Here is a 72,089-nt window from a genome sequence, read left to right as displayed (position 1 = left end):
GGTTATCACATTAGTGACCCTCATAGGTGTGCATTCAGTTAATCATTTGTCTCTTTGCTCTATTGCTAGTGCCTTTCTAATGTTTTTCAAAAAAATCTCTAACTTTCTCTGTTCTGCCATTTTCTTCATCTATAGATGAAGTTCTCGACAGTCTTCACAATATCGTGACCTTCACTTTTGTGAAATTCATAATACATCATGATATTGTGATGATTGAAGCTCTTAAGCTTTGACATATATTGAATTTGTTGTTTGTATTTTCTACCCAATATGATATTTCTTTTTTAAGGAGTGTTTAGTGGTACAAAATTGTGTTCCACTTGCTCTCATTGCCTTCCTCGGTCTCTTTCTCTTTCATTCTTGGATCCTTTTAATGTATTGACTAGAACCAATTTGTCTCTTAGCAAAGGATTAAGCTGATATTTGTCCCACTTCATAAAATCTTCGGCCCATCACATGGGGTCTGAGAATGTTTTGGGTCGTCTGGTTATGAGTTCTTTGGATATATCTTTTCTCTGGAAATTTGATGTTATGATGCCGACAACTCTATCTACATTGAGGTGCAGGATCTGGATTGCAGTTTTTTGGAACCTTTCAACCCATTCCCAAAGATTCTCATACGGTTCTTATACTAAGTAATTCATATCTTGTATGGTTTTGCTCTCCGTAATTGATGGGACAAAGTGTTGAGCAAACTAATTCTCCATGTGGTTGGAGTTTTGAATAATCTAGGTAACAGTTGTTCGTACTAGTAAGCAGTGGCATCTTTGAGAGTTTTGGGGAAGAGTCTGCACATTACAACATCAATGCTCGTTGTAGTCTGTAATGACCTTAAAAAAAGTTCACATGAACAGTTGGGTCTCCCAATCCATCATACTTTTTGAGAAGGGTATTTGAATCCTCTTGGCATTGGTCTTGTTAGTATATCCCTGTAAAGTGGTGAACTAGTGTCAGTAACTTCGAGGATCTTAGTGTCAATGCCAACATCATCCATGGCATTTTGAAGTTCCTTACAAATGAGATTGTACATATCTTCCTTGTCAAGAGGAGCTTCATTTTATTTAGGTCTTTTAGCAGATCGTTGTTTTCTGGGTTGCCATCGATCCTTAGATCTTGAACCAATATCTTTTCTTTGGTTTTCATTCTGATCACAATGATATGATTCGATCGAGTTTTCATGATATTTTTCCTTCTCCTGGAGGACTTAGATTCATCAGAATAATCTCGACGACGCCTCTAGGATGAACTTTTGGAGGAAGCGAGTATGATTCCTTAGATCCTCCCCCATGATGCTCATTGGAAGGCGTCCTAAAATGATGACATTTGTGATGATGAGTGTTAGATTCTCTTCCTCTAGATCGACCTATTATGTTTTCTCATTAAGAGTTCAGAGACAACTCTTTCTTACATAGGAAACTTCGGAAGATATGATGTCCGATAGAACACATAATAGAGTCCTGCTTGTTTGAACATTTTTTGGCCTCTTTAGTCTCTTTGAGTTCTTTTCTAATAGTTGACATTTCGTCACATGTTTGGTCGTGAGGATGTTCATCGATTCATGCACATCGCTCGTGTTGTATATGAATTGTCTAGTAATCTCATCCATAAATTTACTCTATTATGGGTCCAACGAACCCAAACGGGCTTCCATATGCAGGTCAAACTCTGAGGTAATCTACAAGAGTGAGTGGATTGTCATTTGCGTCTACAAGAATTTTAGACCTTTATGGTGGGTTTGATGATGAAGGGATGACAAGACTGTTTGACTGAGTCATGACTTTGTGTAATTTGATGTGAGTTTCATGAGGTCATTTTGATGATGGGATAAGAAAAAAAAGGATCAAGGAGGGTCGGGGACCAATGCATTCAATCTGATACTTACGTCAACAAAGGTAAAGGAGAACGATAGTGAAAAAAAATATAGTTGAAATGTGAAAGGAGAATGCTACATTTTAGTTTACGATGTACATGTTGGAATTTAGTGTCCTAAATACAATTGTTTTGGATATTAATATTAATGGATAAATTGTTTATTTGGTCATTTGTTTAATCAGATATATAGCATTAATATGTAACTATATATAAAGGCACAAATCTTTCGCAAAGGAAGTAATCCTAAGTTTATTCAAGTAGTTATAAAGTGTTCATACAAGCATGAAGTGAGACTATACTTTATAATAGACTGATAGACTTAAAGTAAACCCAAGTCAAGTAATATGTTATAGGGATTGACATATTACTGTTGAGACTTGCATGTAACAGTGTTTTCTGTCGAGACAGAAAGCTGATCTCACAAGCTTTAGATATTCTGATATCTAGACAGTTACATGGATCTGCTGAAGGAGTTCATTAGACTTGGGGCCCGACTTGAGATAACAGAATGGAGTGATTTATCTAATGTGTCAACTGTTCATCTCATCGGTATTAGTAGGTATAACTAATCCTCAGACTCAAACATTCATTAATTAGTAATTCTGGATTGCGGAGTCTGATACTTTGATTCTGTGCGAGCACGATCCAATAGGTGAGAGCCTAGGGTGTGTGAGAGCAGGGTTGGGTATCACGCGAAGTAATTACAGAATGGTTAATGTCAGATTGAGCATTCGTCACTCCCGATAAATGGGAGATATATCCAAAGGGCCGCTTGTGGTGAATTGACTGAAATCCTTGCAATGTGATACAGTTAAGAGTAGAAATAAACATTTCACTTAACTTATCTTTCAGAGTGAATTCAACCTGTACAAGTAAAACCGGACTCTTCGTTATATGTAACCTTGACACATTCCATGGTTATAAGGAATTGACCGACAGGATATAGTTGATGAAGGATCGTATTATACTCTACCTAATACAGAAAGGTTAATGTCAGTTATCAACCTGACTTCTTAATTGCTCTGGGGGAATATCATAGGTTCTGCTAGTAACAGCTCTCGACGGTATTCCGTTATATATATGTTGGAATTAATCGTAATGAATAATTTCAAATGATATATACGGCTAGTGGCAATAAAGAACCTAATGGGTCGCATATGGGACTTGGAATCGGAGGACGAAAATGTAATTAGTGGGACATACACATATGGGCCGAAATTTGTATTAATTTAGGGATAAATTAATTTGATTAATAATTATAATTTGATTATGGTTATCAATTAAATTAAAAGATTATCTAATAATATTAATTAGAAGTTTTTATGTGATTGAAACTCTAATTAATTATCCCTAACATTAATTAATTATTAATTTGATTAATAATAATTATCTAGATATAATTAGTTATTATTTAGATAATAGTAAAGTGTTTATTTAATTATCTAATTAGGAATCCTATTCCGAATAAGATTCCAATTATTTAATTACCTAACACAACTGGGATTAGGGTTAAGAAAAGTCTATAAATAGACTCCCTAACCCCTAAAATTCGACCAACACAAAAAGGGAGAGGAGGAATCGTTCCGTCTTTCGTCTCGGCTAATTTACTTTATTTCTTACTCCCTCTTTGATCTCGTATCGATTTCTGTTAGAGGCAATCATTGCAATTGCTATTCATTGAAGGTTGATCACTGATTATCTTTTGTTTTGTGTTGAATCAAACGTTCGTGGTTCACGAGTTGATAATAACAAGTTGTGGGCACTTCGTTTGCAACGGTAGATAGTTCATCAGTAAAGGTATTACTATCTATCCCTCTTTATATGAAATAACAATTAACAAATCTTGGAAAAAGGAAATAGATAAAATTTTATTATTCCGCTATGCCTAGGCTTGTCTATTTTCCTACAGTACATTCCATTTATAGGAGGATAGGATTGGGCACTCTAATTGAGTTGGACTCTGTGTAATAACTTCTTAATGGAGGAGGTCTATTGTCAACTTGAAACGCTTATACCGACCGTAACTGTTGTTCCGAAAATCAAGGCACAAGACTAGGATTGAATGTGTGCGACTCTGAAGTTTTCATTGATTGGTCCATCTGACATTTACGGTTATTATTTTGGAAGTATTTATGTATGATATCACTATTATTAAAAAAAATCGAACCAAATTTATTTATGAGTATGTTACTCTCTCAATTTCAAAATAATTTTCACATTTTACTAAAATCACACATATTAAGAAAATAATTGATTTGTATTAAATTTATAGAACATAGACTAAAATAACATTTATCTCTCTTTATTAATAACTTTAATTTTTTTATATCACTTACTAAATTGAATCACTCTTTATATATTGAAAACTTAAAATGACAAAAAAATACAATTAATATTAAACTATAAGGGTAAAAAAAAATTGTCTTGAAAACTAAACTTGATAAATAATATGAAATAAGAAAATTTGATGAAATGTGACAATTATTTTAAAATGGAGGGAATAATAAACATTTTAATCGAAAATTGTTAGCTTGGTCAAGAATCTATAACCGAACTTGTTGGCTAGTTATCGAGTTGAGGCTCTGTTCTTTATGACTGAAAAAAAAACTGAACTGAACTGAACTGAATTCTACTGAAACTGAAATAATAATATAATCCTTTAAAAATAGCAATAATTAAAATAAAAATTTGATAAAATTAATAATGGTTCTAATAATAGTGATACTAATAATAATTATAAAAAATAATTATAATTATAAAAAATAATGATAAATAATAATAATTATAAAAAATAATTATAATTATAATAAATAATGATAAATTACTGTACTAAACATCATAAAAGATGAAAGAAGGGGTGAGAGAGCGCTCGAGGGAGAGGGCGGCGTAGGGCGGTGGGGATGTGCGTTTGTTGCCGGATCGATCGGATCTGGCGGCAGGGAAGGGCTACGGGGTGGATCTGGGGCCGGATGGGGAGAAGAAGGGGGGAGAAAGGAGATCGGCGAGGGATGTTTGGGTGGGGATCGGCGGATCCGGATCAGGAGATGAGGGCGAGAAGGAGGAAGGAGGTAGGAGATCGACGGGGGTGATATGGGGTGTGATCGGCAGTTCAGGGACGGGTGATGAGGGGGAGATCCGGCATACGGTTCGGCAAGGGGGCAAGAGGATTGCCTAGGGAGTGTGCGGCAGGGGGGCGGATGGTGCGTTGGTGGTTTCTGAGGCGACTGTTCGGCCTAGGGGGCGAGAGGTGTGCCTAGGGAATGCGCAGCAGGGGGGCGATCTGTTCGGCCAGAGGGCGTGTGGGTTGAGGGTGGAGGGCTTGGGGGTGGAATCGGCAGTGGGCATGGGAGGTAGGCAGGGGCAGGATGGTTGTGCGGCGGCTGTCGAGGCCCCTACTGGCTCCAATGGGTTTTCTAGGCCAGATGGGAATATGGTGGGAAAAAATAAACCCAAGCAAGGATTAGAGAAAATTTCGTGGAAAGATATGGTCATGGGAGTTGTCGAGGAGGAGCCATTTGTTAATGAAGGACTGATAGATTGTGACTCGGAGGAGGTTTTTTCTGATTCAGATGAGGAGGATGGGCAACAGGATGATCCTTTATGTCCTGTGATTCGGCTTTCTTCGGCTGATAAACGTGCTCTTCGAGCTAAATGGAAGTTATCTTTAATAGTGACGGTGCCAAGGAAAAGAATTAGTTTTAACTATTTTGCTCATAGAATCCAGGCACAGTGGGCTAAGAAAGGGAAAGTCAGTATCACTGACTTAGAAAATGACTATTATATAATTAAATTTACCCAGGCTGAAGACTATAATGCTGTGATTAACGGGGGCCCATATATTATTTCTAATCATGTTCTGGCCTTAAGGCCATGGGTCCCTAACTTTAATCCACATGATTGTTCGGTGAATAGAATTCTGACTTGGGTGAGATTCCCGGGCCTCCCTATTGAATATTACAATGAAAACTTTCTTAGAAAGATTGGTGGGCTTGTTGGTAAAGTTCACCATGTGGATAAAACTACCATTGGGGTTGTTAGAGGTAAGTTTGCAAGAGTTTGTATTGATATTGACCTTGTTAAACCCCTTTTGTCTAAATTCTATTTACAAAATACGGTTTATTTTATTGAGTATGAAGGAATCCATAATATTTGTTATGAGTGTGGTATGTTTGGTCATACTTATGAGGGTTGTTCTAAGAGGAAGAAGGTGGTTGATGAAGTTGTTGAAGCTGTTAAGGTTAGAGAATAGGGGATTCAAGGGGATGGGAAGAATTTCGGCCCTTGGATGGTTGCTAAGAGGCCGGGGAGAAGAAGGACATATGCATCAGTGGTTCAGAATCATCCTCCTGACATTAATAAGGATACTGTTCCGATTCAAAAAGATCCCGGAAATAAGGAGAGTGTTGGTCCCGTGTAATGTGATAGTATTAGTTCCAAGGGGGGGGGGGGGGTTAGGAACTATTATAAACCTTTTCTTTTAATGTTGACTTGTTTAAATGTTTAAGACTTTAACTTAGTATTTAGGTCAGCACCGCTGAGTAGAATTGAGACAGCTTTAGTCAGTTGTTGACTTGCGCTATATCAATAGTAAGTTTGGGAAACAATACTTAGGTAAATTTCCAACTTAACACTCACGTTACACTACTCAGCTTTCAGATTACTCAATCACAGCATATGCAGGTTATTGTTTTGTTGAGTAATATTTAGCAAGCAATAAATATATATATATCAAAAGATAAAGGGTTACAAACCGTTTACAATAGCAACTGAGTATGCAAGAGTACCGTCCTCTATTCGTCTACTCAATCCTATATCTACCACTGAGTACTATTACCGAGTACTCAGCCTCACTCTACCGCTGAGTACTATAACCGAGTACTCAGCCTCTCGTTTGTAACCTTTTACAAATGATACAGAATTTGTTCTCACTGAGTGACAAACACTTTAGATGAATAAAATCACTCTAGACTTTTACACAATGATTGGAGTTGGTGTAAGAACTTGCTTTTTCTTTTTGACAGAGCTTCTAATTTCTATTCACTCAATAATTTGACTTGATGAAGATCTGCTCGTCTGTCTTATTTGATTCAAGTGATGGATTGGTCTTTTTATAGAGATCTTTGGGACGCTAATGATTTGAATCCCGACATAGCCGTTGTGGGGAAACGGTCTTCATTCGTCATCACTTGGTCAGCATTCAGTGCTGCAGACCAATCATGTCTTCTGTTTTCATTAGGAGCCAGGTTTGTCTTCTTACGCCAGGTTTGTCTTCTAGTAAAAGTCAAATGGTCCATGCTCTTTCTCGAAAAAGTCTTCCAGACAGATTTCTGAGACTTCTGATTGTTTCAGAAAATTGTCAGACCTTGTCTTCCAAGTTGACGGATCATTGATGCTGAACTGACGACTACTCAGCTTGATTCAGCGGCTTTGCCTTCAAGCTTTTCTGAAGAAGATATTTCTTTTCTCAAAGCTTAGTTGCATTCTACTCAGCTCCGGCTGTGTGACTTTCATCAGCTGACTTGGCTTTGTTTTCTCATATAGATATATAGTTCCTGTTCTTGTTAATTGACTTACTCAACATTGAACAAACTTATTAGTACAATTAAATCAAAGCACTTAAATTTAATTGTGTTGGAATATCTTAATCATGGGATTAACTTAAATAATTTTGTCAAATCAAAATTATGTGGAAAAGTGTTTCAACAAACTCTCCCATTTTGATGTTGGCAAAAGTATTCAGTAAGGAACTCAGCTTTGAGCTCCCCCATGAAAATTGACCTTGTTTACACTTCTGAAAATACTCCCCTTAGGGGTTGAATTCATTAGCTTAGTTTAACTCTAAACCTTTTAAGATTTAATCGAGTGAGACTAAGGTTTGAATCTACTGACTTAGTTCAATTCTAAACCTTTTAAGATTTAATCGAAATGAGTCTAAGGTCAGCTTCAGAAGTTGGTCAGTACTTGGAACATTTTTCATTACTCAGTTTTAACCTTTAGTTAAGTTGAAGATAAGATTCAGGTATCAGAGTTAAGGTAAATTGAGTAGATTGATTTGATACTGAGTAGTTTAACTCAGTGGCCAAGTACTTGTGTAATTTTTATGTTCACAAATTTTTAATTTGTAGTTCAATGAGTAGTTATATAAGAAAAGTCAGCACAACATATAAACACAGCATGTAAAGCATCATATATAAAGACAGTATGTGAAAAAGGATGTTTGTACATAGATAGTCAGCTCAACAAATAAAGCGTGCCAGTTTACACAACACAAGTTATAAGATAAATCTATTTCTAGTTTTATCTCTTAATGTTGACTTGAACTTGGTTAGCTTTGGGTTTGGTCTGCTGGCTAGACTTGGTGGCTGTTCTTTGTTGCTGAGTTTGGTTGCCCAGATTAGCAGAAGTTGAGCCAGGAGGCTTCTGCTGAGTTTGAGTTTGAGTTTGAGTTTGAGTTCCGTCAGCTGGCTGCTTATCTTTCTCCCCCGTTTTGCCAGCATCTCCAGGCTGAGGGGCAGAAGCATAGAACTGACCCCTCTGAACAGCATGAGTGAGGATATCAGAATAGCGTTTCATCTGACTCGTAATTTCTTGGAGACCTTTAAAGACCTCTAGACCACCAGCCATGCTGGATGCGGGAATGTTCATATGTGCACTTATGACACTGAGTATGAACTCCATTGACTTCCCCATCCAGGTGATTGAGTCCGTCATCCTTGCATATGATTGATAATACATCCTGAGCATGAAAGCATCGTAGATATGACGCTGAGCGTTTATATGGCGAACGTGCTCAAGAGTTGATCGTGTGCAGTGCAGGATGTCATTGGTCTTTACTTGGTCGGTTTCCATTTCTTCTTTGCTCAGATTAAGTAGGCGCACTGCCTCACCAATTTGTTCGATGGAGTATTGAGAGGTGGAGGAGATAAGTTCTCGAACCTGAGTAAGCTCAGTGGTCAGCTACGTGAAATGTTGAGTGACCTCAGCAGAAGTAGCATTTGATGAGTTCACGGCAGACATAGCATTGATTTTGCCTTCAATCGAATCCATATGGTGAACCATCATAAGCTGAAGATCCGCCAGCTTGACCATAAATTCTTGTTTGGGCTGCTGAGAGACCAATGAGGTCATAACATTCATCAGCTCCTTAAGACCTTTGAGTTCGATCAAAAGTTGCGTGATGGAGGAAAGTTGAGTAGACTCAGCAGGAGCGGATCCAGCAGCAGCGGCTTGAGACTGATTGATCTCTTGAATGAGCGCATGAGCTGAGTGGATGATTCTTTTTCCTGACTCAGAAGCATCCAGGAATGTGTAGGGATCATCAGCATTATTCTTAGGGGCCGTTTTCTGGTTAGCAGCAGGTGTTGGAGAAGTTGGGTGCTGTCCAGAAGTAGAAGTGCCAGCTTGGTCAGTAGTGGCATTCTCATTATTGAGGCCAGCAACAAGAGTTGACTGGCTTACTAACTGCTCAGTTGGATTAGGAGTGTTTTGTGAAGCATGAGTATTTTCCTTTGCTAACTCATTGTGTTGAGCAGCTGGAACTTTGAGCACTTGCTCAGTAGAAGGTGCAGCAGCGGTGTCGGCAGAAGATTTCCCCTTTTGGATTTGGGAGTCGGCATGTTCCTGAGTTTGAGGAACAGAGGCTTGATTTTCCTTAACCTGACTTGGAGTGGGTTCAGTGATGTTGGTGAAGAAGCTGAATTATAACCCAGTCAGGTCAGTAATAGGGTCCATTAGCAGAGATTCATCCAAGATGTCTATGAGATTAGGCTTCTGTGCCTTCCGCTTGAACCGCTTTTCCATGCTTCTCTTATGATTTTTGGTTTGAGGAGAAGGGACAGCAGTGATAAGTTCTAGGGAATCAGGAGAAGAGGTGAGACCGAAGTCAGCATAAAGGTCCTCAGCAACCTTGTTTTTCTCTAGAGACTCAGCTCCTTTTTCAACAGCGTGCTCAGCAGCAGCTATGTTACTGGGTTCAGCAGAATTTAGGTTATCAGCTTCAGGCTATTCCTCAGTAAGGGTTTGTTCTTCCTCCTGACCACGAGGAGTCTTTTCCAGGTCGATCTCCTGAGCTTGCAGGAAGTGGGAATCCTTGGAAATGACGAAGTCCAGTGGAGCTGCGTCCAACGGTGTCATTCCAGAGGTTTTCTTCCTCTTTAGGGGTTGCTCAGTTGTATCGTCACTTTCCTCTTCAGGCTCAGCTCTCTTTTTCTTCTTAGCTTCAGTGGACTTAGCCTTTTCCTTGGCTGGGTCAGCTTGAGGAGGTTTGGTCATCACCACCTTGATCCTTTTAGCTGTTTCAAGGGCAGGTTTAGCTTTAGGAGTAGAGTCAGCTTTTATTTTCTTTCCTTTAACGGGCAACTCAGCTTGCTCCTCCTCTTCCATGATTTCCTTCCCTTTCTTAGACTTGCTCTTGAAGGGAAGACTGTGTGCCAAGCTGGCTAAGATTCCTGAGGTGATCTCAGTTCCAATTACATCTATTTCTCCCTTGAAGCTGATCTTGTGATCCTGAAGAATTCTTGTGATGAGAGAGCCCATCCTGAGTATCCCGGTGCTTTGTTGGAAAGCCCCAATGAGAAAGACAGGCATGTTGAGTGGTTGGTAGTTGAGCATATGCCAAATTAAACATTGCTCAAAGTTTGAGGCTGAGGAAGAAGTGTTGACCTTTGGGAAAAGGTAGTTGGTCAAGATGTAGTGTGCTTGTCTTTGAGGCTGACCCAAGCTTGTACCAGAGACTTCACCCACGTTATCCTTGGGCTTACAGAACTCAGCCGTGTACTCAACATGCTTGTAGTCATTTGTTCTCCCTAGTTCTGCTCCTTCTTCTTTGAGGTCTAGCAGTATTGCAAGATAGGACGGGGTAATGGTAATCTGCTTCTGGTTCACGTAAGTTACCATGTAATCAGCGTCATCATCCGCCACAGTCAGGTTGGCGTAGAACTCAGTTACCAGTTTTGGGTAGGTTGTTCCAGGGAGTGAGAAGAGGGTGGTCCATCCGTTCTTTGAGATCCACTCGTAGAAAGGTTTCTCAGCTTCAATGAAGCTCTTAAAGAACCAGCGGGAATGGAAGACGTTGAGTTTCTTAACGCTCTTGAAAACATGAGTGAACTTTCTCTCCTTAGGTTTCTTGTTCTTCTTCTCCTTCTTCTTCTTTGAAGGAGTTGATTGCTTAGTACATGGGTTTTCACCGAGGATGCTGACCTCACCCATGGGTTGGTCATGCTGACCATGGGTTCGTTTCTGAGACTCAGATGAGGAAGTCTCTTGATACTCCTGCTCAGCTGGAGAAGGAGGATTAATATCAGAGAGGTTGTCCTCGTATTGGTCACTGGAGTTATTCTGAGAATCGTTCGACATGGTGTTCTTGGGAAGTTCTTGAGAAAAATGCAGGAGATTGGAATTTGAGAGAGATAGATCGAGTGCGAAATTATCAAGCGTAAGGTGAATAGTGAGAAATCATTCACTATTTATAGCTGGTGCGTGTTGATCTGATAGGTTAGGATAACGGTGGGAATTTGAACCACTCAGAGTCAATTAATTCTGATATTAATGATATATTCGGCGCGTGGTTTCCTAATGATTATGCTTATGTCATCCTAGTTGGCTACTCGAATTCGCGTGCAAGCATTAATTGCGTAAGTTGATTTACTCAGTATCTAGGGTGCTCAACATTTGAGATTCTAAGAGTTATATATTTGCATTGTGAATTACTCGGTATGCATATCTACTCAGCGTGAAGTACTTACTCAGCATTCATAGTAACTCGGCATTTACTAATCACTCAATGTATTTAGCAATTCAGCATATAGTGATTACTCAACACAAATGTTTACTCAGCATATGCGATAATTACTCAGTATGTTATAATCACTCAGCTTTTAATGTACTTGGAAATTTGTTAAAGAGGATTGAACATACCGATAGCTTCCCTTAATATGCTAAACTATTCACGAGCCATCGGCTTTGTGAAGATATCTGCAAGCTGTTCATCCGTTGGAACATAGGTCAGTTTGATCTCACCTTCGAGTACATGATCTCCGATGAAGTAATGACTAATGCTGACATGCTTCATCCTGCTGTGCTGGATTGGATTCTTTGATAAGTCAATGGCACTCTTGTTGTCACATTTGACTTCAATGGTTTTAGTTTGAACTCCATAGTCCCTCTAGCTGTTGTTTGATCCATAGGACTTGGGCAACACAGCTTCCAGCAACAATGTACTCAGCTTCAGTTGTTGACAGGGCAACTGACGACTACTTCTTACTAAACCAAGATACTAGACAGCTTCCAAGGAAATGACATCCTCTTGAAGTACTTTTTCGCTCAAGCTTGTCTCGTCCATAGTCAGCGTCAGTGTATCCAATTAGTGTGAAATTATTTGTATTAGGATACCATAAACCTGCATTCACTGAGCTTTGCAAATATCTAAGGATTCTTTTTACAGCTATGTAATGAGATTCCTTAGGGTTAGATTGATATCTTGCACAGTAGCATACTGAGTACTGAATATCTAGCCTACTTACCGTTAGATAGAGTAGAGCGTCAATCATACCTCGGTATAATTTGCTGTCTACTGACTTACCTTTTTCGTCAGCACAGAGTACAGTGTCAGTACCCATTGGGGTAGATACTGGCTTATAATTTTCCATTTCAAATTTCTTCAATATCTCTTTGGCATACTTAGTCTGGCTGATAAAGATGCCATTCTTGCCTTGTTTGATTTGGAGTCCAAGGAAGAAGTTGAGTTCTCCCATCATTGACATCTCAAACTCAGTTTGCATCTGCTTACTAAATTCCTTGCACATAGATTCATTAGTAGCACCAAAAATAATATCATCAACATATATTTGTGCCAGCAGGGTATCTTTACCCTTTCTCTTAATGAATAAGGTTGTGTCAGCTTTTCCTCTGACATAGTTTCTGGTCAGCAAGAAACTGGTCAGCCTTTCTGTCACACCCGACCCTAAAACGACCTCAATCGGCATCGGGCGTGAAATAGAAATATCACAATCAACACTTAACAGTCTCCAAAATTACCCAAATATCATAAATATCACACTTTCAAGATTCTTCTTAGATATATTCTGAAATAATAACTCATATTCCTACTACATTAGTCCTTCAAGAAGCTCCAACATATTTTCCAACAGCATTATATTACAATTGAAATACTAAAGTTCTAATGATAATTCTAACCGTAAGCCTCAACTTTCAATCCTCGCCTAATCGGCCGATAACATTCTCTCTATCATGTACTTTCTCACCTAAAACATTAAAACATTTAAAAAGTGAGACAGAAATCTCAGTAAACAATTATCAACTACATAAAATACTTATACTCAAAATAACTATATATATATATTTTAATTTCCAAAATGCATCATATAAAACTCATATTCTTAAAAAATAAACATTTTATGGATTAAACCATAATAAAATACTCAAAGTAGTATTATATTAGGTTATATTATAGTTAATTATTGATTGAAGAGTTAATTTGACATTATGGAGATAGTTTGGAGACTAATTTCATATTTTAAGTGTAAAATTAAAAATTTAGAGTAAGTTTTAAAAGAAGTTAAAGTTTAGAGGGATCAAAAGGGAAATTTTCTCTTATTGGGAACACAAATCCCACAAAACTAGACATCTATATTAGTGATTTTATGCTGCAATTTTCGAGTTGAGCATTTCCTAATTGTTCATGTGAACCTCTCCTTCTTTCTTCATATATCCAAACCTATATACCTTCAATCATGACTTGATATCCGGAGATTTCACCGTCCGATTGAGCCGAAATTTTTACAGTAGCTTCTAGACATCCTAATACATGTTGTCGACGGTGTGATTTTGATTTGGAGCTCTCTAGATGTGATTCGTCCTAAGCAAATTAGAGGGAAAGAATTGAGGCTTAAAGTGTTAATTTTCTCAATTATTGCTAAGTAAGTAATTTATCAACTACCTTTTTATGATTTTGATTATCTATACATATATGTTAAGTGATCTTTATAAATTTTATGTCTTAAGTTAATATTTGATTTTAAGATGGTTAAAATATTGTTTTTGATAACTTATGATTTATGAATAAAGTTTTTATATAAGATGATTTATGTGCTTATTTTTAAGAAATTAAAGTTAGTATTGATAATATATTTTTAAATTATTTATTGGTGATTTTAGTACAATTATGGTTTATGATTGAATATTTTGGAAATTGATTGAGAAAAGTACTTGGAAACTTTATGATGTTGATTTATGATATATTTCTGATTTTAAGTTATATTATGAAATTATAATGTTTTTAGTATCCATCAAGAGTAATCCGGATAGGTGGCATTAATTAAAGTCCGTATTTAGTGAGAAATACGGCCTGTGTACACAGTTGAAAGACCTATCGGGTATGGCAAAGAAGTGTTGAGTAAGACCATGCGGGCTAGGCAAATTATGAGATATCTCGATTCTATTATATTATGGGGGTTGATACATACGGGGATTATCTCTCGGATGGATACAGTTTATGAAATATTTATTGATCTACGGTTTCTGAAATATTTATTGATATACAGTTGATGAAGTATTTATTGAGATACAGTTTATGGAGTATTTATCAAAATACGATTTATCAAGTATTTATTGATTTACGGTTGATTTGAGCAAATGGTTAATTGCAAACCAAATTATTTTGTATAGTTGAGATTTTAAACAAATAAAATATATATAGCTATTTTGGATATGAGTTTTATATTAAGTGTTTTAATACAGTGATTTACGTTTTGACTATGTGTGATATTTTGAGAAATGATAGCAAGCTTGATATTTTAAATTGCATATTTGGTTAAAGGTACTATTTTGAGTATTTTCTTATGGTTTAATCCATAAAAAGATCATTTTTAAGAATATGAATTTTTTTTGATGCATTTTGAGTATAAGTACTTTATGTAGTTGATAATTGCTTACTGAGATTTATGTCTCACGTTTTCAAATGTTTTAATGTTTTTAGGTAAGAAATTACAGGATATAGAGAAGGTTACCCCCGATTAGGCGAGGATCGGAAGTTGTTGCTTATTGCTAGAATTATAATTAGAACTTTAGTATTTAATTGTAATATGATAAAGTTGGTAAATATGTTGAGGTTTTAATGTAATAGGAATATGAATTTGTTTAGAATATATCTAAGAGGAAGTTTTGGAAAATGTGATATTTATGACATTTTTGATAATTTGGAGACTATTAGGTGTTGATTGTGATCTTTCTATATCACGCCCGATGCCGATTGAGGTCGTTCTGGGTCGGGTGTGACACTTTCATACCAAGCACGTGGTGCTTGCTTCAGGCCATACAAAGCCTTTTTTAGTTTATAAACATGGTTTGGGAACTTTGGATCCTCAAACCCAAGAGGCTGACTAACATACACCTCTTCATTTATAACTCCATTAAGAAAGGCACTTTTGACATCCATTTGAAATAATTTAAAGTTCATAAAGCTAGCATATGCATATAGTATTCTTATAGCTTCTAATCTAGCCAGAGGGGCAAAGGTCTCACCATAGTCAATACCTTCTTGCTGACTATATCCTTGAGCTACAAGTCTGGCTTTGTTCCTGACTACGTTTCCTTGTTCATCTAGCTTGTTTCGAAATACCCATCTCGTTCCTATGGCCTTCTGACTTCTTGGATTTGGCACTAAATCTCATACTTCATTTCTTTTGAACTGATCAAGCTCCTCTTGCATTGCATTTATCCAAAACTCATCGTTCTCAGCTTCTGAGAAGTTTCTTGGTTCAAGAACTAACACGAAAGCTACATTTCTGAGATATCTCCTGAGTTGATTTCTGGTCATCAGGGTGTTCTCAGTGGCATCAAGAATGCTACTTTCAGAGTGTCCTCTTGGAACCTTGATCTCTTTTGGCAATGTAGTGTCCTCAGGGGTAGGTGTTTCAACAATCTCTGCAGGTTTGAGTTGGTCAGTAAAAACAATTTGAGGTTCATTTTTACCTTTGGTCAGCCCTTGAGGTAGTGACTCAGCGGCTCCATTTTGGTCAGCTGATGCTGAGTATTGGTCATCCTCAACTGATTGATTTGCCTTTCCTACAGGGTCAGTTTCTTCGAACTCAACATGTACAAACTCTTCTAGGACCTGAGTTCGTTTGTTGAAAACTCTATATGCTTTACTGTTTGTTGAGTAGCCTAAGAAGATAGCTTTATCAGCTTTTGAATCAAACTTAGCAAGGTTGTCTTTAGTATTTAGAATAAAGCATTTGCAACCAAAGGCACGAAAATATCCAATGTTGGGTTTTCGTCCTTTCCAAAGTTCATAGAGGGTTTTCTTAAGTATAGGTCTAACTAAAGCCCTATTGAGTATATAGCAAGCTGTGTTGACAGCTTCACCCCAGAAATAATTTGGAAGCCTATTCTCACTCAGCATTGTCCTAGCTATTTCAACTAAGGTTTTGTTCTTCCTCTCAACTACCCCATTTTGTTGAGGAGTTCTAGGAGCAGAAAAATTATGGTCAATGCCGCTGGTTTCACAGAATTCATCAAATTGTTGATTTTTGAATTCTCCACCATTATCACTTCGAATGTGAGCTAATCTTAGGTTTTTATCGTTTTCAAGTTTTCTAATCAATGTTGAGAACATCTCAAATGCTTCATCCTTGCTACTCAGCAAGATGACCCAAGTGTACCGAGAGAAATCATCTACAATGACCAAAGAGAATTTCTTACCACCCAAGCTCAGCGGCTGGACTGGTCCGAAAAGATCCAAGTGTAGTAATTCCAATGGACGCTTGGTTGAGACTACATTTTTACTTTGAAAATATTTCTTAGTTTGTTTTTGTAACATCCTATAGGTTCAAGAAACAGGGCATTTGGATTTATATATAGAGAGTTATGGCAAAATGTGTGCAAGTAGGTCATGTGATGATCTAAGACAAAAGGATTAGATTGCATGAACTTTGTGGAGTTAGTGTCTTGTAAATCATATAACATTCATTAGTTTATATTTTCATTAAGTTTATGTTAAGGCTAATTATATAAATGTTATGTGACATTAGGAGGACAAGGTGCAATTGAACGCACACCCGATCGTGGTGAATAGATCGAACCAAGTGCGACAGTAAGCATATTGCTTATATATGTGTATGAATGTATTGTGCCTTGTGACTTGTTAAGTGTGAGATGTGGTTGAATCTGATGTGAATGATGTGGATAATGTTTGAGTGTTTGTGATACGTCATGATTGATAAGAAAGTGATATGATTGAGTATGTTGCAGTGTTATGAGTAAATACGGCATGATGAGCCTTGTGCACATACTGGAACTGAATAATGGTTGGATTATAAATGAATATGAGCTTGCTTAGATGGATATGTGAAATGGTCCAAGTTGAGAGTGCTATCTGAATATTGTGAGCCAGAAGCACATGTGTTGAGATATATGAGTACGTGAGTTGAGTGTAACTCCTCTATAGCACAGATGACTGTATTCCGAATTTAGTGAGCCGGAATACAGATTGGGCCCAAAGACCATTTTATATATATTTTCTAAGTACAGCAAGGCCTTTCTAAAATAAGTATTAATATAATAAGTGAAACAGGTGAATAAATTCTAACTTGGTACTGATGATATAATTTGATTTGTGCTCTTTACATTACTTTTGTATATACATATATGCGTAATATGTTTATTGAGTAGGCAGCTCACCCCATTGCCAATAGATTTTACAGGTTAGGTGGAGTTCTTCTTGCTTAAGGTCGCACCAGCAGTGTCAGTCCATTCTCATCTAGGCATTTTGGAGTCTTGTGATGTACTTTTGTTTTGTAAATCCTCTATGTAGGATAATGACTTAAACGTGTATTGTAAATTATTTCTCTTATGTATAATATGTAAAGTTTATATGAGATTGAAGTTTATATGATTGAGAATTGAAAGCATGTTTATAACTAATATTGTGTGAGATATCATGTGATCCAAGTGAGGGGGTTACAGTTTTCCTTGCTGACAAGCATTGCATAATTGATTCTTCTCAAACTTGAGTTTAGGCAGTCCTTCAACTAATTGCTTTCTAGCCAATTTGGCAAGGAGGTCCATGCTCACATGACCAAGTCTCCTATGCCATAGCTAGGAATTATCTTCCTTTGACACTAAGCATATATTTTTTGAAAACTTCTTTTCTAAGTTCAGCATGAAAATGTTGTCAACACGAGGTGCAGCTAAAATCAACTCATTTGTTTTGCCCTCGAGTATTTTACACTCAGTGGCATCAAATATAACCTTTCTACCGCTATCACACAGCTGAGCTACGCTCAGTAGGTTATACTCGAGTCCTCTAACTAGGGAGACTAACTCAATAGTAGGATTACCACCAGCAGTACCTGACCCTACTATCTTACCCTTTTTGTTGTCTCCAAAACTTACATTTCCTCCTCGTTTATGCATAAGTGTGATGAACTGAGTTTCATCACCAGTCATATGCCTCAAGCATGCGCTGTCAATATACCACAATTTTGACTTCTCAGCACACCTCAGGCCTACCTGCATAACTAGTTATCTTTAGGTACCCAAGTCTTTTTGGGTCCTCGTTTGTTAGGGTCAGGAGGTGATACATCATACTTAATTCTATGACGACACACATTGACAGTGTGGCCATTCTTCCCACAAAAGTCACAATAAACTTTCCGTTGGGGATACCTTACATTCTGGTCAGCACCTGGGTGCTGAGCATGCCAGCATACCTTTGTGGTATGTCCTCTCTTTCCACAGAAGTCACATTGGACATTCTGCTGAGGATTCCATCTCTGCTGACTAGTACCTGAGTACTCAGCTCTTAAATAGAGCCTCTTCTTAGCTGATGTATTCAGCTGGCTCTGTATAGATGTGATGTCCTTCCTTAGTTTTTTAGAATCTGATTGGACTTCAGAGACAAACCTATGCATGATTTTGAAGTTTTCATCTTGCCTGATATTGTCCTGGAGAAGATGTCGGAGATCACTTAGCTTGACCTCCTCAATCTCATCACATCGTTTGCTGAGTGCTCGTATTTTCTTATTACACTTTTTGATAAGTGTATAGAGATCACTCAGGGCATTAATCATTTCATTTCTGAGCAAAGGTAGAGACATTACCTCAGTCGTGTGTTTCTCATAGTCAGATCCACCAGAGAAGTCAGCTTGCTCAGAATGGTAGAGGTCAGCAGACTCGTCAGCCATGAAACAGATATTTGCTGACTCAGTGGCATCAGCTTATGATGATGTTGACTCATCACTATCACTCCAGGTTGCCACCATTGCCTTTCTACTGGACTTCTTATCTTTCTTCAAGGTAGGACAACTTGACTTAATGTGTCCAGCTTGATGACATTCAAAGCAAGTGACGGATTTTGAACTATCTTTCTTGTGTCTGCTGTCACTTGACTCGGATTTGTATTTGTCATTCTTCTTGAATGGCCTCTTGCTGTATTTATCATTTTTCTGAAACAGCTTCTTCATCTTTCTAGTGAACATGGCCATTTCCTCATCATCTGATGAGTCAGCTTTGGTTGAGTCAGCTTTCATGACAAGAGACTTTTGCTTCTTGTCATCAGTCTTTTCTTTGGCCTCAAAGTTCTTCATTGAGATCTCATGGGTCAGCAAAGATCCAATGAGCTCATCATACTTATATGTGGTCATGTCCTGAGCTTCTTCAACAGCTGTTTTCTTTGCTTGCCATCTTTTGGGAAGACTTCTTAGGATTTTCTTCATATGTTCTTCCTCAGTGAAGTTCTTACCGAGTCTCTTGAGCTCGTTGATTATATTAGTGAATCTTGCATTCATTTCAGAGATGCCTTCATTGTCATTCATCTCGAACAGCTCGTACAACCGCATGTGTTGATTCACTTTTGACTCTTTGACCTTACTGGTCCTTTGTAAGTAACCTCCAGCTTCTTCCAGATTTCTTGTGCTAACTCACAACCTAAAATCTTATTGTATTCTGCAGCATCTAACGCATAGTGAAGCATATTTATAGCCGAAGCATTATTTTGTAATTTCTTAAGTTCATCCTCTGACCACTTAGCCTCGCTTTTGACAGTTTTTACACCGTCAATGATTTGATAGGGAACAAAAGGGCCTTGGACTATAGCCAGCCATGCACTCATATTTGTTGCCTAAATGAAATTTTTCATCATGTTTTTCCAAAACGTATAGTTGGCCCCGAAGAACAAGGGAGGCCTAGTAATAGATAATCCCTCTGGGAGTATCTGAGTTGTTTGGTTTCCAGGAAGAAAACGAATGCTGTTCTCAGCCATTACCGGGATCAGCTCAAGATAGTTTTATCTTGACTAGTGAGCTATTAGGCTCTGATACCATATATTGGTCCCGTGTAATGTGATAGTATTAGTTCCAGGCGGGGGGGTTAGGAACTATTATAAAAATTTTCTTGTAATGTTGACTTGTTTAAATGTTTAAGACTTTAACTTAGTATTTACGTCAACACCGCTGAGTATAATTGAGACAGCTTTAGTTAGCTGCTGACTTGAGATATTTCAATAGTAAGTTTGGGAAACAATACTTAGGTAAATTTCCAACTTAACACTCACGTTACACTACTCAGCTTTCAAATTACTCAATCACAGCATATGCAGGTTATTGTTTTGTTGAGTAATATTTAGCAAGCAATATATATATATATCAAAAGATAAAGGGTTAGAGATTACTCAGCGTACTTATCCTGGTTCGGCCTATCCGCCTATGTTCAGTCCCCGAAAATCCTTCCGAGCTTTTTGAATCCTCTACTGAGCTCTTTAAAGGTAGAGCACAAACCGTTTACAATAGCAACTGAGTATGCAAGAGTACCATCTCTATTCGTCTACTCAATCCTATATCTACCATTGAGTACTATTACCGAGTACTCAGCCTCACTCTACCGCTGAGTACTATAACCGAGAACTCAGCCTCTCGTTTCTAACCTTTTACAAATGATACAGAATTTGTTCTCACTGAGTGACAAACACTTTAGATGAATAAAATCACTCTAAACTCTTACACAATGATTGGAGTTGGTGTAAGAACTTGCTTTTTCTTTTTGACAGAGCTTCTAATTTGTATTCACTCAATAATTTGACTTGATGAAGATCTGCTCGTCTGTCTTATTTGATTCAAGTGATGGATTGGTCTTTTTATAGAGATCTTTGGGGCGCCAATGATTTGAATCCCGACATAGCCGTTGTGGGGAAACGGTCTTCATTCGTCATCACTTGGTCAGCATTCAGTGCTGCAGGCCAATCCTGTCTTCTGGTTTCATCAGGAGCCAGGTTTGTCTTCTAGTAAAAGTCAGATGGTCCATGCTCTTTCTCGAAAAAGTCTTCCAGACAGATTTTTGAGACTTCTGATTGTTTCAGAAAATTGTCAGACCTTGTCTTCCAAGTTGATGGATCATTGACGCTGACCTGACGACTACTCAGCTTGATTCAGCGGCTTCGCCTTCAAGCTTTTCTGAAGAAGACATTTCTTTTCTCAAAGCTGAGTTGCATTCTACTCAGCTCCGGCTGTGTAACTTTCATCAACTGACTTGGCTTTGTTTTCTCATATAGATATATAGTTCCTGTTCTTGTTAATTGACTTACTCAACATTGAACAAACTTATTAGTACAATTAAATTAAAGCACTTAAATTTAATTGTGTTGGAATATCTTAATCATGGGATTAACTTAAATAATTTTGTCAAATCAAAATCATGTGGAAAAGTGTTTCAACAGAGAGGACCTGCCCAAAGGAGAAAGAAGGTACCGGTGATGCTACGGTCGTCAGTTCAGGGTCTAGATTTGGGGTTCTAACTATTGAGGATGAACAAGACTCTGACCATTCTAATGAGCAACTTGAGTTGAGCATGCCGGGTTTAGAATCTGCTGAGCCGACGGGTAATAATGTGGAGGCAGTTAATCCTCTTTTTGAGTCCAAAGAAGAGGTCCATGGTGGTTCCCAGGCTCAAGCCTCCCAAATAAATGAGAAGTACAAAAAGGTTAGTATCCCTAAAATTTATGTTGAGCCTAGAAATGCAAAGGCAATGGGCGTCAATAAGATGAGTATGAAAAAACCTAAGGGTAATCATAAAAATAACCAAAGCTCTTTGGAGTTTTTGGAAAAAAAGGGGCATGCAGGTACCTCTTCTAGGCTCTTAGGAGCCCCTAATAAGTACCTAGTTTAGGGTGTTGGGCCTAGGGTCAGTAGTCTTCCTTTTTATGGATTTGTTTGTTTGGAATGTTAGAGGAGCGGCTAGCAAGGCTACCCGTGTCCATGTAAAAGATTTAATTAAACAGTTTAACCCTTCTTGTTTTGCTTTACTGGAAACTAAGATCAGTGGGGCTAAAGCTGATGAGGTGGTTAAAATGTTTAGAAATTGGAAGTGTGTCAGATCGGAGGCTACTGGCCGGGCGGGGGGATTTGGCTTTTTTGGAAGCCTGGTCGTGTTCATTTTGATATCGTTAGTATGGATAAAAAATTTATTCACAGTAAAGTTATCTATCCTGGTAATAAACCTTTATTTATCACTTTTTTGTATGCTGACCCTATCCTGGCCAATCATAAACGGCTGTGGGAGGTTCTATATACTATGAGTACAAGTATGGCGAATGCTTGGTTTATGACTGGTGATTTTAATGATATTGCTCTTATGAGCGATCAAAAAGGGGGTGGTAATCACTATGTGAATCAGTGTCTGAATCATAAACAGAGTATGGATTTGTGTGGGCTTTCGGATCTGGGTGCCGCTGGTCATAAGTTTACTTGGAAACGTAATAGTACTTTTGTTAGATTAGACAAAGTTTACACTAATATTTCAGCTCTGAGTAGGTTTCCTGAAGTGTATGTGTTAAATCTTCCTTTCTGTCACTCTGATCACTGTCCTATCTTAGTTAAGCTGGTGAGAGGTCATTGTACTAGAGGGGATAGACCTTTTAGGTATCAGGTGGTGTGGGAATCTCACCCTGAGTTTAAAAACTTTGTTCAGGATAATTGGAAGCCTCATTCTAATGTTTTACAAGCTGTCGAGGGTTTTAGAAATAATGTGGTGGGCTGGAATAAAAACATCTTTGGTCATATTATTAGAAGGAAGAATAAAATTTTGAGCAAGATTGAAGGCATCCATCGTATTTTGGAGATTAGGTATGATCATAGTTTGGATGGTCTTCTTAGAACCCTCCAGAAGGAGTTGGAAGCTGTGCTGCGGTAGGAAGAATTACTTTGGTTTCAAAAATCTAGGAAAGCATGGATTAAAGATGGAGATCGCAATACCAGGTATTTCCATCTTTCTGCTGTTATTAGAAGGCAGAAGAATCAGATTGATGCTATCAAAGATCCGAATGGTGATTGAGTTTATGAGGATGAAGATATTCGTCACTTGGCCCTTAATTTCTAGAAAGAATTATTCAAAGAGGACCTTGTGGATCTGGATAGAGCTCTTTCTAGGACTACGTTTCCCATTTTGTGTGTTGATAAGGTTCTTGAAGCTTTCCACCCTATCGATCAGAAAGAGATTGATCAGGCAATCTTTAGTATTGGGGCTACTAAAGCTCTTGGGGTTGATGGTTTCCCTGCCAGTTTTTATCATAAACATTGGGAGACAGTGAAGGAAGGTATTTATAGTTTTATTAAAGGTGTTTTTAATGGATCAGAGGATATTAGGCTTGTGAATAAAACTCTTCTGGTCCTGATTCCTAAAGTGGAGAAGCCGTCTTCTTTCTTACAAATGAGGCCTATTAGTCTTTGTAATGTGCTTTATAAGGCTATTACCAAAATTGTGGCCAATAGACTCTGGTGTATTCTTCCTGATATTATTAGCCAGAATCAAGGCAGTTTTGTCCCGGGGAGACAAATGATGGATAATGTGGTTATAGCTCAGGAGATGGTTCACTCTATGAAAATCAAAAAAGGAAAGAGGGGTATTGTGACTCTTAAGCTGGATCTGGAAAAAGCTTATGATCGTCTTAACTGGAGTTTTCTTCTTGATAGTCTGAAGAGAGTTGGGATTCCGGATAATTGGAGGAGATTAATTGAGGTTTGTATTTCATCTCCTGTTTTTCAAGTTTTGATTAATGGGGATATGTCGGAGGAGTTTACTCCTTCCCGGGGCATCCGTCAAGGGGACCCTATGAGCCCTTTCTTATTTGTTATTGCGATGGAAAGGTTGACTCACCTTATCCAAGAAGCTGTCTACAATGGGAATTTCCATCCGGTTTCCATCAATAAATTCTGTCCCCCGGTAACTCATTTGTTCTTTGCGGACGATGTTATGATCTTTGTGGAAGGTAATGAGGAGCAAATTGGTGTGATTATGGATATCTTTAACTGTTTCTACTCTGCTTCTGGTCAGAAGCTTAATATCCAAAAATCCCAGATGTTGTGTTATAAAAATATGAATCCAAGAGTTTGTAAAAGGTTGAGTGGAATTTCTGGTATTCCTCTGACTAAGTCTTTAGGTAAGTATCTGGGGATTCCCCTCCATAGTGATAGAGTTTCTAAAGCTTCCTTTAATGAGGCTTTCGACAAAACTAATAGTAAATGTGCCAATTGGAAAGCTAAAACCCTTTCTCTTGCGGGCCGTCTTACTTTGATTCAGTCGGTCAATAGTGCGGTTCCTAATCATATTATGCAAGCTTGTCGGCTGCCGAAGCCTGTTCTTAATGATCTTGATAAAATCAATCGTTGATTCTTGTGGGGGGACACAGAGGAGGGAAAAAAATTCACCTTGTTCCTTGGAAAGAGGTTTGTCAACCTTGAAATATGGGAGGCCTGGGGATAAGACAAGCCAGGGACAATAATAAAGTGTTATTAATGAAACTTCTGTGGAGAATGTGGCAACTTTCGTCTTCTCTTTGGGCCCGTTCATTGTGCGGGAAATATAGAAATGATAGGATTTTTGGGGGTCCTAAGGAGAGAGTTATTAATTGTTCTTTTCTATGGAAAGGTCTTAGTGCTGTGTTTTCAGAATTTTGCTTTGGGATTAGTTAGGCGGTGGGTAATGGGAATTCTATTAGCTTTTGGAATGATATCTGGATTGATAATAAACCTTTATTAGAGGTTTGTATCTCACCGCCACCTCTTGAAATTCGTAATTGGAGGATTGCTGATGTGGCGGATTCTGAGGGTGATTGGGTTTGGTCGAGGTTCGACTCTTTCCTCAGTCTGGAAACACTCTTGAAGATTAGTGGAGTTAAAATTAGCAGCAAGGAGGAAGATAGGGATAGTCACTGTTGGTCCTTGACAAATAACGGTGCTTATTCTTGTAAATCTGCTTTCGAGGCCTTCAATCAAAATTTGGAGAATCCGCACTCAGATGTTTGGAAGATTATTTGGGCCTTGAAAGTTTCGTATCGTATTAGGAGTTTCATGTGGCTTGGTGTCAAAAATAGGTTGCTTACAAATATTGATAGAAAAAGACGTCATTTGGTGGAGTTTGGTGCGTGTAGTAGATGCAGAGGGCATGAGGAAACCATTTGTCATGCTCTTAGAGATTGTGCGAGGAGTAAAGATGTGTGGAGGAAAGTTCTCCCTAGCCAGTTGTTGTATGCCTTCTTGTCTCACTCTGATCTTGATTGGTTTGTAGATGGTGTCAATGGGAAGCTGTTGGCCGAGTTGGAGCATGGTGCTATCCTCTTTGCGGTTGTCTGTCACCAGATTTGGAAGTGGAGGAATGGTGATATTTTTGGAGGAGAAACTGCTGTTATTCCTAATCTGTTTGATTTCTTCTCTAAAAAGATTTTTATTATTATAGATGGCTTCAAAGAGGATATTTTAGCTAGGTCTATCCAGAGGAAGACTGTACATCTCTTTGGCTGGAGTAGGCCTGGTGAAGGGGTGGTGAAGTTAAATACTGATGGTTCTTGTCTGAATGACGGTAAAATTGCTGCTGGAGGGGTTCTGAGGGATGCTGGTGGAGCTTGGGTGTTTGGGGTTGCTCAGAATCTGGGTATGGGTTCTTCATTTTCTGTGGAGCTTTGGGGGATCTTTTCTGGACTCAGGCTTGCTAAGAATCTGGGCTTGAAGAAGCTGATTGTGGAATCTGACAACCTCGAAGCTGTCAAGATGATATCTGATAATAATGCTATTTGTTTAAGCCAGAATTTAATCAAAGGAATCAGAATGGTTTGTTCTTCCTTTGATACCATCAGCTCCTGTCATGTCTTCAGCAGAATCGGGTGGCAGACCGTCTTGCGGGCGAGGGCCATGTGAGGATGTTGGGAGTCTCAATCTTCTATTTACCTCCTGAATTTCTGTCCTCTCTTCTTTTAAATAATGTTGTGGGGTTAGTTTTTCTAGGCTAATCCCGGATTATGTTTTTAGGTTGTTTTTTGTTTGTTTTTTTTCTTTCCCCCTCCTACTTAAAAAAATAAATTATTGTACTGAATATCGATATTGAAATTAAGTAATAAACAACATGGTGGTGTGAAACGTGAGTTGGTACATAAAGCAGGTCGTTTACAACCTTCTGTTAAAAAAAAGTGTTTGATATTGTTTTTCAAGTTAAAGAAATAAAAAATAAAAGTGGACTACACGTTTCGCATGTGTGGAGCGAGTAAGTCAGATTTGTACGCAAGGGCGAGTACCGACATTATGGTTTGTAGGATGGTAGGCCCCAAGGATTCTATAAAAGCTGTACTAATGGAAAGCTTAGATAGCCATAATAAAGTTACAGCTCAACCTAATTTTCTGAAAACTCTGATAATTTCTAGAAATTTCGAAAAGTCATTCGATCCTACTCCATAATCACCACTTTTATTTCTCAAGATTTCCTATCCGATTCTAATTCTGATTTCATTAACTTCGGTTTAAAATTGGAAACCCATTGAATCGGAAAGAGAAATCTGCATGAACTGGTTGGGAAAACTGGGTTTCTATTTCCTCTCATCGAATTCTAACCATTTTTTGACGCAGTTGTTAATATTTTTTCTTCATTATTCTCCTCAATTCTTGTTTTCCTTCAGTAATTTTGATTCTACTGCAACATATTCATCATCATCAATCAACAGTAACTCTGATTTTCCTTTATCATTGAATTATGGAATCCAGGAGTAATCGTCCACAATTAAATAGAGGTTTGTTGAAAATCCATAATCGCTGTTGTATTTATTTATTTATTTTAAGAATTTTTTTTTTCTAATGATGCTTAATGTGAGGTGTCGGTGGTTGCTTTAGTTTTTTTTTTTTTTTTTCCAACAAGGGCTTCAGCTATAGTCTGAGATTCTTGAGCGATTTAGGTTAATTTATGACTGTTAAATGGCTCGATTCGTAGAGGCTGTAATCCATCACTTGGCACTTAACATGCTGATAATTTTGTGTAGTAAAATTTAGATCTGTGTAAGATAGTATCCTCTAAGCTAATTGGGAATTTGTTTTATTTATTTAAATCTACGTAGGCAGATGGAAAATAAATTTTTGGTGTCAAGGGCATGGGATAAAATAGAACAGAGGATCATTACAAATAGTTTTCATATGCATACAATTAGTAGATGGTTCCTTTAATTGTTTCATTGTTTACTTTTTAATCCTTTTCAATGACTAGTCTGAAGTAGTTTTTTCTTTTATGAATTATGTTAACTAAGTAGCATCCTATAAGCAGCGTAGGAGTATCATATTCAATTATAATGGAGCTTTTCTTTTGAATTGAGCAAAACTTGGTTGGTTGATACCAATATTGAATCGGGTACAAATTTTTGGCACAGGTCTGTGTTTTTCAGATAGTGGCATGAGGCAAGCTGCTTCCCCTACTGTAATTGTTATAGGTGGTGGTATGGCGGGAGTTGCAGCTGCTCGTGCTCTTCATGATGCTTCATTTCAGGTAAGAATAGCAAAACATAAACATAGCAATGCATCCATCTCAGATGGTAATTCTCGCTCTAGTACAATGCTTGAAAACCTACCTATATGTTCTGCTCTTTAGTATGTAGCAGTAGGCATATATTTTGGCATGCCTTCTGCTGGTTTTGTGGGTATGCTAGCTATATGGTAAGGGTGATATAGGCTTTAGAGGCAGTGTCATTATATCGCTGAAATGTGCTAACTTGTGTTGACGAGAAATTCAGAAATTTATCAGGTTTTAACGAATTAAAATTCTGGCACAATACGAGTATGCCGTCATCTTGTTTTGATATATTAATTCTGTCTATGCACTGCCATGTGTAGCTTATAGGTTATTGCAATTCTCTTTTCACATATATGAATCACATAACCAAATACAGTATTTTGATTTATGCTTATGTCCTTAAAGCTTAGTTTTAAGGTACCATCGATGATACAAATTTGTTTATGTCATGGAACCATTTGAACTAAAAGCTTAAACTGCTAGTTAAGGCCCAACTACATCTTTAAATTAATCTCTGACACACCGCCACACACGAATGCCTCCTGGACTTGAAGCGTGTGCAACACATGCTCATCTTACCATGTGTTTTTAATTTCACGAACTAATGACGTTGTCAGGAATCGAAACCTCGATCACTTGGTCTAAGAGGCTCTCGTACCATGTCATTGAACCAATTGAACTAAAAGATTAAGCTGATAGTTAAAGCCCAACTACATCTTTAAATTAATCTCCAACAGTCTTAATGAAGTTACTTGTAAACCAACTATACAAGTGAGACTGTTCTATAAGGTATTAAAATATTGATATGGGATCCCTAATGACCTGATTTTTCTGTCAGGTTGTATTGTTGGAATCTCGAGACAGACTTGGTGGTCGAGTTCACACTAATTATTCATTTGGTTTTCCTGTGGACCTGGGTGCGTCATGGTAAGCATATTTTCTCGAGTACTTGTCTTTCGAAATGAGCCAATACCGTCTTCTTTTTCATCATTTTTTTTCTAAGTAATTTTAATTTTTAATTCCAGGTTGCATGGAGTCTCTAAGGAGAATCCCTTAGCCCCATTGATTGGAAGGTTGGGACTGCCCTTGTACCGAACAAGTGGTGATAATTCTGTGTTGTATGACCATGATCTTGAAAGGTAACTATTATTGTTTTCTGTGGATTTATTGGCAGTGACCATACGATTGGAGTTCACTTGCAATAATGTAATTAATTCCTTAGAGCTGTGGGCTGAATTGATGCTGAATGAACTTATTTTCTATAATAATGCTTTTGAACTTGTTCATTTACTTGGAATATTTTATCAAAGGGGACAACAACTTTATTTTCTGTAGACTGTATGTCATCTTTTATTTATTATTGAGAGGTCTACAGTCTCTTTATCTTTAGACTTTACTGTTACCTTGAGTTGAAGCACTTGAGATAGATGCCACACAAATTCACTTATCAACAATATACATTAACAGAGAGTAGAGAAGAGAACTAAGAGTTTATTGACAAGGAAGAGCCTAACACCCAGCCAAACAGGAGGGAGATACCCCAAAAAAAGTAACCAAAAGCAACCCAAAACACAATACCTTTGACAGCTTCCGAGCTAGCATATATAACTGTCTACACTTCAAATCCCCAGAAAAATTAACTGCCTCAAGCATTAGATGTCATTTGTCCCTGTTGCTTTTCCTTGAGTATGCCCTCTAGATTTTAGGCCTATATGACTATTGGTCTAACAGTTTGCCGTTAACACATTCCCTATCAACTTCAGTGTATATGGGTCTAGGGAAATTCTTCCGTTGGGTCAGTGACCAGACTGGCCTAAAAAATATCTAGCATGTCTATGCACAACTTGGCTTCGAATCTCTAACTTAGAAATTGATGCATACCGAGCCATTGTATTTGCTATTTTTTGTATAGACATTTATATGCATCACTTTTGGATGATTGCGGATATATATATGTCTTCAAGTTTAGCTTTCCGTTTTGTTTGTAGCTCCCTATGTTGCATGGAAACTCGTCTTCATTAGCGTTTCTGCGTTTCGTATCCGTTTCTTTTCCGTTTCCATTACCGTTTCCTAGCTAATTTTTCTTAGAAATAATGTTTCCCGGTATCCATATCCGTTTTGTTTCCCGATATCCGTATCAGTTTCTGTTTCGTATCCCGTTTCCGTTTCCCTTAGGTAGCTCCATGTTGTGGCTAATATGGGACCTATCAGGCTATCACTAGAGTGCTCACCATATTAACTGAAGAAATTTTGAATGGAATAACAGGAAGCAACATGGAGCTATTTCAACTTGTTAACTTGAGCCTGTATTTTCACATCCGTAGTATTGTCTCATGGTCTAAATCATCTGATATTGAGCTTAATGCAACTTGTTATTCTTGGCTTGTTCTTCAGCTTTATATGGACAGTCTGCTTCTTAATGGTTTCTTGAATAGGTAGATTTCAAAGGGTTATCTATGGGAGAGGGTAAAAAATGATGGAAGTTGAGAAGAAAGAGAATCTTGAAGAGATTCCTTTCACTTTTTACATGAGAAAATAAGAGTTGATTGAAAAAAGTTAAAATGATATTTAACTAGTAAAAATCTAAAATATAAATGTAAACCAAGGAAAACTAGTACCACCCACCTCCCTTTCTCCCCACAATCATTGTCTCCCTCAGTTTACTCCCTTCTTGCAATCATGTTTCCAGATAGCATTAAAGATTTTTGACAAACAGTTTAACCCTTTTAAACTTAGCCTAATGTACACGATGCTTTATGGCTCCAGTTTTAACAAACAACTATGGATGCAATGTTGGGGTTAGTGGTTATAAAGGTTGACAATAGAGGGATGCGTAAAGCAAAGCAAAGTCACAACCTACTAATGCTGTATAGAGCGATGATAAGATGGTAGAAGACGTTGGATGTAGAACTTTCATGACTTGATTTCTAGCCATCTTTTATGAGGAAATATTTGATCGGACAATGAAGTGATATATAACTCATGAAACAGACTGAAAGAAGTCTATTCATATTTGTTGTTGAACCTAGAAAGGGAGTACAACATATTATGATGACTTCAATTTTCTATGTGATCTATGATTTGAAAAAAATAAATAAATGCTTTGGTGTGCAGTCGCTTGTGAATGATAAAATTAAATAAATTGGTTATTTTCAGCAAGATTCATGTATTTAAAACATAGGATTCAAGTCCTGCAACTAAATAATTGTAAATATGTGTTGTTTACAGTTATTCTCTCTTTGATATGGATGGGAACCGGATTCCTCAAGAATTGGTCACTAAGGTTGGCGAAACTTTTGAGCTCATCCTGAAAGAGGCAAGTCATCTTTTATTACTTTAATATTGCGTGCTATCTAATTTAGTATTAGTATTCTTGTTTTTTCATTTTCAATGGGTTTCTCTATTGAATTTTGAGAAACCATGGCCCACAAAGTGTAATAAAAACCCCAAGTCATAGTGTAGTTCTGTTTAATTTTCCCTAAATTTTCCAATCACAACTTTTTCCCCCTTTCCATTATTTGTTAGCAGTGTGTTTTAATGGCATTTCCTAAGTTGATCTCAAATGTCCTTGAATGCAGACAGAGAAAGTAAGACAAGAACATGATGAGGACATGTCGATATCCAGTGCTTTCTCAATTGTTTTTGAAAGAAGACCAGAATTAAGGTTTTACATTAATAGCCCTTAACAGTTAGTTTCTCATAATTCTATGAATGCCTAAGGCGGAACCATAATATGATATTGGTGAAAATAACGTATAGATTGGAGGGGCTTGGCCATAAGGTGCTGCAGTGGTACTTATGCAGAATGGAAGGTTGGTTTGCTGCGGATGCTGATACTATTTCCCTCAAGTGTTGGGATCAGGTAAATTTCTGCATGTCAACTATTTAAGTTGTGAGCCTTTTCGGCTATATGCTGTATAGTAATGTAACATTCATAAACAAATAATGTTAACGTGAAATTTTTACATTGTTATTACAATTGATTTCGTAGAAACTGAATACTTTTTAAATAGCTACCATTTGGATTCCCAAGTTCAATTTTATTTTTCCGTTAATGTTAACGGGCAATGTGTTGACAACTGACATGATGGATCCCAGAGGGATGAAAGGGCTTAAAATGTGTGCAACAGAAAGCTAAATCAAATATGTTGCACTTACATCTTTAGGGGCGCGTGTGTAGTGATTGTGGATTGCATAACTAGGGTTTGTGAAGAAAATCTTGTTGTCTCTTTGCTTTTACCATTTCTGAATCTGAAAAGGTCTCTTAGTCAGAATTTTAGTGGTTAAATTAAATTATTCTTCTCTTGTTCCAAATTCATTTTGACCAGGTAGCTGAAATCTTCGATGTGTCGACCTATTTTAATGAAGAAATAATTGATACTATTATTCTCCTTAGATGGAATGGCCAAATAGTACTAGCTACATCCAAATAATTATGAATGTATAAGCTCAAGCATGTGAAAATAGCTTTGACTTGAATGTTGTATTATCAATATTGGTTAGGAACTGCGTTTTGCTTGATTCTGTATATTTCAGTTACATGCTATCTTTTTTCAACTGAACCGATTATTAATTTTCAAAGATGATCCCCCCCCCCCCTCCTAATATGGGATCACAAACATAAAATAGGGACGTGATTAATCACTGTCCTTAAGGAAATCCCTAACATAAAATTAATGATAGCAATTTCACTAATTTCCTTATGAACGTATTTGAATAATTAAAACAGTAAGTGAAAAGGTATGAAGGATTGAGGATATTTATAGCCAAAAAGCTGGTTGTCAAAACTGTTATAAAACTGTTTTATCTTTATCCAAAATACAGATGTCTCTAGACAATACAGATGTCTCTTAGACAATATAAACCCCCCTCTAGCTTTTGTAATAGCTTAGGATAACTTTGCATTGACATTCTTGTATTGTATTGACCTTTATTGCAGGAAGAACTACTTCCGGGTGGGCATGGACTTATGGTAAGGGGCTATCTCCCTGTCATAAACACGCTTGCCAAAGGACTTGATATCCGATTGGGTCACAGGTACTAGTCAACAAGATCTATTATCGTGCATTGTTTTCTTGCTCTATTTCACTTGAGAAAATGAGTGAATAAATGTGTACAAACATTTGTAGCTCTCCCATGTGTGTGTGTCTAAAATTATCTGGTTAGTTAAAATCTTATCCTGGTCTTTTGTAGGGTAACAAATATTGTTAGGCGATATAATGGCGTGAAGGTAACAACTGAAGATGGGAGAACATTTGTGGGTGATGCTGTTGTTGTTGCTGTTCCTCTTGGAGTGCTGAAAGCCAGGACCATAACTTTTGAACCAAAGCTTCCGGATTGGAAGGAAGCAGCTATCAATGACCTTGGAGTGGGGATTGAAAATAAGATAGTGATGCATTTTAACAAAGTTTTTTGGCCAAACGTAGAGTTCTTAGGAGTGGTTGCGGAGACTTCTTATGGCTGCAGCTACTTCCTGAATCTTCACAAGGCTACCGGTCACCCTGTTCTTGTATACATGCCTGCTGGGCAGCTGGCCAAAGACATCGAAAAAATGTCTGATGAAGCTGCTGCCAGTTTTGCATTTATGCAACTCAAGAAGATACTACCTGAAGCCTCTTCACCGGTAATTTGAGTTCTATAACAGCTGTTGTTGAAATCTTCCTTGTCAACCTTTGTGGTTCAGGGTGGTAGAAGTCTTAACTCGATATTTTTGTTTTTTACTTGATGCAGATTCAGTGTCTTGTTTCACATTGGGGCACAGATGTGAATTCGCTTGGTTCCTACAGCTATGATATGGTAGGTAAACCCCATGATCTGTATGAGAGGCTAAGGATACCAGTAGATAACTTATTCTTTGCGGGAGAAGCAACAAGTATGAGTTACCCAGGGTCAGTCCACGGTGCATTTTCAACGGGATTGATGGCTGCAGAGGGTTGTAGGATGCGTGTTCTAGAGCGTTACGGAGAGTTGGACTTATTCCAACCAGTGATGGGCGAGGAGGCATCATTTTCTGTCCCGCTATTGATCTCGCGCATGTGAGGTACTTAGTTTTAGGGTGACACATAATTTAACATGGGATTAGGTTGACACATTATATTGCCATTTATTTAGATTGAGCAATCTGGGAACTCAATATGAATTACTGTTTCCCTTGGATTGATCAGTCTATGCTGGCATTGATTAAACTGTGTTATCTCCTGTGTATCATACTTGGAAATAAGTAGTAATGGAGGACTTAAACATTATATATTTATATTTATCCATTGTTATGACTTTGCTAGTTGATAGACATGCTTCCTAGGAATATAGCTTTTTTATGAGGACATTGCAATTTCTTGTTATCATGCCCCATTCGTCTGAGTTCTGCTCTGAAATTTGGTATGCATACAACATATTATTTTAATACTGCTTTTGGATGAAAAAAAAAAAAGAAGCAACGCTGAATCTTTTTTATTGATTTCACAACAAAAGATAACTGCATTTTCCAGGTTGAACATCATGATACTAATGTTAATTATTGTTAATGTTATTATGACCATGATTATCAAGTTTGTAAAAACCGGCTCGGCTTGGCTGGGTCAATTTGCTTCAATTAGACCCTATAGGTAGGCTGATTTGGAGACGCATTAGTTATAGCTGAAACTTACTTGCTGATCGGGTCCCTTTTTCAGCGAGTCTAAATTGCAGATGTTAATCAATTAGATTTTAATGGAGTTGGAGTTTGAATGGTGATTGGGTATTCAGTTGATATGTTGAATGGTTATTGGGTTTATGTTGATATTTTAATTGCATGAATTTCTTGTTTGTGTTGGGATGTTTTTATTGTTTTATTCCGAGAACTTCTACGGTGGACTAGGTGGAATGGATCCAACCAATGAAAATAGAGAAGAAGCATGCTCTACTTCATTAGGAGATGATTTGTGTAAGAAAAGAAAATGCATAATTGTCATGTTTCCATTAATTTCATTTTGAACCAACACATAGATCATTACTATATCAAATAGTCACAATTTTTAATTTTGGGTTAAAATGAGAACTCAATTTTTTTTTAATTCAGGACCTGATTGATGATTTTAATAGTTTAGAATTCTAATTGATTCTGAAACCTTAGTTTCAGAATGTATAATAATTCTTATTTTTCGAAATTAGATAAAAGAAAGTAACTACTGTTAACTTTTTTTTTCGTTTTAGTTTTCAATTCTATAAAGAACATGATGACTTGAGAAGGGGATTTAAGTAATCAGCACGAATTGCCTAAAGAGTAAAAAACATAATGGACTTGAGAGAATTTATTAAGAATATAAATTTGTTGTTTAAATGAATTCATGCTCCAACTGAATCACCTAATTCACAACAAACAACCAAACAATTTAAAAACTTCAATGAGTATTCAACTTATTTCACACAAATTCAACAAAATAATACAGTTTTAGCGACTTTAACATATTTTAAACAAAATTTACAACATTTCAGTCCCTTTAGAAAAGTAAAACTGCAAATATGCATAACATAAATTCAATTTCATTAAATGCACAAATCTCAACCAGTATAACATAATTTAATCCATTTTAATAGGTCAATGTCATCTACTTAGGCCACTTACTGCATACAAATTAAACAAAACAACATAATTTTAACCGATTTCACAATATTTAAGCTGCTTTAAAAGTTTCATTGCAAATATAAATGATATAAACTCAATTTCAAACAAATCTTACATACTTTGTGAAAGGTACTGCTATTTACCATTCATCACCGTTTCCATTTGGACAATTTTCTCTTTTCATAAATTTTCTTAAAACTGAAATTTTGGTTTTTTGAGAGAATTTTTTTGATGACTAGGCGGGCAGAAATTCCGCCTGGCCTGCCCGCCTAGCCATCAAAAAAAATTATGCAAAAGCGTCCAAATTTTGGTGATGAAAAATGTAAAATCATCCAATTGCCATGCATTATGTTCATGATTTTTTCGATAAAAAACTTAATTTTTTTTTTATCACGCATCAATTATTTTCATAATTTCAATTATTGTTGTTTGGGATTGTGATTTTGGAAGAAATTAGAAAGAGAATTTTCAGTTTTTGATCAAAATTATGATAAGGGTAAACAAGTCCAAATGGAGACGGTGATAAGAAAAATGGGGGTGGTATTTCCACTTCACAAAATGCATATACTCCCTCAATATCACACAATGTAATTAGCTTTAATAAACTAATTTCTTGTAGTTTCATTCCGCAACTTCAAAAAACATTTTCACAACAGTCAATTTTACACTTGCTCAAAATCAATAAAACACAACCAAAAATAATAAAACAAAACAATGTATATAATAAAAATAATAAAAGAATAACTTCAAATAAATTCAAAAAAAAAAAAAGTTGAAAACAAATACAATACAATTTCAAAAAAAAAAAACCCCCTTAATTTAGAAATTGAAAGAAATTGGGTAAACTTAACAAAAAAAACAATGTACTCCGACTCTAAAATTTTTACTTACTATCACCTTTATCAGAATTCTTAATCAGTAACTTCTTGAGTGGCTTATTCTGCTTGAATACTGTTATTATCTTCTTATCATCAACATGCAATTTATTTACCGTCTTTTTCTTATGCTTTTTCGAAGAACCACCATATTTAATAAAATGTTTTCTCTTTCCAAAATTGGAAATAGGTAAAGGAATATTCAAATCCTCCATCACATCAATCAAACATTCCCCTTGGAACCCTCCGAACGAGAAGAAATAGATACTAGAACGAAACTACCTTTTCTTACTACACTTTGCCATGAACAAAAAAAACTCTCAAAACCAAGTAAATCGAATAACGAATGAAAAATAACAAAAACAAGCGAACACAACAAAACAATCGAACATAAGAAAAAAATAAAGAAACTTTAAATAATAGATTGGACTTTGAAAAATTACCACTGCAGAGCTAAAATTAGCCTCCCAATATCTCTTTATTGCTGTCCATGGAAAACTACCTCTCTTGGACTTGGTAAAGTATCTTAAATGGGCAGGAAATCTGGCGTTAAAGCATGCATTGACAGGTGGGGATTGGAAGGTTTATTTGATGCTCTCGAGATCATTGGCTTCCTTTTTCTCATATTTTCTTTTCAAAGCAAGACGGATGCCACTGGTTAATAATTTACCTTAAACATTCTGATCCTTTTGTTTTTGTTTTTGTTTTGTTTTTTTTTTTTTTTTTTTGCTGAATCGAAAAGTGTGGATCAACAACTTGATTGATATTTTCTTTACTAAATCAAAAAGTGTGGGACAATAACTTGATTAACCGATGCTTCATCATTCGTGAATATGTGAAGTGTATCCAAAGCATTTTCATTAGCAATGTTTTAAAAACCAGATCGAATGTTGAATCGAATTAACAACTGGATCATAGATCAATGGGTTCAACCGATTGATTCAGAATGACTGAACCAGATGATGTCATAAATAATAATATATATATATATTAAAAAACTTTATATAACCTTATCATACTGAAATAACAAAAAAAAAAAATATTTTTGAACATAAATATATTTTATACTATAAGTTTTGCGCAACATTATATTTTATTTCTATGAAGTATAATTTTGATATAATATATTACATGTATTGTATATATTATAATTTTGATATATTTTATTGCTAAAGCTCTTATTAGTTGTTTCTGTTGCTCCACACAACTTTTATCTTTCTTATGCATATCTTTCCAATCTTCTTAGGAAAAAAAAAATAAAGCTTATTTTCATTCTTACTCATCCCATCTATTTTGTTTTCCCTCCTATTTCAAGTTTTTTTATTTGTTGGTAACTTCATTTTGGCTTGAGTCTATATATTTATTCGAATCTTTTTTTCAGTTTGAACAACATCTGTCACTTATAATTATTTCATTTATACATTTTTTTGGTTTAGTAAGAATAAAAACATTTTATCTTGAGTATTTTTTATTCCTTTTGTGTATCTTGTACTAACTTAAACTTGAGGTAAATTTCATCAATTGTATACAATTTTTGTCCTATTTCACATTTTGGTATACGATCTTCATTTTGTCTCAGTAATATGTATGACCTTATATGTGACCTCCCAATATGATGTATAACAGGTAAAAATGACCGGTCAATACAAAATCAACGTGCCACGTTAGCATTTTGACCGCCCAAAAATTAAAAAATAGACCCACCATATATACAATTACTAAAATACCCTAAATAATTACCCCATATTCATCCATCCCATTTATTTAACATTTGATCTTATCTTATTCTTTTCCCTTTCTCTCATATTCTCTCTCCTATCTTCTTCACGATTTTCAGCATTTACTCCCTTCTCTCTCTTCTTTTATCTTCTTCTTCTTCATGATTTGTGAGCCATTTTCTCCCTGTGATTCTACTTATCTTCTTCTTACACATTAGTGAGTTCAGATTTTCTGTTCAAGTTTTTTAGGGATCAAAGATCATATCAGCAAAAGAGGTCCTATGAAAGGGATTAAATATCAGATCAGCAAAAGAGGTCATAAAATCGGAATTAGCACTCTGATTCCTCGATGAGGAGAAAAACTTTGTTTAAGACTTTGTTATTGATTTCTGATCAGGAAAAGATTTAACCTTTTTATTGATTTTTTCTGAACCAATAGATCTCGTACCAAGGAAGTTACCCTGCTTAATTTTCTTCTTTTTTGGTTTAGATTTTGATTCGAATATTGAAGTTCCTCCGATTAACTGTTCTGGAATTCCTTTTTTTCGTTATTGATTGTTTCGATTGAAGTTCATACAAAGCCAGAGCTTGCATAAACATTAAGTGAGTAAATGACGACCTCTGAAATTGTTCTAAACGGTGCCGATGTGAATGAATCCTTCTGCAATCCTTAGACGCCTCTGATACCTTAAAACTTTGAAGATAATAACCAATAAAAAGTTTATCAAGAGGATAAATATCCAGGATGATAAAAGATAATAACCTTCATTTTTGGTGAGTTTATATTCAGCTTTTGCTTGCTTTAAATTCGTATTTCAGAGAGAAGGAAGAGAGAGAATGGAGGAGAGTTATGGAGTTAGTCAAAGGGTATAAATTTAGAGAGAGAAATTTAAAGATTTAGGGCTGATAGGTATGAATTTAATTTCTAAATTTAAAGACAGAAGAATGATGAGTTGAAGAGAGGGAAGGAGATAGTCAAATGGTATAAAAGTAACTCAGTTATAGATGGGGTCCACTTTTTGTAAGGGATAAGTTGAAAATGGATGATTTGGCAGGTTTAATAGGTTTGACAGGTTTAATAGGTTTGGCAGGTTTAATAGGTTTGACCGGTAATTTTTACCGGTTGTATACCATACTGTGAAGTCATCTATAAGGTTGTACATTTTAATGTGACAAATTGAAAGTTGTATACCAAAGTGTGAAATGGTGCAAACGTTGTACACCATGTATGTAATTTACCCCTTAAACTTGTATTTGTATGTCCTCTATTCCATGCTGTACTTTTTCCTTTAATAGAATGATATATACCAAAAAAAATATTGATATATACTTTTTTATATGAAAAAAGTTAATATTATTTGGAGTTTATGCAATATAAAGGGATAAGGGTCACATTTGATCCTAACATTTTTCGATGAATAATAGAATTAACCATAATATTTCTAAACAAAATCAATTTTAACTCTAAATTACCGAAAATTTGAAAAACCCAATTTGATTGTTATTTAACTATCACATTGCATCATCCAAACATCAATACATCTAAGACATTTAATATACCATTGACAAAGTTACAAAAAAAAACTTATCTACAATTAAGTCTGTTACATATAAATTAATCACAATTTTTTTTTTTTTTTGTTAATGCGTCTAAAATGGTTACTATATCACTAATATAGTTACAAATAAAAAAAAAATGAACCAAACTGCTTCCTTTATTGACAAATTTATTTAAAGTTCTAATGTGATAGTTTTTTTTAGATAAAGATATCGTTAATGACAAACAACACACAAAGCATGGTTAATAAAACTAGAAGGGCTTGTATTCCACTCCATTGATTTTGACATAGAATGACTAGCTCTAGCTAATGCATTAGCGACTTCATTTGTAGAACGATGACTTTGACATCAGTAAAACCATTAATCAAACTCTTACAACCATCAATTAAAGCAAGCACCGTAAAAAGAACATAAATAAATATGAGACGCCACATTAAATGCATCTGATTCAACCACGACAACATTTAACCCCTTCTACTTCAACCAGCTTAAAACCTCCCTAACGCCAACCGCTTCTCCTTCTCTTGGTCGAAATGAACCAGGAATAATTCGAGAAAAAGCTCCCTTGAAGAGGCCTTGACTATCTCGAAGCACTCACCAATTCCTAATCTAACTGAACCTTGAATTGCAGATGCATCAACATTATCTTTTAGAAAATTAGGCGGCAGTTTCAATAATAGAACTATTCCCCACTGTTTGATTCCTCGCAAACCACAAGCTCCAAATAACCATAGCCCAGAGATTATGAAAGTCCGAATTAAGAACCTCGAAACACCTCCTCAACTAATCCAAAAAATTATCAGCCTGCAAATTAGCAATAAAGCCCAATGAAGACAGATTCCAGACTGAAATTGTCACTGGAGAATCTCAAAATAGACATAAAGCAGTTTCATTAGCTTCCCTACAGACCGAACACTGCAAATTCACTGAGATGAACTTCTTGAGCAACACATCAATGGTAGACTTAATCCATTCCTTCTGACTCCTTTGGAACACTTAATCCATCCCAACACATCCATTTAATTTCCTTACAGTTATTGCATCACCAGAAAGCATTAAACATCCGTCCTAGCTCCTGACATAGACTAATCGGCAAAAGAAACACATTCATGGAAAAATTTGCAACAGCTTGTAACACAGTTTTAAGAAGTATTTCCTTACATGCCCGAGAAAGTAATCTCAAATGCTAGGATTGTAAATGTTGCCAAGTACTAGTCCTTAATGAATTTCAATACTGCTCTCTTACAAAGACCCGCCATAGAAGGCAAACCCAGATACCTTGCTTAATCCTGAGTTTCTTTAACCCGAAAATATTACAAATACTCAATCTGTCATCGAAATCCACATCTCTACTGAACAACACAGCAGATTTCTAAAAATTTACTACCAGACCAGATGCCAACTCATACTCGTTCAGCACTTCTTGGACCACAATACAATCCGGGTAGTAGCTTTGTAAAACAAATAACAATCATTTGCAAAAAACAAATGACTTATCCCTAAAAAAAGGCAACAAATGTATATAAAAAAAGTAAGCGTTGCTCAAACAAGTTAGATAGAAAGGATGTTCAAATTAAGGAGTTAGAACCGAACAGTCATTTTTCATAAGGTATTTTCAGTGTCATTGGGCATATAAATCTCCTAAAAAAAAGGCGGGTGCCGAAAAGGAAAGAGCCCAGCCTCTTCAAGAAAGCTTTGCTTGGTAGGCGCTGCCTACTCACTCAGACAATGCTCTCAACATGAAAGTGTGCAGTTCCGGTTAACATAGCATTATTCATTTTATTTGCATTCCAAGTTTACATTTTGAACAGTTCGAAAGGAGCCTTTTTATACATGTGACACGATTATAGAAAAATTGTAAAAACCTTATTTCAAACCGTAAAACATATAATTACGCTATGTTAACCTTGTTTTATGATAAAAGCAGACTTTTTAGGTCATTAGAGACCAAAGATGGCCACAAATAAAAGCTCAAGAGCTATGCTTAATTGAAAAATGAGAGGCTCAATGCAAATACACCCAAAATCAGAATAATCAGAGACAGCCTTTATTTATCAGAGGAAGCAACACTTACATACATATATGCATCCATACAATTGCAAACCACAAGTCTTGTGTGCATGTTAAACTCAATCCAGTCTATTTGGATCCTAAGTTGTAATAAACTTCCATAACTTTTTGAGCAAAAGATCCATTTTAGTACATGAAATCACAAAATAAGCCTTGCTAATGGCCCCAAACAAAAACATGACCACAAAAAACTTAACTTTTGCTAAAATAACTACATAATACTCCCAAATCCCATAAGGCAAAATTCAGATAGCAGCAATGGAAGTAATGAATCTAAACTCAGTCTACTATAGGTTTGCTAGCGTAGGCCTCCCTGGCTTCAAGCACATCCGGGCAATACCGTTTCATCAAAACTTCAACCTGCTCTGCAAATGACCCGTTCTGTTGCTCACCAAGATGCTTGACCATTTGGTTCCATCTCTTTCGACATATATCACCAGGTCTATGTTCCAAAAGACTGTCCCAGTCAACATCTTCCATGCAGCATGCATCCACATCATCAAGTGCAATCAAAAGGCGATAGTCATCCACATCAGCCCATTTACCTTCAGCCACCAAAGGAGATGTTAAATTATCATACCATTTCATGCAGCATACAGGAGTAGCTCTAGTCCCCAGCTGGTTGCTAATGGCTGTCCAACAAATATTGTCTCGCAACATTCCATGTTTCGACTTCCTTTCCTCAAAAGCTTTCATACGCAGATCCATGTTCACTAGATCAAACAAAGACTGGTACTCATCTTGGGACCACTTTCCTCTATTTCTGTTCGCCACATTTAGTCTCCTCCATGCATCCTTGACATGAAACCTGTGTTTGCCAAGCACGTCACCCAAAGTTCTCCAATCAGGCCCGTATTTTTCATAAAACTTCTGCACTACTTCATACTCTTCTTCAGTCCACTTACGATTTTCATCCCTCTCAAACAAGACATGGGCTCGATGATAGACACTCTCACAAGGCCTCCAAGGTAAAGCTTCCCCTATTTCCTTCCAACAATTTCTAACCTGAGGGTACTTCTTACACTTCAAAACCATATTTAACCCTTCTTCACCTAATTCATGCTCATCGATGTAGTTCAAAACAGCCTCTTTAACCATCTCATCTTCCTCACGTGAGAATCGCTTCCCTCGCACCAATTCCGCTTTCTGGACAGACCCATCATCACTTGGATCATCAGATGATGGGAAAATTTCCACATCTTCAGAAAAACTTACTCTCTTAGATGCCCCTTTTGATGTAGACCCATTTATTTCTGAACTAGTTTTCTCTAGCTCAACCTTCTTCTTCTTCTTCCTCTTCTTCTTCTCTACTTTGTTGCTACAATTTGCAGCACCAATATGTTCCTTTATTTCTCCATTTCCTAGCTCAACCTTCTTCTTCTTCTTCCTCCTCTTCTTCTTCTCTACTTTGTTGCTACAATTTGCAGCACCAATATGTTCCTTTATTTCTCCATTTCCTAGCTCATGCTTTTCCTTCCTCTTCTTCCTTGAACGTTCAACATTCTCCAGAATATTTTCTCCAAACAACTCTCTTTCATTTCTGGTTTCTTTTCCATCAATTCCACCACTGATTACCCCAGTATCACCAGCATCTCTTTCTCTCTTCTGCTTCTTCCTCTTTTTCTCGTCTTTGGCTCTTGGCATCCCTTTCGCTGCTTCATTTTCAGTTGAATTCATGCCACCTCCATTTTTTGCTACCTTTTCCGTAACTTTTTCTTCCAAAATCTCTCTTGCACCACCAACTTCATTTCCATCAATTGTAGCACTTATTTCCTCAGTATCACCAATACCCTTTTCTCTCTTCTGCTTCTTCCTTTTTTTCTTATCTTTTTTACCATCTTTCGATCTTGGCATTCCTTCTGCTGTTTCATTTTCAGTTGAATCCATGCCACCTCCATTTTTTGCTACCTTTTCCATAACTTTTTCTTCCAAAATCTCTCTTGCACTACCAACTTCATTTCCATCAATTGTAGCACTTATTTCCTCAGTATCACCAATACCCTTTTCTCTCTTCTGCTTCTTCCTTTTTTTCTTATCTTTTTTTCCATCTTTCGCTCTTGGCATTCCTTCTGCTGCTTCATTTTCAGTTGAATCCATGCCACCTCCATTTTTTGCTACCTTTTCCATAACTTTTTCTTCCAAAATCTCTCTTGCACTACCAACTTCATTTCCATCAATTGTAGCACTTATTTCCTCAGTATCACCAATACCCTTTTCTCTCTTCTGCTTCTTCCTTTTTTTCTTATCTTTTTTTCCATCTTTCGCTCTTGGCATTCCTTCTGCTGCTTCATTTTCAGTTGAATCCATGCCACCTCCCATTTTTGCTACCTTTTCCATAACTTTTTCTTCCAAAATCTCTCTTGCACTACCAACTTCATTTCCATCAATTGTAGCACTTATTTCCTCAGTATCACCAATACCCTTTTCTCTCTTCTGCTTCTTCCTTTTTTTCTTATCTTTTTTTCCATCTTTCGCTCTTGGCATTCCTTCTGCTGCTTCATTTTCAGTTGAATCCATGCCACCTCCATTTTTTGCTACCTTTTCCATAACTTTTTCTTCCAAAATCTCTCTTGCACTACCAACTTCATTTCCATCAATTGTAGCACTTATTTCCTCAGTATCACCAATACCCTTTTCTCTCTTCTGCTTCTTCCTTTTTTTCTTATCTTTTTTTCCATCTTTCGCTCTTGGCATTCCTTCTGCCTCATTTTCAGCAGAACCCATGCCACTTCCATTTTTAGCTACCATTTCGCTGATATTCTTTTCTAACATCTCTTGTTTATTTCCATCATTCCCATCTTTCTCACCTACCTCATCATGCTCTCTAACTTTTGGAATTTCCACATATGCATCACTATGATCTGACCTCCTTTTATGTTTCTTCTTTTTTTTCTGAAACTCATAATTACTTAAATTTGCATCACCCTCTAAGTTCAAAGCAGCATCATTAGCATCATGCCTACTAGTCTGCTCATTGTTCAAAACAAAACCTTCCCCTAGACTCTGGATTGATGAATCTTCATGAATTAGAGTTACATCCTTCAAATGATCAACTTCATTGTTAAGTTTATGCCTCTCTTGCACCTCCCTCCGATTTTTTTTAGTGCCCATGTGGACAAAGGTTTCCCACGAACTTTTGACTGATTACTGTCAATCCCTCAAACAAATCTGAAAACAAGATAAAGAGAGAAGTCAGATAACAAGTCATTTAAAACAAATTGCTGGCATAGCTAAAGGAGTCGTGGCTAGGGATGATAACAGGTGGGATAGCTAAGCAAATCGTCCTAGCCATTCCTAATGAACAAGGAACTACTGTACCACCCTAGAGTTATTAATGATAGTGATTATCACTGTAACAGTCTCAAATCCAAACGGCAGTACTATAAACAAATCATACCCACACAATTACCCATATCACACCTTGTTTCCCCTGAAACTATGAACAAAAACATTAGAAAAGATGGACAAGGTACTAATCTAAGCAACTATAAGTGAAAACAAGATAGAAATGCAAACTAAATACGTTCAAGTTTTAGTTTACCAAATTTTAAAAACATTAATGGTGCAAGACAATACAAAGATAGCAATTATATAATATATATAATTTATGTAAAACATATCATTGAAGTAACAATAAATTTCAAAGCCACTAACCAAAAAAAAATCTCACCCTAAAACATTCCATTCACTACTTGAATTGTAGTTGTGAATAACAGTATGCGTATTTGTAACTCAGATATGTACCCATCTATACTCATGAATCATGATTGAATGAAATTTGAACCCGGATTTGGCTTTATAATCACCATTTTTTTTTATCATTATTGTTGATTATTCTCTTGTAAAATATGAAAAGTACTAATTTCCACTATATGAAAAGTACCTAATTCCTATTCTCTGGTTTTTCATGTTATAATTAACACAATGAATTTCAAGGGACCTAGATTATACGTTTTTGTTTCAATTTTCGAAATCAAAAGCTTTTTTCACTCAAAAAAAGAAAATTGAAAATCTCACCGTTTATGAAGACGCCGCTGGAGGAGTTGTCTTCCGATGTTCGCCGATGGTCTTTTATGAAGACGCCGGGCAGGGAAAGAGATAGATGGGGATTATTAGGGTTTGGTGTTGAAGCGCAGGGCAGGGAAAGAGAAAGAAAAGGAAAAACATAAGGTTAATTTTAACTTTTTTTTGTTTCACCTGAACTTTTAATTTTTAGAGAAAATAAAGGATCATTTCAGTGAAATTTTATTGTTTTTAGTTCAAGCCGGGTGAATTTACCGGGTTTATCCTAGTTCGCCGGTTTCAAACCGGTTCATATAGCATCCTAACCAGATCGGAAATCTGATCAGTACCCCGTTGAACTAAACAAAGGACGAGAATTTATAAAAGCAATTCCACCCTTCACCCATTCTACTTCCACATTTTTCAAAATTCTCTTTTTAAAACATCTATAGAACAAATCTTTTCAATAAGTCAAAAACAAATATTTTATTAAATTTTAACCCGTATAATACATAATATTTTTTATAGTTTATATTCTTTTCATTATATTTTTATTGTAAATATATAAATCGACTCAAATAATTTTACTTATAAATATAAAAATGTTAAATAAATTTATTTAAACATATAACTAACATAATAAAATCAAATATATGGATAATTCAATTAATATTATTAAAAAAATTCTTGAATATAATTTTTTATTTTATTTTTCTCGTCATAAATAACAATTTTTAATTCTTTTTTGCTTGTAACTCTAGAAACTACTACATACCATGGTTAAAAATTGGTCGATGAAGATATAATTCAAAGATCTACTAAAACGACGGCTACAAGTATGATTATCTTATGTCTTATGAAGCACGGACACGGGTGCGGACACGACAAACGGTATTGTTAGAAAATATAAGACACGGGCGCGACGGAATACGATAAATTTTATATAATTAATTATATATATATTTGATATAAAAATATATATAAAAAAACTTGTTAAATCACAAATAATTCATTCTCTAATCCATAAAAAAAATATCCATGATAAGACAAGCCATTAAATTCATCACAAAAACAATATCTACTACTTCAAATCAAATCAAACCAAATTACTTAATCTTCAAGCATTTCATTTTCATCATCTTCTTCATCTAGAAACACCATCGACTCCAATTCCTGTTCATCAAGAGATAGATCGACAATCTCAAGGATTCCCGCACTATCCGGTGCCTCAAAGGCATCTCCACCAATATCTCACATTCTTGTCTCTCCTTTCTTATATTGTGATGCCTTCCTAGAAAGAAGACGCAAGTTAGTATGGACAAACACTAGATCCTCCGCTCGTTTAGGAGTGATTTTGTTTCTTCTCATTGAATTGATAAAAGAGCAGGTACTCCAATTTCTTTCACAACAAGAAGAGGATGTCGGTTGACCAAGAAGCTTGATTGCTATAGATCTAAGCATAGGAGTACCGACTCCATAGGAGAGCCACTAATAAGATGGATCCATTTCACTCCTATCATTAATGGAATCAAAATCACCAAACTCGTCACGCAAAGATGAAAACTTAGCATATTCAATTAAAATGTTTCTACGATCATCCCCATTTGAAAAATAACGCCTAAAACACTTGTTTCTTTTAGTAGAAATCTCCACATCATTATGGGGAGCTACACGTCCAACACCGTTTTTAAGCCAACTATCAGTATAGTACCTACAAATGTTAACAATGAAATTAAATTTCTAAATGGATGAACTACAAATAAAATTATTTATGTCGAATAAAAGACGAAAAAATTGATCTAGGATTCAAGGAGTGTGCCAAGCAATGAAGTGGGGTGTTGCTTTTGTTCCAACAAGGCACTAAAATTTCATGAATCACATTGTAAAATGTAGAATCCTTAGAAGAAACGTCTTTGTGCTCATGTCTAAAGATAACAAACTTTATCTTTTCAATCATTGTGTCCCATATATCATAGATCAAGTGAAGACATGGTTTGTCTGTGTCTGCAATCCTTAACATTTCATAAATAGGCTCAGTGAAATCAACAATGTATCTAATTTTGTCCCACCAAACATCATCAACTACCCTTGACTTGAAAAAAAGCAGCTTTCTCCTTATCTTCATCCTTAAAACTATCCCATTTATCACTAATAACTACAAGTGTAAGCCCTCGTTTGATAGACAACATTCTTCTAAGCCTCATAACTACAGAAGCAAAATGTGTAGGTGCAATTGACAACATCTTTAAATTGGAAGATTCATGGTAAATAGCATTACTCAAGCAATGATTAGTAATGAAATTCTTCATTCCAAATGCATCATTAGCAACTTCTATAATCCACTTGCATTCACTGTAAGTTTCAACATTAGTATCTTTTGGTGCACAAATTTCTTTTAATGCCAAATTAAGAGTGTGGATTATACAAGGTGTCTAATAAATATGTGGAAATTCATTTTCCACCACCAACCCTGTAGCTCTACATACTGGTGCATTATCTATTATCACTTGAACAACATTTGATTCACCTACTACCCTAATTTGTTCTTTAATCAAATTAGCAATGAAATGTTTATCTTTATACTCACCTTCGCAATTTACAGCTTTAAAAAACATAGGTCCACTCTATGATGTAGCCATGAAGTTGATAATTGGCCTTCTTTGAGGATCCATCCATCCATCACTAACCAAGCTCAAACCATTCTCCACCCATTTACTTTTAGTTGGCATCAACTGTCTTTCAATAGCTGCTCTTTCTTTTTGCAATAACATAGTCCTCAACATATTGTATCCTGACAGCAAATATCCAATTATATTTTGATTGGCAACCAATGTATACAAACTCACAAAGTATGGGTTCCTAGCAAGATGAAAAGGCAGCCCGGCAGAATAAAACATTCTTGCAATTTCACTATGCAGTTGGTCAATTAGTTCATTATTTGCTAACTTCTCCAAAGGATTTGTAATTGATGCCTTCCTTTTCCGTTGGTCAAATGTTTCACTCCTTCCACCCTAAAAGAGCATGTTCCTGCAGTACCACCCATGGTGCTTATAAATGAACCACTACTTCGTGTTTGAGAAACAGGAAGTGAGAACGGATGCGGTTTTGCTTTGGCCTTTGATGCTGCTTCTTCTTCCACCTCTCTTTGCACTTGAAGATAAGAGTCTTTGCTTATTGCTATACAAGCTTGAATCCCTTGCCCTTTAATCTTCTATAAATGAGCCTTGAATCTAGAAGGAGAACCAGTAAATTGCTTGACACAAAACTTGCAATCAATTACTTTACATTACCTCCCCTTTTTTCTAGAAGTCTATCAATCAATTTAACATGATTCCACAATGGGGAGTTAACTTCATAAGATTTTCACCATGATGGAATGACTTTGAAAGTAGTGCCTCAACTTTTGTGCAGTAATGACTACTCCAAAAGTAAGATTCTCCAACTTTGGATATCTAGCCTCTGCATCCCCCTAGACTCTACTGACATAATAGACAGGAAACTGCATTGTTCCTTCTTCACGAATCAATATAAAATTGCTTCATTCCTCTGCAACACTTATGTACAAATACAACGTCTCACCAGGTAGAGGTCTACTAAGCAGTGGAGACAAAGCAAGGAACAATTTTGATTGCTCAAAGGACGTTTGACATTATACCGTCCAGTTGAAATTCTTAACTCCCTTTAGGCTTTTGTAAAAGGGCATACAGAGCCTGGCTAAACAAGAATTAAAACGCCCTAAAGCATTGGTCTTTCCATTTAGCTTTTGCACATCATTAATTTTCTGCGGAGGCTCCATGTTAATGATAAATTTTATCCAAGTTTTCCTCAATACCTCTTTGAGATATCATGAAACCTAAAAAATTTCCCAAAAAAACACCAAATGTACACTTTTATGGATTCAACTTGAGGTTATGCTCTTGTAGTGTAGCAAAACCTGTAGCCAGATCTGTCGCATACTCCTCCATCGATCGAATTTTAACTATCATATCATCAACATAAATCTCAACTTTATCACCGATGACATCACCGTAAATTTTATTTACCACCCGCTGGTAAGTTGCTCTTGCATTTTTCAGATCGAAAGGCATAACGTCATTACCAATAAGTTCCTTTGTCTATTCAAAAACATATGTTTAATAGATCATCACGGTTCATTGGGATCTGATGGTATCCACCTGCTGTATCCAAAATTGAATAGATGGCAAACCGTGCCGTAGAATCAATGAGCGTGTGTATGCATGGTATTGGATATGAGTCCTGAGGGCACGCCTTGTTTAGATTAGTGAAGTCAATGCACATGCGCCACTTACCATTAGCTTTCTTCACCAGGACCATATTGGCTATCCACCTTGCATAAATCACCTCCTTAATATGATGACAATCCAATAAGTTTTTAACTTCAACCTTAATAACCTTCTGCTTCTCCAAACCATGATTTCTTAGTTTCTGCACGACGGGAGGAGCATCCTTATTAAGGTTTAAAGAATGCATCATAAGGTTAGGAGATACCCCAGTAATATCCATGAGAGACCAGGCGAAGGCCTGAAAGATTGTCTTCAAAGTTGAAATAATATCAACATTCGGTTGCTCTTGGATTTTTATAGCAACCTGGATAGATTTTCCCCCAGCCAACCAAATACTCTCTAAGGTGCCAACTGGTTCTGTTCTTTCTATTTCTTTCTCTATAAGATCCTATGTAGGCTTCATGTTCAAAAACACAAGATAAGTTTCTTGAGCAATGACTTGATTACCTTGAGCCACTGACATGCCTTCTTTTGTTAGTATCTGCCATGCCAAGTGATGTATAGATAAGGCACCCACAGATTTGGCTAAAAGTGGACGTCCGATAAGGCAATACTGAATCAATTACTTCAAAAAGCCACTTGATTGAACCATCACCAATAAAGACATTCATCTGTGTGTTACCAAAGTGGGGGTACCAAATGTCCCAATTTTCCCACTAATGGTGACAGAGTTAGAATTAACCTTTCATGATCCAGGCGTAATGCTTCATACGTCTTGCGAGTAATAACATTTACACAGCTTCCAGTATCAATGAACACTCTATGAACCCTGTACTCTTCTAAAAAAATCTCAAGGACTAAAGCATCATTATATGTGTGTCGAGTAAAGTTACCAAAAAAGAACTTAGATCTTGATTCAGTTATTCTTTCTTGGTCCCTATGTACTCTTCTTCTTTTCACCGAATAATCCTCTTTCGATTCTCCGACAATGACATTGATAACACCCATGGGAGCCCTTTCTACATGATGCTTATCCTTTGAATCTTTAGATTTGATTGCATTCTTCAAGAATTTGTCCAGCTTGCCTGCTTCGGCCATCTTATGCAACTCAGCTGCTAATTGCCTACACTCCTCCGTAGCATGACATTGCTTTTGTGGAACTCACAATATAATCCATTATGCCTTCGACCTGAGGACTTCAGTTTGGGAGGATATTGAATATGTTATTTGTTAGTTTCCACCCAGTAAAGGATTTTTTTTTTTTGCAAGGAGCATTCAAGGGAGCATAATTTCGATCTGTGTGATCCTTGATATCGCTTTTAGAATCTTTTGGTTGATGAACCCAACTCAACCTTTCATTGAGCAAGCGATCAGTTTATGAATATCCCATTTGATGAAATCTATGGCTCTTCTTATTAGATCTGGGAACATTTCTGGTCACCTGGTGGCCAACTCCTTAGACAGATCTTTACTTCAGCAATTACTTGTCATGGCTTTTACTGCCTTATCCATATTCATATGTTTAATCTAGATGGCCACTCTCTGAAAATGTTCCACCCACTCCTTTAAGGACTCGTTAGGCTCTTGTACCAGGTAATTGAGATCTTGCATTATTTTACATTTAGGAATGGAAGTGATGAAATGGTCCGTAAATTCCTTAGACATTTGCTTGAAAGACTTGATAGAACCAGGTAGCAATTGGTCATACCAATAAGCAGTCGAATCTCTTAATGTTGTTGAAAACAAATGACACATAAGAGCATCTGTTGTTGTTGTGGTTTGAAGTGCCCGAAGAAAGTTCTTCACATGAAGATTTGGATCTGCCATGCCATTGTAATTTTTTAGAAGAGGATATTTGAAACCTCTTGGCATTCGCTGGGTCATTATCTCTACAGTTAAAAGAGTATCTACATCTGTAGTTTCAAGCATTCTAGACTCCAAACCTTCATCCTTTATGATATGTCAAATCTCACTTTTGATGAGGTTATAAACCTCCTCCTTCAAAGAGTGCTCTTTCTCATTCGGCTTCGGCTGTTGCCTTTGGTTTTGATAGTCCGGGGATATAGAAACCTCCATCCTCCTTTTATGTGATTCATAATGATTAATCAAGGATTCAATGGAATCATGACGAACGTCTCTATGCCGCTTATCTGGATCCTTTAAGCTTGGGCGCTTGCTTGACTGGTGAAGGCGAATGATAGTGTCTTCAGTATGGAGGACGTATAGGCTTCTCCTTTGATCTCCCCCTAAACATCTATGGTCGGGATTCCTCATAGAAATTTCACTTTTGAGGACATGTTTGAGCTACATGATGTCTAGTAGAACAAGCAACTGATCCCCTCCTTTCTCCAAACTTGCCATCTTTTTGCCTCCTTAAACTCTAAACGCATTATCTCCATTTGTGAAGCATGCTCAACCCTTAGGATGTTCATAGATCCTTGAATAGATCTGATGTTGTAAATCAACTATTTCGTTAAACCATCCATAAAATAGTTATACAAGGTCCAATAAGGCTAAACATGCGTCGATTCTTTGATCCAAAGCTTGAGTAACAAACAAAGGTGTTATTAGATGATTACTTGAATCCACTAAGCCATAATTAGGTGCGGGTGATGTACTTGGTATATTTTCAGCTTGATGGCCAGGCTAAATCTCAGGATGAACCACCGATTGAATCACGGGATGAACGACTGAACTACGAACATGAACTATACTGATGAAAAAGTGTCCATGTTCGTCGCACCAAATGGTTTCCTTTATACTAAATTTTGTCTTCCAACTGCTTCTGGTGACCTAAGATGGCAACAAACAGTCATAAAGGGGCCAGAGTCCGATGAACCATCTCTGATGCTTAAGCTAGAATGGTACTCAGGAGTACAAAATCAACTTGAAAGCAATGATTAGGAGACACTATGTAATGAGAATATGACGTACCTGAGGTCCTTACTTCAAGGCTATTTATAGGTAATTAGTGACTTACATAAAGGTTATGTACTTGGCGGCATTTTATTGGATTCAGACTCTAAGCTTCATAAAGCTCCACATTTAGTGGGAGCTAGGAGCGTGCCTTTGGGATCCGGACTGCTATTGGTCCACATGTTCGTTTAGGCAGCTCCTAAAGAAGGTTCTTCATAACTAGGCCTTTGTATTTCTTTTGGTTATGGGCTTTTTGAATTAGGCTCAATTGATAGTTTCGGGCCGCATGTATTTACTTCGAACATTTTGGATCCATTTAGTTAATAGCGTATCACTAAGTACCCAATCTAGTTATACTAAAATTCTTCTTCTATTTTATTTTATTTTTCATTTTTATATATATGTATATATGTTATGTGTATGTATACTAACCTAACTCTATTTATTTTATTTTTACTACCGCACTAATTAAATATACTCTAATTAATTATATAATTCTAATTTTTAGGATGTTACATGTATGAATTTGAATAAGGTTGAAAGCTGAAGTAATAATAAAGAGTTTGAAAGTTGACGTAACGATGATAAGGTTGAATGGTAAAAATAATGATGAATAGTTTAAAAGTTAAAGTAATCATGATAAGGTTGAAAGATGAAATAATAATGAGTTTCACATCTTGGAGACAACTCATTCTTAATCTATAAAATAGGATCATTCTGTAAATTTTTAGTCCTTAATTAGATCAATCTTCACTTCAAATTCATATCAATGGTTGCATCTCACTGTAATGAAAATTCACATGAAATTTTCTCTAACTTTTCGTCTAAATAGAGTATCGTCGAAACCCTCGGTCAAGCTACTTGCACTAAACACATGTTTTCTTATCAATATGTTATTTTTTTTCATTGAGATACATTTGTTACTCCATGAATGTTTCATTTTATATTTCCATGTATATTTTGTTTTAAGCATCCGCTAGATGGCCAATTTCTAATTCCATCGCTGCACATGCTATAGTTCATATGTTATATATGCATTACATTACATTTGAATTTGCTTGCATGGATGGTGTAACACTTGTCCCATTTTGTTCTTCACTTTAGTCTAGAATTCATGAATATCAAAAAAATTATACATAGGGAGACCATCTCTTTTTTCTTAGGAATCTAGTGAAACTAAGAGTTATTTTGTAAGTTTCAAAACAATTTCACAAGAGTTATTTTGTAAGTAACTAGTTGATCGTTGTAAATCAATTAGACAGTTCAACTCTAATTTCACCTCTAACCCTTCAATTCTTTGCCCATTTCGGTTTTCACAATCATTACATAAAACGGAGTTATTGAGAAAATGTGTATATTTCCATCAATGATGAAACCAAATGCTGAATTAGCCATGTATAATTTGCATTACCAATTTACACTCCTGACCTGATGCGGCTCGTAAATGAGCATCATAATTCAAAATCGTCTGAATACAAGCAAAACCATTATATTTGACTGCTCCAATTCAGATTAAAATTCAGTTGACTCCATTCGACTGAAACTCATTACACATCAAAAGGAATATCACACACCAATGCTCATAACTGACTTTGAATGTGTTGCTGGCTGTAACTTGGAAAGCGCGGTATCATTCTCAATCTCATCCTGCTCATCAAAAACTATAGGTGTCCCACTCATCGGTACCCTGTTGAAAATCACTGAAATTGTTGAAAGCTAGTGTGGATCTTCATAATTCAAGTAGATATTTCAATTCAAATAAAAATGTTTTTGTGTTGGATCAATATAAGGACCCAATAGAACAATGTAAGTTCAAAAGCTCAAATATGCAATTTGCCCCAGAATTATAATGCATGAAGTCAAGAAAGAAAGCAAACATACTTTTGAGATATGAAACTTTCTTCAGACAATGCCTTCTCTAACCTCTCCTCAAATGGTGTAGCATGCCAACTCACTTTCTGATCCTGAAAACAATAGAAGCATTTTGTTCTGTCTACCACTCAATGATGATTAAAAAAGACATGATAAACAATTAAATATGAGTTTTACAACGTACTTCCTTGTACTTATTAGTTGAATTTGGGATTCCATTGCCATCCCACCACTTTGGGGAGATATTAGTAGGTTCATTCTCGTTCCAATGAGCTGCGACCATCCCAATGATAGGCCTGTCCATAGGAGTTCTACCAAAATGGAAGTTTGTGTTTGCTGCAGTTCTATCAATTGGATCACCAGCTTGAGCAGCTTGTTTTGGCTTGAACCAAGCAGACAAACTTGTTTCCACCTTCAATTCTTGCAATGAAGCTTCTTTCAGTCCAACTCCTGCTTCAGGGCTTGAATTTTCTAGCTGTTCAATTGATTCTTTGAGCTGACTTGATAATTCATGTGAAGTAAAATTATCTTGCTGCAGCTCCTTCCACTGACCGACATTCTCAATTGGATTTAAAAGTGGATGCACATACTGAGACCTCATCCTAGTCTTCCCATTCCCTAAAACTTCTAAACTTGCAGGGAAAACTGTTCCAGGTGTCTGCATCTCTTCGGAAAGTTTTAGTGGAGTTGGTCTAGGAGAAGGCTTTGATGCAGTCGAATCCCCAGGTGAATCAGATCTCCGTGAAACATTGAGCATATCTTCAGATGACCTTTTACACGAAGATGTATCAAAGTTGCAGTCAAAGCGCACCGACTTGTTCTTGACTGGAAGTTTTGATGTAGCTAAAAGGCCAAGGAGAAACTTAAGTTAAAACATTATCAATTTAATTTTCTTGAACCTTAATCGCTACTATACTTCTAGCCTTACCATCATCAACGCTGAAAGACTTGCTTCCAGTATTCTGCTCAATGGAAATACAGCTACATGAAAGAAATGGAATTCTGCATAAATTAGCCATTGCGAACTTCTAGAGAATTTTAAGAAAGACAATAAACATGGTGGAAAATAAGATGTGACTTTCACCACAGCATCATATAACTAAAAGAAGGGATATTATATAATTATTTGCTGCGTTGCAGGGACGTTAACTTTTCCTTGAAATGATTGCATCAGAAACAGTAAATAAGTTTGCCAGGAACTATTTCCAAAGATTGGAAACGGACTCTTCCCAACGTATTGAATACTTTTTCTTTTAGTCAGTCATGAGATACTAATTTAGCAACAAAAAGTAAATCCTTAAACGAGAGTTATCCCAATAGTAATTTACATTCATGAAAACTATTCAAGGACTATTAACAAGAGTTAGAAATTCAACCTGGTAGGTGTAAGTTCAGAAGAAGGTGAACCATGTCCCAACTCATCGCAAAGTTTAATGGGAAAAGAGGACTCGTCAATTTGATTATCCAACTGAAATTTCTTAATAGATGTGTTAGGAAGCCATGAACGGAAATCTGGAGACTCTGAACCTTTGTTAAGAGGAGGTGAACTTTTTAGCCCCTTTGATGCTTTCCGAATTTCAGCAGGAGTCTCAGGTAAAGTACCACAAGCCTTTAGAAATTTGGCCTGAAAAGAGAAATTAAACCACGAAAGAAAAGCTAAAGCAGCTAAGCCATTTCAACAAAATCTCTCTGAAAGCAGGCAAAATAAAGTACCAAATATGAAAACCAAGTAACATTATAGAAGCCAGCTCAATATGAAGGATTAAGAAGCATTTAAATAGTTCAGACTAATCATCATATTACAGTGGAATCAACAACAAAGAAGTCCAACGATCTCCGGGATCGAACCTAAAAAAGTATCAGTTCTACATTACATTGAAATTTAACAAGGCACCAGCATGAATCATCAAAACTAGTGAAAGCAACAAAAGAATACATAAATCAAGATTTGAGTATATCTCTCATAATGCTTTAGATTGGTATAATTTTCCAACATATAGTACTTCAAACAAATTACAACATAAATGCCCACCTCATCCACCAGCTCCTTGTTGATTTCTCCAGATCCCAAACAATGATTTTTCCTGTGCACAAAATCTTCCCCCTCTTTATAGAGAGAAGAGTATAATTCAGAAGAAATCAATTATGATCATCTACTAAGATTGAAAATTAATCATATAGGTAAAAGAATTTGGAGCATCATTTACCTTCTGACAAGAATAGAGATGACAAGCGATTTGCGGACACCACAACTTCCTGATTGCGATTTTGCAAAACAAAGAATTATCAGTAAACATGATAGTTCAGCCAAATTTAGGAAATTGAAAGCAATCAAAGAGATAACGAATAAAAAAATAGTCAAGAGAAGATAAATCGGTAAAAGTTGCCTTTTCCCCAAAAGTACTGTGTGGAGAAACACTTTCTTTAGAAAAATGAAATAGCAGAGCAACAAAAGATGAAAAGAAATGAACAGAAACAGAAAATTACGCGTACAGGTTGTTTAGTCCGAACAGAATCAGAGACGATGTGAGGTCGCCGGCGATCGTCTTTGGTACGGAAGCAACCCAACAAACAACCCATAACTCTGGATAAGGATCTGTCAATATATCTCAGCACCGATCTGCAAAGTAATCGTATTAGTCGATTCAAAAATGCGCATATCATCTACTCTTATTTGCTAATTTTTTTTCCTAAATCGAAGAAAAAAGGAATTTATGTTGTTCCTTGTTGCAGGTGTAATCGAAGTTTCAAGTAGAGAGAGAAAGAGAGAAGGTGTTGGGTCGTTTTTGAAATTTGAACAAATTAAACGAGGGAAACATTTTAATTTTTATGCCTTAAAAAATGGAAATGTACGTTAGGTTTTGGATTCGTAGATATGGTAAGTTGGTAACAGACTATTCATACATTACACGCTGCATAATTCAGACACGTCATTCATATTTTATTTTATTTTATTCCAAATCACAAAGTAATTATCTGACAATTATAGTAATTCTTTTCTTTTTTCTGGAACATACTGTACTATTTATTTTTACCTTATTTATTTAGTCAAAATAATAATAAGTTCAAAAAATTGATTTAACTCGGGAATTAATGACCAAAATAAAAAGAAATATTGGCGATATTAGTGGCTTGTTCAACAATTTCAAAGATTACTGGAATTTTATTTTTCATAATAAAAGCAATGTAAAGGATGATTTAGTGGCTAATCTGTTTGACTTTGTGGAATAACAGGTGCTATCAAATATAAAGGATTGTATACCTATTTTGAAAGTAGGTCAGGTACATTTTATCCGTATTTTTTGTATATTGTTTTTTTTTTTGTTTAATTTAAACCATTTTAATCTTTATTTTCTTAATTTTAAGTTTTTAATTACATTTTTAACACTTTATTAATATTTCTAACTTTTATCAAATATTTTGATATTTTTAATAAATTTATTTTCCATATTTAAAATTTAATTTGTATCCAAAATTATGAGATTAACTTACCAAAAAAATCATTTTTTACTTAGGAAATAATTTGATGAGAGTGTTGACATATTTTAGAGGGATTCAGCAATTAGGAAGAGTTTGACCGAAGATCAAGGATAAGTTAGTTTACTGTTGACCAGCCCGCCGAACTGGCCAGAAGGAAGCGAAGACACACCCCCTAGCTTTCAGCTCGCTGAGCTGGAGGCTAGCAACTCCTTAAGACACGAAACTGCTTTTTTTTACTCGATCTTGCCTTTTCGAATGTGTAATCCCACAAAATCAAAAATAAAATCATACAAGATATTTAGTTATCTGATTTTTTAGGTTTAATTTGTTATTTAAAGACATTGTGTGTCCAATGCACTTGTAATTAATCCAAGGAACTCTAGAATTAGGCATTTCTATATTGGGTCAAATTGATTTCCATTTTGATTATGTCTAATACATCCCCAATCTATTCAAGTTGTCCAAAAACGTTATAATTAACTCCCTCAACTTGCTTATTTGGAAAAAATAACCCCTTAAATTGCTTATTTGGATAAATAACCGCTAAATCCAAAAAACATATTCAACATAATAGTACACTAAAAATAAAAGGATGTCCAAAATATCAGTTGCTATATCTAACTAATTTACTAATACATTTAACAAAAGAGCAAAAAAAAAAAAAAAAAAACTCTCAAAATCATAAATATTAACCTATTTGAGAGGTTATCCGTAGCATGTTGAGGAAGTTAGTTGTAACATTTTGAAGTTCAGGGGATCACTTGTAGTTTTTGGACAACTTGATGGGGCGAGGTGTCACATCCAACCCTAAACGACCTCAATCGGCATCGGACGTGAAATAGAAATACCGTAATCAATACCTACAAGTCTCAAAATTATGCAAATACCATAATATCAATTTTCTAGGCATTACTCTTAAATATATATTCTAAATAAATCAATATCCTTACTACATTAGTCATTCAAGAACCTCAACATATTTACCAACTCCATTATATTACAATTGAAATACTAAAGTTCTAATGATAATTCTAACTATAAGCAACAACTTCCAATCTTCACCTAATCGGTCAGTAATCTTCTCTATATCTTGTACTTTCTCACCGAAAAATATTAAAACATTTAAAAACGCGAGACAAAAATCTCAGTAAACAATTATCAACTACATAAAATACTTATACTCAAAATAACTATATATATATATATTAATTTCCAAAATGCACCATATAAAATTCATAATCTTAAAAATGAACATTTTATGAATTAAATCATAATAAAATACTCAAATGATACTTTTAACAAAATCTGCAACTTAAAATATCAAACTTGCTATCATTTTTTAAAATATCACACATAGTTAAAATATAAATCACTGTATTAAAATACTTAATATAAAACTCATGTCCAAAATAGCTATATATATTTATTTGTTTAAAATCTCAAGTATACAAAATAAATAGGTTTGCAATTAACCATTTACTCAAATCAACCGTAAATCAATAAATACTTCATAAATTGTATCTCAATAAATAATTCATAAATTGTATCTCAATAAACACTTCATAAAGCGTATATCAATAAATATTTCGCAAACCGTATCCATCCGAAAGATAATCCTCATATGTATCAATCCCCATAATATAATAAAATTGAGATATCTCATAATTTTGCCTAACCAGCATGGTCTTATTCAACACTTTTTTGCCATATCCGACTGGTCTTTGAACTGTGTACACAGACCGTATTTCTCACTAAATACGGTCTTTAATCAAAACCACCTATTCGGATTACTCTTGATGGATACTAAAAATATTATAATTTAATAATATAACTTAAAAACATATATATATATATATATATATATATATATATATATATATATATATATGAGAGGGCTCTTGTGAGAACCCTTTCCTAGGTGAGAACCACCCAAACTACGTAGTTTTTGGTAGAAAAAATTAAAAAAAACGCTGCTATGGTCTTATTCAACACTTTTTTGCCATATCCGACTGGTCTTTGAACTGTGTACACAGACCGTATTTCTCACTAAATACGGTCTTTAATCAAAACCACCTATTCAGATTACTCTTGATGGATACTAAAAATATTATAATTTCATAATATAACTTATATATATATATATAGGAGAGGGCTCTTGTGAGAACCTTTTCCTAGGTGAGAACCACCCAAAACTACGTAGTTTTGGGTAGAAAAAATTAAAAAAAACGTTGCTGTTTAAGAGGGTCGAACCTGAGACCCTATGATTACACTCCACACAACTTACCACTGAACTAATTGTTTTCCTTATAATTTATGTCGCGCACTGATAAATATACTATTGCCCTTGTAGCTTCTATTGTTTAATTTTGATGCATGCTCTTATTAATATTGATTAAATGTGCATAGTAATAAATTATTAATAGAAAAAAAAAATTTGCATAATAATGAATTATTAATAGAAAGAAAATGTCCATAATAATGAATTATTAATAGAAAAAAATCCAAAAACATGCTCCAATTTCTTATTTATTTAATTCCTTTATATTTTTGTAATTTATGTTATATAAGAAAATATATTTTTTTAAACATACGTTAGAACATATATTTTAACTTTTAAAACACGAACTATGAAGTTTAGAACGTACGACATATTTTTTAGAACATACGTTATGTTTTTTAGAACACGTGTTATGTTTTTTCGAACATGAGTTATAAATTATATTATAGAACAAATGAAAAAACGATCCAGATATCTACTGATTTTTTAGAACATTATACTTAATTTTTAGAACACAAACAATATATTTTTTAAAACATACGTTATAACATATATTTTAACTTTTAAAACACGAAATATGAAGTTAGAACGTACGACATATTTTTTAGAACATACGTTATGTTTTTTAGAACATGAGTTATAAATTATATTATAGAACAAGTGAAAAAACGATACAGATATCTACTGCTTTTTTTAGAAAATTATACTTAATTTTTGGAACACAAACTATAAACTTTAGAACATATGTTATGTTTTTTAGAACATACGTTATGTTATTTAGAATGTAAGTTTTTTTTTTGAACAAAAAAATAGCCCATATATTTACTATTTTTTTAAAACATTATCTTAATTTTTAGAACACAAATTATAAAGTTTAGAACATATGTAACAATATTTAGAACATCGTCCTTAACAATTTAAAACATAAATTACAAAAATATAGAGGAATTAAATAAATAAGAAATTAGAGCATGTTCTTGGTTTTTTTTTCTATTAATAATTAATTATTATGCACATTTGTTTTTTTCTATTAATAATTATTATGCGAATTTAATCAATATTAATAAGTGCATGCATCAAATATTAAACAATAGAAACTACAAAGGCATTGGTATATTAATCAGCGCGCGACAGAATACATATGGAAAACAAATGGCTTAGTGGTAAGTAGTGTGGAGTGTAAGTGAGGAGGCCAGTGTTCGAACCCCAGCAGCACCATCGTTTTATTAACTTCAATTTCTTAAAAGTAAACACATAAATCATTATTATATAAACTTTATTTCAATAAATCACAAGTTCATCAAAATTACTACTTTAACAATCTTTAATTAAATCTAAAATTTACTTTGAGAAATAAATTATAGAAATCACTTAATATATATACATATACATTTATTCATAAATCAATTTCAATAAATTTACTTTGAAAATATCAAATCTTACACGCGCACACACATATATATATATATGTATATATATATATAAATTCTTGAACATAGTTTAAACTCATTTTAAAACCAAATCACAAAACCTCATTTAATCAAATGCATGATAAAAAAAATCCCTACAAAAATTTAATTTTCTGAAAAATATAGAGTTATATATACATAAAAACTCAAAAGGGTAGTTGATAGTTACTTACATTAGCAATAATTGAGAGAAAAACACATCAAAACCTCAAATCCATCACTATAATCTGCCTAGGTCGAACCAATGGTAGAAAATTCCAAATCAAAATCACACGACCAGAATGTATATTAGAATGTCTAGAAGCTACTGTAAAAAAAAACGGTTCAATCGAACCATGCAAACTCTGGATATCATAAGATCACTGAAGTTGGATATGTTTAGGTGTTTGAGAAGAAGAGAAAGATGGAGATGAAGAATGAAAACTAAAACCAAATTCTGATTTTTGATTTCTTAGATATACGAAATGCATATTTGGAAAGTTGTGATTTATGTTCCAATAAGAAAAAATCTCCCTTTTAGTCCTCTAAACTTTAAATTATTTTAAAACTTACCCTAAACTTTTAATTTTACACTTAAAATATGAAATTGGCTTCCAAACTATATCCATAGTATTCAATTAACTCTTCAATCAATAAATAACTATAATATAATCTAATATTAGAATATAATAGCTAAAATTAAGGAGACGGATATGACACGAGGGATATATTAGGCCTTTTGATTATACTTGATTGTTAGCCGGTATCTAGACACTTGGAAGAGACTAAATACTCATATTTTTATTCTTATTTTTACTTTATCACTTCTTCTTGGATTACATACAATAATGTCACATAATTTTGTTTATTGTTTCTCTATACCAAACTCCAATTTGTGTCATAGAAATAATTAAACTTTAATTTTGGCTTGCTAAAGATACTTTTATAAATTTTCTCCAGACTCCGTCAAAAAAGGACTAGCATGACGTGATTTAACCACAGATTCAAGCCATGTCAAATTTTAAAAGATGTCATGCGCCGGTTAGGAGAACCGAAGAATGGTAAGGGGATGTAGTGGTGAGGGATAGGGGAAGACCCAAGCAAACTTGGAGGAAGGTGATCGAGAGTGATATGAGTTTACTAGGAATTGAGGAAAATCTGGTAGTGGATAGGACGGAGTGGAGGGAGCGAATTTGTGTCGCTGACACGACTTGATTTCACGATTTTATATGATGGTTCATGTTAGCCGACTCCGAATCATTTCGGGACTAAGGCTTTGTTGCTGTTGTTGTCGTCATGTGAGCTCTACTAATACCATATCCGTAACAAAAAGACCCCGGATTTCAAATTGTTTTTATACTTCATTATTGAGTATTTCTATTGCTAATTAACTTGACATTAATGGAGTTAACATAGCATGACTCGAAATTTAACGTGCCTTGATCCATGATTAAACTAATGCTATGTCATTTTTTCAGCATAGATTTACCACGGAATTTATGACAATGACTTTAGGGTCAATATTTGATAAATTTTATAGCACAAATAGCTGAAGTTGATATTTTATCGGTTAGAAGAGACATTTTTTCTTGTTTCTTGAAGTTTCTGTTCTTTTCCAAGTTGATCGGGATGTATTGACACATTTATAGTCAGTCCCTAAATTATTTCTCTATTTATGATTGATTAAAATCTATTTCCTACTTTGTGGCGTTTTTAGTTCAATCCGCCAGTTACAATGGCATTCCAAATATTTTTGTGAGACATTCAAAGCAGTTTGCATGTTTGACTAGCGGGCTATTTTCTAACAGTCCGTTTGTCACACAGCAAGTCTGATGATTGGTGGCGAGAAGCTCCTACTCTTTGAGGAGCTTCTGTCACTAGTTCACCCGTCTGCAAGACGCACTGTTGAGAAAACAATTCTATGTCTATTGCTTTGAATGTTCGATAAAAATCTTTGGCACGCCATTTCGTAATAGCATAGTAAACTAAAAACACCACAAAATCGAAAATAGTTTCAAATACACCATAACTATAGAAATAGTTTAGAGATTGATCACAAATGTATCAATATCATGAGTTGAACTTCTTGGAAGCTCTAGGATGCTAGAAACCAAGTGTTGTGCTTTTATCATGAATAGCACTACTTTATAAGGTCATTAGGCAACAATTGGCTTATTTAAGACAAAAAAATTCAAGCTTCCGTATGAAGTCAATATAATTGGAGTATAATGAATCAATAATGTTGATTGAATAAATATAGATAATGAACTGAAGTAATCTCCTTCTGCCCCAGAAAGACATAAAAGTGAGATGTCACTACCTCCAATACTAGCTAATAGTATATAAAAGTTTTCAAACTCATTTCGTATAATCTCGTAGGATATGTTGTAATTAGAGCAGAAAAAAAAACAATACTGGAAATGATGAAACTGCACTTAGCAAAGCTTTCACTGCTCAATCTCATTCTGACATCTGCATTACACAAACTAAAACATAACAAAATGTTAATGCAGTAAACATGCTTGCTTGCTTAATTCAGAGTTTCAGTTAATTTCACATTGGATATATGCTCATTCTACACTTTCTAAAAACCCAATTCACTCACAAGCTTTATCGAATACCAATGAATTTAAGTTTTGGGATGAATTTATCCTAATCTGGGATAAAATTTAAGCTTTATCCAATGTCAATACTAATAGTATCTGAGATTAGGGTATGTCAAAATACGATTCAAAACTTCAATTTCCTAATCAACAAGAAAGGTGCATTGATGATTATATGGAAGACATTCAGCCATTCATGACATGAGGCAACAGAATGATAAGAAAAGCTTAAAGTTGAAACCCGAATATAATCAAACTCACGCAGATAAAATCTTTACCTCAATTCAGTTACTTTACTGCAAAAGAAAATAACAAGAATAACAAGATTTATCTTCTATCAAACCCAAGTTATCTCTACTATGTTAACAGTACGGATAGTTTGATGTGCATCATAGAAAATGTTTTGCATGGAAATCTACATAAGCAACAAATTCATGTAATAGGAGTCATACTCAAATGAAAAACACACTCAAATGAGAGATAATGCACTTTTTGATAGTTTGATGTCTTCTTGGTGCAAACTAGATAAACAAATCGTCTTGAATTTCAATCCCCCTTACCCCCACCTTCCCTGATATTATCCCCATTTCGATTTCGCACCCTCTAAGTTATTCAAGATCACATATTAAGTTGTTCCACGGTCTAATCGTTTTGGTAACTTGTCGACAAATCATGCCATTGAGAAAAGTTGTTGTATATATTGTTGTACTTATGATAAAGGGACATAATTAAATAGGTAACATACACATTTCACAATAGTTTTCAACTTAGAGCATTACTAAAATACTTTGTTCTACTTTTGAGGACTTTCCTCACCTTGAGTTTTACCTATTCGAACGCTTGAGGACTTGAAAGAGGCCACAGCAACTCCTCCAAGTTGTCGGTTGTATTGTGCGCTGGCTTATTGATATAATATGCTGCCAAGGATCGCGAAAACCTCATCAGCGAAACATTCAAAGGCTTGGTGATCAAACAATTAGTATTGTATTGAGGTACCAAAAAAGGAATCACAACGAATTATATATACTGACCGGGTTTCCTATAGTTTCAGGAAAGGCATCATTGCTTCCAACAATGATGGCATCAGCTGATGGTTTCAAAGAACCATCAATTGAAGTTTGCACAGATTCCTTATCAACAGTGACAGATGAGTTGCCTTCCACTTTTATCTCTTCAATCCCTCTTGTTACCACATCTGGTAAACCTGGATTTTCATCTTTATCAACCAAGGAAGGCGAGATTTTGTCTTCAGTTTCACTAAACCCCACTTCAGATGCACCAGTAGGCTTATTTGAAGTTGATTCAGGCCACATTGTTTCTCTTTCTCCATTCAACAGGCCAACATCAATTCCTTGTGGTTCGAGCTCGGTCTCATTAATTCCTTTTGATTCCATTTCAGTCTCACCAATTCCTTGTGATTCCACTTGGGTCTCATCATCATCTGCTGCAGATGCATCGACCAAAGAAGGCGAGATTTCATCTTCAGTTTCACTCAATCCCACTTCAGATGCACCACCATTAGGCTTATTTGAAGTTGATTCAGGCAACATTGTTTCCCTTGCTCCATTCGTCAGGCCAACATCAATTCCCTGTGGTTTGAGCTCGGTCTCATTGATTCCTTTTGATTCAATTTCAGTCTCACCAATTCCTTGTGATTCCACTTGGGTCTCCTCATCATCTGCTGCAGATACATCAACCAAAGAAGGCGAAATTTCTTCTTCAGTTTCACCCAATCCCACTTCAGATGCACCACCATTAGGCTTATTTGAAGTTGATTCAGGCCACATTGTTTCCCTTGCTCCATTTAACAAGCCAACATCAATTCCTTCTTGTTCGAGCTCGGTCTCATTGATTCCTTTTGATTCAATTTCAGTCTCACCAATTCCTTGTGATTCAACTTGGGTCTCCTCATCATCTGCTGCAGATACATCAACCAAAGAAGGCGGAATTTCTTCTTCAGTTTCACCCAATCCCACTTCAGATGCACCACCATTAGGCTTATTTGAAATTGATTCAGGCCACATTGTTTCCCTTGCTCCATTTAACAAGCCAACATCAATTCCTTCTTGTTCGAGCTCGGTCTCATCAATTCCTTTTGATTCAATTTCAGTCTCACCAATTCCTTCTGATTCCACTTCAATCACATCAGAATCCATTAAAGTTTCTACAATAACCTCATCCGAATCGAAAATTGAGTTAATAACCTCTTTCTCCTCCAAATCGTGCAAGATACAACTCTCCTCTTTAGCTTCTTCCTTATCCTCAGCATCATGAGATTCTTTCATGGATTGAATAACAGATTCAGCCTCAGGTTTGGGCTCCTCAGCATCTTCAATAACTAATTTCTCATCTTTAACCTCGACTTCAACCTTCTCTGTCTCCTCAGTTTTCCCATTCGAAAATTCATCCATGAGAAAATAGTGATCGCTTTCTTATCTTACAAATATCTATTATAAGATATGAACATTAGCAAATTAGGTATTGGTAAATGTAAACAGTATACAAAAATATGAGATTTCAAATAAAATATTCTCTAATTAGCCAGAAGTGGAAGAATGAGAAGTCAGTAAAAACCATTGAAGAAATAGTATAATAAAAGAAGAAGGGATAATACCTGGAGGTGGAGGTTCAATGGAAGATGGAAGAGAGTGTGAGAAAGTAGGATGATTTGAAATAAATCTGATTTGTTTTGGAAAAGGAAGCATGATCTGCAAAGAATGTTGACTGGTTGTTGTTTTTGCAGAAGACAGAATGGTAGTTTGAATGAAAATAAGAAGACTTGGTTTGCTTTTTCTTTACTTCAAGTCGTCAATGGCTTCAATCCACGCACGTCCTACTGCTTGTATATTTTTCGGGTAAATTACACCCATGGCCACTAATCTTTACCTATTTAATATTATGGCCATTGAACTTTAATTCTTAACTGTATTAGCCACTGAACTTTACACTTTTTAACACCGATAGCGACTCAACGCCTTAAAATGACCACTGACAGTCTGAAAATAAAAAAAATTCAAAGAGTTAATGATATGCTAAGGAACTTTGATTCTTGAAAATTTTCGTTTTGAGGTTATTTAGGTGTTGTTTGGTGATGATAGAGAAACCTCCAAAAAATGTGATTTTGGAAAATAAAAAATATACTTTCATGGTAAATGTCGTTCTCAACAACTTTAATTCTTGAATATTTTCATTTTGAGGTCGTTAACTGTCATTTTGAGGACTTGGTTAAAGTTGAGTGACCACCGGTGTTAAAAAGTGCAAAGTTTAATGACCATATTAAGAATTGAAGTTCAGTGACCACAATATTAAAATGGGCAAAGTTCAATAGTCATGGATGTAATTTACAATGTTTTTTAAAATTGTTACTTGTTTTTTTTCACAAAATAAACCACTTGGTTAAGATCGTTATTTGGATTGACTTTATCAAATTTAACCGACGCAATCTCAAAATAAAAAAATTTAAGAATTAAATAATATTTTAAAAACTTAATTTTTCTAACTTTTTATATTTAAGGTCATTTAGATGTTTTTTTAGAAGAGAGAAAGTTAACGTAGTTCCATTGTAAATATAATACTAAACAACTTTAATTCTTAAATTTTTATTTTATTTTAAGATTGTTATCGGTTAAATTTGACAAACTCCATCTAAAATGGCTAACGATGTCAACATAGAGTTTGTTTGTAAAAAAAAAATATATATATATATATATATCTATCTGTAAAAAATGTAAATTTATTTGAAATTAAACCTTTCAAATAATTGCTTCCAGGAATTTTCATCTCCTTGCTCATTCTTATTTATAAAATGACAGAATATAGATATTTGGGAATTTGCTCAAAGAAAGGACTTGTTTGATAAATTTGTAAGAAATGTAAGATCAGGGGCGGAGCTAGGGGGTAGGGAGGGTCTCCCGACCCTCCGATCCTCCGGAACACCCTTGACGAACAGTGGTTCAGTTCCGAGCAGCCCCTCAAAATAGTTAAAATTAGACTTATAATGTAGAATGTGATTATATGACATAAAACTAAGTTTGCATAGTGATAAATGAACGAATCTCTACATCCAATTGGTCCTATGTTTGAATCTCACTCTCTTCACTTTTTATCTCATTTTAATTTTTTCCCTTAAACCTCAATCTCCTTTAAAAATATCAATATAAGTATCATTTTTAATCATTATTAACTCATTCTCCTTTATTATTTTTAATTGTATTTTTTTAATTACAAAATTCATGATCGAAAAGACAATTTGACGAATAATTTCTCAAATTAACCAAACTTGTCAACGTTAGGGATAAAATTGCTTTTGGCTGCCAACGTTAATGGTAAAATTGTACCATTTTAGACGTTAGGGGTAAAATTGTTCTTAGGTATAAACATTAGAGTATTTTTGCACCTTATCATTACTTTATATTGAACCTCAGTTGTTTTGTATCTTAATGTTTCCAATTATGATCAAATTTATCCTTATATTATCAAAAATTTGAAAATTTTGATTTGACTACTATGAATCAAAGCCTTAAATCGTTATTAAGAAAAAAAATCTCCATGCAATGGAGTCCATTCGGACTTTGAGCTCTGGCTCCGTCACTGTGTAAGATGAAGAGAGAGATTAAAAATAGTAATATACTTTTTGTTTACTATGCTTAAAGATGAGAGCTTGAGTGTAAAGAGACAGGAAAAGAGAATTGAATTTGAGATAGCAATGGTAATTAATGAGAATACCTCTCTTCTAATAAGTCATTTTATTAATATTTAGAATAAAATTTTCCCCTTCAAGTATGCTACTCACTCGAAAAAGATACCTTTACCTTATAAAAGGTACTTTCTCTCTTTCATGCAATATTATTTAGGGTAAAGTTTAAATAAAACCCCTGTGGTTTTACTAATTTTTAGATAAAAGACTGTAATTTACTTTTTTTTTTAAGTAAGGACTGGGGTTTTCAAGTTTAGCAAAATAAGAACTTTTTCGATTGATACTATTAAAATCACCATTGACGACTTTAAAAATGACATATTTCAAGAACTACTAATATTCTAAGCAACTTTAATTCTTCAACCTTTTTATTTTGAGATTATTTAGATGATGTTTGGTAAAGAAAGAGAAAGTTAATGTTTAGAAAGAGAAAGTTCCAAAAAAAAAGATGATTTTCGAAAATTGAAAATCTAGTTTTATAGCAAATATGATATTGAATAACTTTAATTCTTGAAAGTTTTCATTTTCAGATCGTTAAAGGTGGTTTTAATAGCATTAATCCAAAAGATCATTGTTTTATTAAAAGTGTGAAACCTCAAACCTCGTTTTGACAAAAAGTAAATCACAGTCCTTTATCTGAAAATTAGTGAAACCACAGATATTTTATTTAAAATTTATCCTATTATTTGTTATTGATTATTCCTTTAAGAATCGAATAATCTACTATCGAAATCTCATCGATATATGCTTTTTTATCTTGTAAGAATTTAAAAATAAATTGCAACGGAATATTTTAAGAAGTCATATAGATCTTCATAGAAGGATTTTTTTTTGCAACCAGATATTTTAAGGAGTGGATATTTTTCCGTTGGATATCACTAAATTATAACACATGAATAAAAAAATTATTATACAAATTATTTAATCCATATTCTCTCACACTTTTCTCTTTCTTTTTCTATTATATATATCCAACTATATGAATTTTTTTTGTATAATTTAAATAAAAAAGATAAATAAATAAATAAATTGATGGGTGTCCGTTATGGTTACTTTGTTTTTTACAAAGTACCGTTACTTGGTGTGGTTTTCACCATTGGATTAATTTTATGTATTTTAATTTTAAATAATTTTATATTATATATATTTCAAATTAATATATATATTTATTGATAATTCAAATCAAATTAAGTTAATTTTAAAAATAAAAATTGATTAAATTTTTTATAGAATTTTAATTAAAGGTGAATGATTTATTTATACAAAGATCAATGAGTTGTACTTCTGGTAATTTTAGTATATATGTTTTCATATTTTCTTGGGTAAATTCTAAAAAAAAACCCTGTAGTTTGATGTTGTTCCAAAAAAACCCTTGTGGTTTGTTATTACAAAAAAAAGGCTTGTGTTTTACGCCGTTACAAGGAATGCAGAATTGGAGAAAATGGCGTTTAACTAAGTGACGTGGCAAAGGGTATATTTGCCCGAAAATGTTGGGAGACCTATATAAGCTCCAGAACTTGTTCTTCTTTCCCCAATTTTCTGCTTCTTCTCAATTTCTTCGTTCGTTCGAAAACCTAAAATCAAAATTCCTTCAAATCATGTTGAGTAATTAACATGTTCGTGATTCTCTTGATGTTTCGAAGGTAAACCCCAAGATTTGGAGTTCCAATTTCGCCTAATTCGTGTAGAATTGAGTGAACCCTAAAAGCTTGAAGAGATGAGTTCATCGAATTCAGGGTCTTCTCAAATTTCATTGGACCAGTGGCAGGAATTATACTGCTTTTGTGGGTTTAGAGCTCCAATCCGCCGAGCATCAACAAAGTTAAACAATGGAAGGAGGTTCGTTGGCTGTGCGAAATATCCTGATCGAGCTGCTTGTCGTTATTTTGAGTGGATTGATCCTGATGATTTAGAAGTTTGTCGTGCTCGCTTGGATGAACTCGAGATGGAGTTACGGTCTATTTCCGAGGGTAAGAAAAAGGTAGAGATGGAACTGTTGCAGGACAAGGAAGAAAATGGAAGACTGAGAAAGGAACTGTTGCAGAAGAACGAAGAAAACAGAAGATTGAAATCAGAAAATGGGTGTTTAAAGAAGAAATTAATTGTTATTGGGATTGTAGTGATAATTGGATTGATTGTGATGATGATTGCCAGTATAGAACATGATAGTAGGGTAGATGGTAGATTTGGGTTGCCTTAGTGGTAGGCAAACAACACTGTGTAGTTCTCATTGTAATGCCATTTACCTGTTTGAGTAAATGCTTGTGTGAAAAATGAAGTTGGATTGAAATGCAACTTATTGGCTTGTGTTAATTGTTACCCAAATTCTTTGGCTTGTAATTTTGTGCAACTTATTCGCTTGTAATTTTGTGCAACTTATTGGCTTGTGTTAATTGTTACCCAAATTCATTGGCTTGTAATTTTGTGCAACTTATTGGCTTGTGATTTTGTGCAACTTATTTGCTTGTAAATGTTGGGTTGTTACTTGTTCTTACACAAAAATGTTAACAAGTTCATGTCACAAAATATGTAAATTGCAAAGGACCTTAATTACATATAATGTCAAACAAAAGGTATTACATATAAGTCAATGGAAAGAACCTTAAATGTCAAACAAAAGGTATTACATATAAGGCATTGGAAGGTACCTATAATGCCAAACAAAAAGTAGTGTATATATGAAGGGCATAAGTTGTGATTACCCTATACACAAAGTGGTGTACCATAAAGGTCACAATTCACAAAATATACAAAATGGGTAACAAAAAGTAGTGTTCCAATATGCATATCAAACTTGTTAGTAGTCATCAACATTTCCAGTGAAATGGCCATGCCTCTTGGCTAAATCAGCAAGGTTTGCAGCTCTTCTTGGTCTTTTTGGGACACTTGGCTCTGCTTCATTTGGGTTGGCTCTTTTCCTGGTTGTAGAAATTGTTGGTGCCATGAAATTTCTGCCCCTGCCCCTACCTCTGCCTTTGGCTCTCACCACTGGTTCAGTTTGACCTATTGCGGAAGGTTGTGTTGG

At 35.2% G+C, this 72,089-nt stretch overlaps 4 protein-coding genes across 7 annotated transcripts; 1 reads left to right on the top strand and 3 right to left on the bottom strand.

Moving 5' to 3' along the window:
- The first annotated feature begins 26,506 nt into the window (after positions 1-26,506).
- Positions 26,507-33,981, top strand: LOC136205655 (polyamine oxidase 2-like). Its single transcript, XM_065996344.1, has 10 exons — positions 26,507-26,932; positions 27,560-27,675; positions 28,538-28,626; positions 28,725-28,838; positions 30,928-31,015; positions 31,278-31,363; positions 31,459-31,561; positions 32,639-32,736; positions 32,893-33,322; positions 33,430-33,981. The coding sequence occupies exons 1-10, from the start codon at positions 26,896-26,898 to the stop codon at positions 33,736-33,738; spliced, it is 1,470 nt and encodes a 489-aa protein (XP_065852416.1). The 5' UTR covers positions 26,507-26,895; the 3' UTR covers positions 33,739-33,981.
- Positions 33,982-41,480: 7,499 nt separating this feature from the next.
- Positions 41,481-45,917, bottom strand: LOC136205647 (DNA-binding protein REB1-like). Its single transcript, XM_065996333.1, has 2 exons — positions 45,543-45,917; positions 41,481-44,693 (listed from the first exon to the last, which is right to left on the bottom strand). The coding sequence occupies exon 2, from the start codon at positions 44,634-44,636 to the stop codon at positions 41,805-41,807; it is 2,832 nt and encodes a 943-aa protein (XP_065852405.1). The 5' UTR covers positions 44,637-44,693; positions 45,543-45,917; the 3' UTR covers positions 41,481-41,804.
- Positions 45,918-54,057: 8,140 nt separating this feature from the next.
- On the bottom strand, positions 54,058-57,403 carry LOC136205635 (protein JASON). 2 transcript variants are annotated; one of them, XM_065996316.1, is made up of 8 exons: positions 57,047-57,403; positions 56,767-56,815; positions 56,592-56,665; positions 55,936-56,183; positions 55,488-55,540; positions 54,744-55,402; positions 54,569-54,651; positions 54,058-54,374 (listed from the first exon to the last, which is right to left on the bottom strand). In XM_065996316.1, the coding sequence occupies exons 1-8, from the start codon at positions 57,221-57,223 to the stop codon at positions 54,254-54,256; spliced, it is 1,464 nt and encodes a 487-aa protein (XP_065852388.1). In that variant the 5' UTR covers positions 57,224-57,403; the 3' UTR covers positions 54,058-54,253. The 2 variants fall into 2 exon arrangements, with proteins under 2 accessions (XP_065852388.1, XP_065852395.1); XM_065996323.1 differs by having other exon boundaries at positions 57,053-57,402.
- Positions 57,404-63,967: 6,564 nt separating this feature from the next.
- On the bottom strand, positions 63,968-67,147 carry LOC136205615 (uncharacterized). 3 transcript variants are annotated; one of them, XM_065996293.1, is made up of 4 exons: positions 66,983-67,147; positions 65,400-66,815; positions 65,197-65,285; positions 63,968-64,251 (listed from the first exon to the last, which is right to left on the bottom strand). In XM_065996293.1, the coding sequence occupies exons 2-4, from the start codon at positions 66,777-66,779 to the stop codon at positions 64,098-64,100; spliced, it is 1,623 nt and encodes a 540-aa protein (XP_065852365.1). In that variant the 5' UTR covers positions 66,780-66,815; positions 66,983-67,147; the 3' UTR covers positions 63,968-64,097. The 3 variants fall into 3 exon arrangements, with proteins under 3 accessions (XP_065852365.1, XP_065852373.1, XP_065852381.1); XM_065996301.1 differs by having other exon boundaries at positions 64,070-64,237; positions 66,983-67,146; XM_065996309.1 differs by having other exon boundaries at positions 64,113-64,251; positions 65,185-65,285; positions 66,983-67,145.
- Positions 67,148-72,089: the final 4,942 nt, after the last annotated feature.

This window comes from Euphorbia lathyris, chromosome 1, assembly GCF_963576675.1.
Source record: "Euphorbia lathyris chromosome 1, ddEupLath1.1, whole genome shotgun sequence".
NCBI lineage: Eukaryota > Viridiplantae > Streptophyta > Magnoliopsida > Malpighiales > Euphorbiaceae > Euphorbia > Euphorbia lathyris.
The sequence above is the reverse complement of the archived record's forward strand: the minus strand, read 5'-3'. Positions and strand labels throughout refer to the sequence as shown.

What these genes read in the sequence shown, in the direction of transcription:
- LOC136205655 (XM_065996344.1), top strand. Translation starts at nt 26,896, where the DNA reads ATGGAATCCAGGAGTAATCGTCCACAATTAAATAGAG. An exon ending in GTGGACCTGGGTGCGTCATG is followed by an intron (nt 28,627 to 28,724) that starts GTAAGCATATTT and finishes TTTTAATTCCAG; the next exon opens with GTTGCATGGAGTCTCTAAGG. An exon ending in TTGAGCTCATCCTGAAAGAG is followed by an intron (nt 31,016 to 31,277) that starts GCAAGTCATCTT and finishes CCTTGAATGCAG; the next exon opens with ACAGAGAAAGTAAGACAAGA.
- LOC136205635 (XM_065996316.1), bottom strand. Translation starts at nt 57,223, where the DNA reads ATGATATGCGCATTTTTGAATCGACTAATACGATTACTTTGCAGATCG. An exon ending in GTCTTTCAGCGTTGATGATG is followed by an intron (nt 55,403 to 55,487) that starts GTAAGGCTAGAA and finishes TTGGCCTTTTAG; the next exon opens with CTACATCAAAACTTCCAGTC. An exon ending in CAACTAATAAGTACAAGGAA is followed by an intron (nt 54,652 to 54,743) that starts GTACGTTGTAAA and finishes TATTGTTTTCAG; the next exon opens with GATCAGAAAGTGAGTTGGCA.
- LOC136205647 (XM_065996333.1), bottom strand. Translation starts at nt 44,636, where the DNA reads ATGGGCACTAAAAAAAATCGGAGGGAGGTGCAAGAGAGGCATAAACTT.
- LOC136205615 (XM_065996293.1), bottom strand. Translation starts at nt 66,779, where the DNA reads ATGGATGAATTTTCGAATGGGAAAACTGAGGAGACAGAGAAGGTTGAA. An exon ending in CTGAAACTATAGGAAACCCG is followed by an intron (nt 65,286 to 65,399) that starts GTCAGTATATAT and finishes GATCCTTGGCAG; the next exon opens with CATATTATATCAATAAGCCA. An exon ending in GTCCTCAAGCGTTCGAATAG is followed by an intron (nt 64,252 to 65,196) that starts GTAAAACTCAAG and finishes GTTATGTTTTAG; the next exon opens with TTTGTGTAATGCAGATGTCA.